Here is a 72,089-nt window from a genome sequence, read left to right on the forward strand (position 1 = left end):
TTCTAAACCCAGGGCTTTGAGGATATTCATAGGTTGAGGAAGATGCAGAAAGATGTATACATTGGAATTCAGGATGCTGGCAGTCATGTGATTGTTATGGTTTTTGATATTCAGGAGTGCAGCCACTACCATAATTGTGGGTCAAAATATGCCAAAGTGCTGCAGGAAAGCAGACAAGTTGGATACTGCAAACAGTCCGTTCTTAATATGACAGAGTGTTGTTGGTGCCTTTAGGGCCTTTACACTGGACTGCTGCCAGTTCATTTAGTGTGGTTCTTATTAAACTAAGCGGTGTTAGCCACTAAGCAGTAAATATGCTCAACAGCTGTCAGTAACATTAGCGCTTCTAAATATGTCAGACTGTTTTCGGCACCGTATGTGTGGCTCTAATTATAGTGGAGTGCTGTCAGTACTATTAGAATGGCTCCCATTCTGTTATGTAATGTTGCTCTGGTTCCCAATACATCAGAGGGCTGGCAGTTTCATTAGGGTGCATTTTCTATGTCAGAGTGCTATCACTATCATGAGATCCTTCACCATATGCCCAGAAGACCCCAGTAACATAAGACTGATTACCACAAAGCCACCACTATCAGGTTGACTGCGGCGTGCCGAAGTGCTAGAGGTACCATAATGTGATTGTCATCACTGTAGAGGGAGCTGGGAAAGGTGACGAGTTTGAGGAGACTCGTGAGGTTGGTTCTCAATATTTTCTGGCATACGACAGTTCTGCCAACACCACTAAGGTGCTCTAAGGTACTGGCAGTGCCATAGGATGGTTATGAGCAGGTTAGAGAGCTGTGATCACCAGCAGGGTTTGTTTCAAATGCCAGAGTTCCACCAATACCATTAGGGTGTTTCTCCAGAATACTGCTAGTGCAATTAATTTGTTTTCAGAGTGTTAAAGTTCCCAGTACTACAAAGGAGGTTCCCAAAACGCTCGAGGATTACCAGTATAACAATGCAATGGTTCGCAATAGGCCCGAGTGATTTCAGTGCAACATTGGTCGTAATCAATATTCAAAAGGGTGCCTAGTGCCATAAGGGTAAGTCTCAACATGCGAGTAGTACATAGAATGGGATTTGAGAGAAGTGATTCGAAAAATGACCTACCGACCTATACATACGTTCGTCTTTGTTAGAGTACAGAAGCTGTGTTAAACGTTAAGGACTGTGCAGGATTCTTCAATCGGCACGTATGAGGTCACTTTCAGACTCTGGGTCGTTCAGGGGAGAGTTCAATCATCGGGAGTGCTAGCTCCATCAGCAGCGCCTTCTTAGTGCAGAAAAATGACTACAAATCTTTGTGGTCTATCGTGTGAGGCCAAAGCGTACATGATTTGTGTAATCTTAATGATATGTCTTTTCCCTGAACCTGCAATGTATTTGTGCCCTGAGCGGTAGCTCTAGTGTCAGAACTGCATGACACAAAACTACATGGTCCACAATCCAAAGCAGGAAAAGAAACAGAAAAGGGGCTATTTAGGACTCAAATTGCACATCTAGGTTGCTGGTCTGACGATGTGTGTGCCCTAGTCTGTGGTTTTGAATATCAAGTCTCGCTTACTATTCAAGGCATTGGTTGGAAAGGTTTTGTGCCCTGTTTAGGGGGATGTTGGTATCCCCTTGGGTGATTTCTTCTACGCAAGTCAGTGAAAACTATACATTTTACTGTAGTAGAAAGAACCCGAGCAGTTGTTCATGGCTAAAATAATATCCTCTGGGCAAAGATCTTGTCTGGATATCAAATTTCAACGTTTCAGTCTTCTCATGTACATCTCTTTCTTATAATCTAAGATATAATATTATCTATTTGATATGCTTCTACTCCTTAAAGTGCTCAGGTACGCTATGCCTTGATGTTGAGTCAACCATATAAAATAAATAAATAAATACTGTGCAGTTGCCTTTATGCTGTGTAATGTAGCAGAGAGGATTTCTGCTGGTATGGTAAAGGCTTTGAAGCTGGACTTCCACTCCTTGCTTGGTATGATACAAGATAAGATGTTTTGTCACGTAAAGGAACAATAGATTATTTTTTGGAACTATAGTGCTTTTGATTCTATCCATCCTGTGGCTTTCCTGGGAGTTCAACAGTGGCAGAAGATTTGGTTCAGGGAATGGCAAACTGATGTTAACCAGAAAGTTGCTTCTTCTTATGCCTTTCCAGAGCCAGAAATAGTTTTGATGGAGCAGGAGGTTCTGGTTTGTAAGATCCTTGGGAACCACAAATTTATTTTTCCTTTCTGGATCAAAGATTGACTCCTTTAATTTTCAGGAGTAGTTTGTTTGCTCCGAGGGTTCAGTTTCCAAGTATTAACTCAATTTCCAGAGATTGTCTGGCGTGAATGGGGACAAGTCACAGTTTCAGAATCTCACTAAGAAGAAGAAACTGGTGTACTGACTACCTATAAACTCTGCTTCTGAATCTTCCAGATAGGGGTTGACTTTCCTGTCCATTTTTGTTGTGACCCCTTGGTTTACTCTATTGTGTTCAACAACTATCATAGAATGCTGTACATCACACCAATGGTCTCTACAACTGTGTTCAGGGATCAAAGCATCAGGTTCTGGAAGCAGAGGTTCTGAGCTTGTTGGAAAAGAAGGCTAAGGTTCCAGTTCCTTCGGGCTTCTTCGGGCTTCTACTTGACAATCTTTGTGGTGCCCAAGGTAATTGGAGGGTTGTCCTGCGTCTCAAGATCCCCACTATCTGGTTTGCCAATCTTTATTGCAGGATAGCAACCTTTGTACAAGGTCTTCCTGGTGGTCCATTCCTCAGGAATTCCTGCCCTGAGCATATCTCTAGGGTGGGGTATCATCATGTGCCCATCTGGAGGACTCACCAGAAGTACCAATTTGCAGTGTGTGTCAAGCACTTCCTGTTTGATGCTTTGCCCTTCAGCGTCGACTGCCCAAAGGGATTTTGCCAAGGTCTTGGCTCATTGATCAGAGGACATTCTGATCAATTCTTATTTGTATGACTGGCAGTTGCAAGCTCCATTGCTCCAGCTCACTTAGCTTCATGCTGGAAGGGTGTTTGGAAGGTTACTGCAGCATGGCTTTCTGATGAATCTGCCAAAGTCCCATCCGTCCCCTTCATAGCATAATAGTTTCATTACTTAGGATAAACTTTTTCATGCCTGTCTGTTCCTCGTTTCTTTTTTTCCTCAACTGCCTTCATAACCAGGGCAGTTGTGACATGTCCTCTTTGTAATGTTACAGGAACTGTCCTTCCTTTCCCCACATGTTATGGGAAAAGGCACACTTAGAGCCATACATGGTGCAGAGCTTAAACTTCTGAAAAACACATATGTGGATAAAGACCAGTACTTCAAAGCTCTGTCTGTGAGGCGGGATGCTTCACCTTTAATGAAGGGAACAGTTATAGCCATGCCAAGAGGATGCTGAGAACTTACTGTAGGCTGTATATGTTCAGGAAGGAAAGGAACACCCCACATGCTGCTGAGTAGCATACTCCAGGACGCTACACCTAGAGCATGGATACGTGTCTGCGCTTGGTAGGTCTCTCTGGTGTTGCTGCCCTCACCCAGAGGGTTCTTCCACAAGCTGCCTGGAGAACCAGGCATGAAAAGCGGTGATAGGACTCTGGAATTTAGCGCAGAATGAGAGATGTCAAACCTGGGCTTTATCTTCATCTTCCAAATGAACAGCATGGTTTCTGGAAGGGGATGTGGTCAAGCCTTACAATCAGCCCTTCTCAAGATGGTGGTCAGTTAATAGAATGTTATTTGAGTTTCCCAATACAAGAGGAACTAAAGAGTTTTTCCTGTGATGTCAGTTGCTGGTTAAATCAAACGTAAGGAGGGCGTGCACAAGAGGGAGATGTATCACACATGCATCCATTTCCTTACTTTTTGCCATCTTCTTTGCTCTCTTGGTTTTTATTGTGTCCCCCATTTTGCTTCTAGGAATTATATCATCTTTTGGATTTGGAGTGAAACTATGTAAATCTAACTTGGCTCTTTTTTCCTTTCTGAAGTCGGAGGGAGTTTGGAGTCCTGCTGATTACTACAGTATTAACCTTTTTTTCAGTCAACAGCTAAAAGACTGCCAATGAGGTTTTTCCCTGTTATGGTTTTTTTAGGCTCCCAAGGACGTTCTAAAGTAGTCACTTGACATATTTCACATGTACTATTCTGTGCAGTGTGGAACCATGGATACTGTACGGAGTTGCCCTTTCTTTGGCCAATAAAGACGGGGACTCAACATGCCCAGCATTATATCCTAGGCATGAACGAGGAAGAGAAGGCTAGGCATAATGAGAATTACTCTAAGCAATCTACACATCAGGGCACATTGATGAATGCCAGAGAGATTTATTGTAGTGCACACTGCAATGTGTTCAGGTACTGCAGACACAGTTCTGCAAATGTATTCAGGATTTTAAATCGAAGGAGTGTAACAGATCAGGTGAAGCAAGGCTACTGGGCTACTCTGTTAAGGGAAGAAAAGACTAACAATTTCTGCATCCAACATTTCATTACTAGTGTTCAAGGCATTTCCGTAGCTCCTCTACAATAATATAGCCTTAGAACCCGCCGTAGCGGGCTCTACCGGCTGTTAAAGGCCCACTCCCGCGTTAAATGCCCGAGCCGAAGGCGAGAGCATTTAACAAGGGAAAGGGCCTTTAATAGCCGGTAGAGCCCGCTACGACGGGTTCTAAGGCTATTAGAACATTCTGCCACTCAGGGCAGAATGTTCTATTAAAAAAAAACAAATTGCTCACGGAGCCCGAGGGGATTAAAATCCCCTCGGGCTTCGTGAGGCTTTGTTCACAGCTGTTGCTGTGAACAAAGCGAACATTGGAATGTTGGCGCTGCAGGCTTTTACCGGCCAGTAAAAGCCTGCAGCACTCCATTGTTTTCAATGGAGCTGCCAATGTTCGAATGTTCTAATTGTCTTTGGTGCCATGGGAGCCAGTGTTTTTATTGATAGAATGCAAAAATATTTCATAACTCGTGTAGAAACAGTGGGCGTTTGTTAAGTACAGAAATCATAAGGTAGATGGGAATATGCTGGACAGCTGTCAGTAAAATTAGCACTTCTAAATATGTCAGACTGTTTTCAGTACCATATGTGTTGCTCTAATTATAGTGAAGTACTGTTAGTACTATTAGGATGGCTCCTGTTATGCTATTCTTCCAGAAGGAAGCACATGTAGGAAGAGGACAAAACAACCCCCCTGGGGAGAGGTAGCATTTTGATGCATTCCCAGGTCTACCATTTTGAAATAAGGTGCAGATTATGATCCATATTAAATATAGAGGCCTGGAAAAGTCCAAACTCTGTGGACTTCTAACTTTGTGATTTTTTAGTTCTCACCTACAGATAACTACAACTGTCTGTCAGATTTGTCAAGTTACCATTACAGTTCAGCATACATGTACAAAATTGGGCTTATAGTCAGCTCTCTTCAGTCGTTGGCTGTAGGCATTTTTTACTGAGTTGCTATTGGCTGGTTGATCTGCCATTAAAGGCATGGCATTTCTTTGAATTTACATGGAGCTTTACCTAGTCCCCTGTGAAGCCTCTCCAGAGTTGTGCCCCTTCACCTATCACCTCCGTGAGTGACTCTATGAACCTCAGTTCTTTTATTCACCAGCAGTGAAGGATACAACCCCTGCTGGCACCTTCTACTGTGTACAGACATTGCTTTTACTTTGGCTTTACCAGTGTTTGTTAAATTTCATTATTTTCAGTGACAAAATCAAACCACTCCAAACTGGTTGATGTGCATACACATACATGCATGACGGCTATCTTGCAATGGAATTTTGTACATTTATTTGAACGTTTGATTAAAGACTGCTAGCATGAATGGGCTCACATGCATAGTGGCCATCTTGTAATGGTGTTTCAAATAACCATTAATAACATTACAAGATGGCCACTTTATATGTGCAAGCATGCACGGTGGTTATTTTGCAATGGTGTTTCAAATTATCATATGAAACTCCATTGCAAGATGGACGCTGTGCATAAGTACAAAAGTATGGCAGCCATTTTAGAATGGTTGTGCATCATGCACTGACAAAGCAAAAAACACTAAGGGCATTATGGAAAAAAAACATCACATTGGCAAACCCCAGTACCAAAGGTTAGCTCAAATGACTTTGAAAGTGCTTGTTAAAATTTAGCGTGATTCGAGGGATGCAGTCTACCGACAATGTTCTCCATGGAGACATGTATAGCACACACAATTAGAAAGCATCCCTCGTCATTCCAAGCTGTGTGCAAACATCAAGGATGGGGATTAAAGACCACTGCATAATTAAATACCATATATTAAACAGAAGCAGGCCCCTGGTGAGTTTGAAGTCGAATTATTTTTAAGTACTTCAACAACCATTTTCAATTTGCATCAAGATGGCCCAGATATACAATGGTAGGTAATGATGTGCAGGTGGCTTCGAATTAAGTGTTGGTGTGCTGACTGCTACACGTGATTATTTACAAAGCGAGGAAACAGCAGAATAAAAAAGAGATGTATAGCAGTCCTGTAGTCCCTCACGAGGGTGGGTTGAGTGTCTGACTGCATCCACCTTCCTTGGCTCTTTTAGGGCCCCTTCAATGGCCAGAGTGCACCTGCACAGACATTAACAGCATTTTTGCCTGCTATTGTGTCAGTGGTTCTGAAGGTGAACCACTGATCTGCCTTTGAATGGCCTGGATTCTACCAGTGATGGTGCTTTCTGTAACTGATGCCTTCATTGGCATCCCTTGACTGTTGCCTTTATACTCGGTGGCCCCTCAATTGGTGCTTTTAGAAGCATGCTAACTGTGCCAAATCTTGGTTGGAGCAAAGTAAAATCTTCCCTTAGTCCCTTTTTTTGCTCATGCACCTGCAAATGTAGTATGGCGCAAAGTCAGTAGGCATGTGGCCACATCTCCGTTCAAATTAGGAATGACCCACTTAACACTAGGTGGGTGATAACGTTACAGCTATGCACTTGGTATTACACAAAGTACCGCTTAATATTTGGAGCTCTTTATGTAATACTAAATTGCCTTAGGAGCACAAAAACTGTCTCAAGGTATATAATGCACTCATGAATCAATATCTGTAGACCAGCATCTGGTGTTCTTTTTCTCAACACGGCCAGACATACATAGGATAATAATTATTTATATCTAACAAAATGTAAGTACAGGGGCCCAATGTGCATTTTCTATACAACATACCTTTTTTCTAACTCCTCCACCATATTTTTATTCGATGGAAGATAAACGAGTTCCGATGGCTGAAAAGAAAAATAAATAAAACGTTCAAATATTCGTAATTTAACGAATTAATTAGTTTCGGTAAACAGTTGTTAAATAAATATTTAAATTTGTGAAAATAAAACAAGGGGTTTAAATTCAAATAAACCTAGGGGCATATTTAGAAGCCCCGTGGAGCGGGGCAGAGCAGCATGTGATCTTGCTGTATTTCCCTGCGCCACATGGAAAGGGCAGAAATGCACTGTATCTACAAGATACGGTGCACCTCCCTCCTTTCCTCCTGTACTGGCACACAAATTGCTGTCTCATTCCAACGCAGGCACCCTTGCACCATGGTGAAAGTGTGTCTGCATTGACAGCAGGATTGTTTTGGTTTACGAAGGGGCATCTTCCTACATAAAAACAAGCCTGAAAGACATTTTCCTCTGGAGAAATAGATATTTCTCCTTGTTGGCCTCCCCTGGGGAGGTGTACAGTTTTGACTCATTCCTAGTAAATATGAGACTGCGTCAAAACCCATGGATGCTGCGTGGAAACACACATCGCAACCCCCATGGTACCCCTCCCTGACGCAGTATAACGTAATGCAGTGACTTACACTGCAGTGTCTTACACCACATCTACAAGGCAATGAAAAGCCGTCTAAAGTGACTTAGCGAGGTCTTGAAGATATCGGCCTGCACCATGCAACGTCAGCGTTTCACAAAAAGTGACGCAACAGCAGCACACGGGGTTTATAAATATGTTCCATAGTTCATAGTTTAATCTCAGAAAATAAAAGCGCGTTCATTCTTACTCACCAATGTGTAATCATGGTAATTCCAAATAATCAGTAAATGTAAGTAAGAGGTAGCTGAAATAAAGCTGTAAAAGACTGGAAAAAGTGTACTGAAAAGTATAGGCGAACGCATCAGTGAAGAGGAACAAACGACTGCGAGAACATTCAATCAAGCTGGCTGTCAAGATGAAAAATGCACAGAGATGAGTGGTAGAATTCAGATTCAATGGTTTTATCTTCACACTTGGAATCTTTTTAAGAGATCAACATCCTTCAGTAGGGCAACGCTGGAAGTGTCAGGTTCAACTGACCTTGTGTACAGGATCTAATAGAAGCAATGCTATTTTACATCTCTCAACGCCCCCACTGGTAACCGAAAATACGGAAGTATGAGAGTCAGTGGTAAAAGCGGGGAAAGGAGAAAGGGTAAGTAAACAAAGGCACACTTCTGCTTTGTCACTTTGGTTTTTCATTGGGGTTTGAGAAATGTGCTGACTCCCTAAAAGACTAAAAGATATCTTAACTGACTTTGACATTGAGAAAACTCAGGGGGTCATTACAACATTGGCGGTAAAAGCCGCTTACCGCCGTGCAGAAGACCGCCAACACACCGCTGCGGCTGCGGAATTCCGCCACAGCTATTATGACCCTCATGTCGAAATCCGACAAAATCCAGACACCCACACAAGACCGCCACACCAAAGGTCAGTGATAAACTGGCAAAATCAAAACCTCCACCTTCACGCCAACAGAAATACGCCCACACTATCACGACCCACGAATCCACGAGGCGGTCTTTCAACCGCGGTATTCCATTGGCGGTACACACCGCCGCGCTCAAAATACACACACTCTTACAAAACACAGCCACATTGGACAATTCGAAATACACACACCTGATACACATACACACACCACTCCCAAACACCCATTACAATATAAAACACACACCCACATCACCCACAAACCCCTACGACCACCATTACAGAGAGAAGGCCAGAGAGAGACACCACCATCCGCAAACTAGCAGCCACAGGCACTCAACACCATCACCCACACTACTTCCACGCACAAAACACCACACACCACTACACATCAACACACTTATCACCACATACACCACCCCACACATCACCTACACCACCCCAGAGCACGGCAAAGACACCCCAGGTTCTCTGAGGAGGAGCTCAGGGTCATGGTGGAGGAAATCGTCCGGGTAGAGCCACAGCTATTTGGAGCACAGGTGCAGCACACCTCAATTGCAAGGAAGATGGAGCTATGGAGAAGAATAGTCGACAGGGTCAACGCAGTGGGACAGCACCCAAGAAATCGGGACGACATCAGGAAGAGGTGGAACGACCTACGGGGGAAGGTGCGTTCCGTGGTCTCAAGACACCACATCGCGGTACAGCGGACTGGCGGCGGAACCCCACCTCCTCCCCCACAACTAACAACATGGTAGGAGCAGGTCTTGGAGATTCTGCATCCTGAGGGCCTCGCAGGAGTCGGTGGAGGAATGGACTCTGGTAAGTCAAATCTTAACTTTCATATCCCCCACCCTACCGGCATGCTATCACAGACCCCCACCCTCGCCCCCTCCCCTATCACTCCAACTCCTCACAAATGTCCCAACATCACAAACCACACATCCCAACACCAAGCCCTGCATGCAGCAACAAAGCATGGACACCCATCACTAAAGCATGCCCACTGCACATACCCATAACACCCCCCTCAACCATCATCACACAAGCCCCCACACAGGAATGCTAGCACTGGGGTAAACGGTCACCCACCCATTGCACACCATGACACACACAGATGCAATAATCATGCTTTTACACCCCTGCAGGACCACTACCCAACGTCACCAGATAGGAGGGTCCAGACATCTCCACCCCACCCACTGAAGAGGCCCACAGTGATGACAGCAGCTCTGTCCAACTGGATCCAGATGACCAGCCCGGACCATCGTGGGCCTCGGGACAGTCGGTTCCCCACACCCAGTCACAGGCCACCACAGAGCTCCCACCCTCTGGTAACACCAGCACAGCACCCACCCAGCGGGCCCATACCTCCGTCCCCAGGACACGTCAATCAGCTGTGTGTCCACCACTACAGGGAACCCAGGCTAACCCACCACCCCAACAACAACAGGGACCTGGGGGCAGTGGTAGTGGGCACACGGTCCAGGGGACGGAGGCCCAGGAACACAGGGGAACTGGGAGGGCTGCTTGCGACAGGGGGCGGACAGGCCTAGGGAACCCACTCTCCACGAGGCCCTCTCCTCCATCATGGGAGCATACCACCACTCCCAGGAGACGATGGCAACGGTACTGGCCAAGTTTCAGGAGACCCAGCACCTGCAGGAGGAACAGTATTTGGGGTTCAGGGAGGAACTCAGAACCATCAGCTCCGCCCTGGGCACCATCGTAGGAGTGCTGAAGGAAATACTTAACACCAGGAGGGACACTGTGGCGCACTACAAGGGGCCACTGACACTAGCATGGACGATGAACTGCCCACCACGTCCGCTGGCGCAAGTGGACAGGAGGCACCGCCACAGGACCACCACACCAGCACCCCACCCCCTGCAGATGGAGAACCACCCCGCAAACGGTCCCTGAGATCGAGGAACAGGACAGAGCACAATGCCAAGACCCCCGCCAAGAAATGAGACCACCCTGATTGTCATCCTACTGTCCCACTTTGTCACCCTGTCCATATTTAAACTGCCCCAGCTCCACTTCCTATGCACATATGGGCAATGCACCTGTGAGACTAATAGACTGGACTCTGCCATGGACATTCATCCACCATCACCCCTCACCATTTAACTTCCTGCTCCAATATTTTGTATTTAAATAAACATCCTTGAATCACAAAACAATCTGGAGTCAGTCTGTGATTTCGAAAATGTGTATTAGCAATTACAGTGTCAAAATGCTCTTTCAAATGTAATGTCAACATACCTATGTCACACATCTCAAGTCCTTGAGGAATGTAAGCAGATGACACACGTTGGAAACCACACCTGTGGAACCGTAAGGGAAATGTACAACTCAGTTACCATATACTGGAAGAAATCGACAGACAGGATAGAGGTAGAAGTGTGAAAGTACTTGTAGTAGGCAGGAATGTGTTCTCACCTGTGTGTCACTGGAAATATTGCTGGATAACTGAGTCCCTGTTGTCAATGTCTTCTTCCTCTGCTTCCTCCTCATCACTGTCCACAGGCTCCACAGCTGCCACAACACCGTCATCTGGACCATCCTCCTGCAGAAAAGGCACCTGTCGTCGCAACGCCAAGTTGTGAAGCATACAGCAGGCCACGATGATCTGGCACACCTTCTTTGGTGAGTAGAATAGGGAACCACCTGTCATATGGAGGCACCTGAACCTGGCTTTCAGGAGGCCGAAGGCCCGTTCGATCACCCTCCTAGTCCGCCCATGTGCCTCATTTTAGCGTTCCTCTGCCCTTGTCCTGGGATTCCTCACTGGGGTCAGTAGCCATGACAGGTTGGGGTAACCAGAGTCCCCTAATAGCCACACCCAGTGCCTCTGGAGTTGACCCATCACATAAGGGATGCTGCTATTCCGCAGGATGTAGGCGTCATGCACTGAACCAGGGAACATAGCATTTACCTGGGAGATGTACTGGTCTGCCAAACATACCATCTGTACATTCATCGAATGATAACTCTTCCGGTTCCTGTACACCTGTTCACTCCTGTGGGGGGGGGACCAGAGCTACATGGGTCCCATCAATGGCACCGATGATGTTGGGGATATGTCCAAGGGCATAGAAGTCACCTTTAACTGTAGGCAAATCCTCCACCTGAGGGAAAACGATGTTGCTCCGCATGTGTTTCAGAAGGGCAGACAACACTCTGGACAACACGTTGGAAAACATAGGCTGGGACATCCCTGATGCCATGGCCACTGTTGTTTGAAATGACCCACTTGCAAGGAAATGGAGCACTGATAGCACCTGCACTTGAGGGGGGATCCCTGTGAGATGGCGGATTGCTGACATCAGGTCAGGCTCCAACTGGGTACACAGTTCCTGGATTGTGGCACGGTCAAACCTGTAGGTAATGATCAAATGTCTTTCCTCCATTGTCGACAGGTCCACCAGCGGTCGGTACACCAGAGGATTCCGCCATCTCCTCACATGTCCCAGCAGACGGTGCCTAGGAATGTCAACAGCGACCACAGAGTCAAACAACTCAGAGGTATGTACCCACAGTCTACACAGAACACCATTCATACACAAAATGTGGCCTGTATTTGTGTTGCACGACAAGGCCTAGGTCAGTGTGACGCAGTTGGTAATTAGGGCATGTGGGCCCCTGAAATGGCGGCTGCCTGACCTCTGAAGTGGGACAATGGGATGTGAGGTAACTGCGCTGGCGTTGTACACCGTCGCGGTAGGCGGTCGAAGACCGTGGCGCAATGCTGCATTGGTTAACATTGGACCCTATGGGTCCCAGGAGCCAATGACGAAGTACGCCGGCGGTGATGTTACGCACCGCCGCGGACGTGACCGCCGCGGACGTGACCACCATTTTCTATCTGTTCAATCGCTCGATACCTGATCTTCGACAGGAGAGGACCTACACTGCAAGTGCCGCTGTGACCTCGGTCTGGAAGAGACAATGGCTTGTGCGTCTGGGGAAAGGGCCCCTGCCTTCACTGCAGAGGAGTTGGAGAAGCTCGTGGACGGGGTCCTCCCCCAGTACACGCTACTCTACGGTCCTCCAGACCAACAGGTAAGTACACAGGGAGCGTGTTGTATGGGCTATGCCTGTGTGGAGAGGGCTGGTTGTAACAATGAAGGGGGCACAGTCCTGCATGCATGATGGAATGTGAATGCATGTGCCACATGGCAAGGGTAGGGATGGGGGCCACTCACTTAGACGGTGCAGTTGTTAATGACTTCTCTTCTTCCCCTGTACATGTCATGTAGGTCAGCGCCCACCAGAAGAAGGATATTTGGCGTGCCATCGCCAAGGACGTCCGGACCCTGGGGGTCCACCACAGACGGAACACCCACTGCCGGAAGAGATGGGAGGACATTCGCTGCTGGAGCAAGAAGACGGCGGAGGCTCAGCTGGGGATGGCCTCCCAACGTGGGAGGGGTGCCCGTCGAACCATGACCCCCCTGATAGTCCGGATCCTGGCGGTGGCCTACCCTGAGTTGGATGGGTGCTTGAGGGCATCACAGCAGATACAAGGGGGTGAGTACAACATCATTCAGTGGACTTTGCGCGCAGTGAAGGTGTCTGGGTGGGGGAGGAGGGCTGTGGGTTTCCCTAGGCCAGGGCGAGTTCCGTAGGCTAGGCCCCTCTGTAATGCAGGCCATGTGGCACCCCACCCCACCTCTGTAGAGTGCCAAGTACAGGTATTCATGCCCCTGTGTCATCTATATGTGCAGATGTCATCCATAGCCTTGTAGGCCATATCCCAGGAATTGCATCTGTAGAGCCCAACAGCGCGACATAGTGCAGGGGGCTGCTGTGTTTGTATTGTCTGCCAACGGTAGCGGTAAGCCATGCACTCAACCTGTCTTTCTTCTGTCGTCCCCCCCCTTTTTGTGGTCTCCCTGTTCTTGTGTGCATCAGCATCATCAGGCGGAGGTACAGTGGCACCGGAGCACGAGGGAGCTGCATCCCACATGTCCATGGAGGGCCACACCACAGACTCAGAATACACCAGTGGGACGGAGGGCGAGGGGAGCACCACGGCGGTCACAGGATATGCAACCAGCGACACAAACTCGTCCTCCGATGGGAGCTCCCTTGTGGTGGCGGCAACATCTGTGTCCCCCCACTTCTACAGGTACAGCCGCCACCCCCCTACCAGCATCGCCCTCCCAGCAGCCCCTCAGCGAGTGCCCCGTGCCCGCTCACCCAGGATGGTGGGCATCACCTTCGCCCCAGGCACCTCAGCCCCTGCCCCTGTCACCTCTGCTGCCCTCAGTGAGGAGGCCATTGACCTCCTCAGGTCCCTCACTGTTGGGCAGTCTACCATTTTAAATGCCATCCAGGGTGTAGAAAGGGAATTGCAACACACTAATACATTCCTGGAGGGCATTCATTCTGGTCAGGCTGCCCTTCATCGAACCCTGCAAACTCTGGCCTCAGCACTGATGGCAGCCATTGTCCCTGTGCCTAGCCTCCCCCCTCCAACTTCCTCCACCCAGACCCAATCCCCTGTACCTCTGCCTATCCCAAGCACATCATCAGACCAGCCTGCACACACATCACCACACAAGGGAAGCTCAGGCAAACATAAGCACCACACATCCCACAGGCACTCACGCAAGCATCACACACATACAGACACACCAACATCCACTGCCTCCACTGTGTCCCCCTCCTCGTCGTCTCCCTCCTCCCTCCCAGTCTCGTCTACACTCACACTTGCATGCACTACCACTACAGCCACTACATCCCGCACCAGAACACCCACCACCACACCCCGCTCAAGTGCACTCACCACCCCCACTACCATTCACACGTCCCCTGTGTCCTCTCCCAGTGTGTCTGTGACGCCCCCTCTGAAGATACACAAACGCAGGCACACACCCACCCAACAGCCATCCACCTCGCGACAGCCTCCAGCCCATGCACCTGCACCCAAATCAACAAAACTTACACCTCCTACAACCACCACCTCTTCCTCCGCTCCCAAACCCCCTCCATCTACCCGTCCCAGTGTCTCCCAAAAACTTTTCCTGGCCCCCCTTAACCTATTTCCCACCATCACCACGCCCTCAACTCATAGGTCCCGTACTAGCACCTCAGCCAAGAAATCTCCGGGACCAGTGGTGCCTGTTGTTACAGGTATGTGGAGTGCACCGGCCACCAGGCCAGCCAGTGTGGCACGGAGCCAGAGCACAGCCAGCCCCCCCCTGTGAAGCACCAGAAGTTGGACAGTGCCCGGCAGGAGAGGGGGAAGACTCCAGCCAGCAAAGCCGCTCACAAGGGTCCGGGGGGAGTGTGGACTCAGCTGTGACTCCTCCCAAGGTGGGGAAGGGGCAGAAGAAATCTCCAAAGTCTGGGAGGAGCAGCACGGCGGAGAGGACCGCCATCATCCCCGATGCCCAGGAGGCCACCGCCAGCCCCATCGTCACTGGCCAGGAGGCCACCGCCAGAGTCACTGCCCAGGAGGCCAGCCCCATCGTCACTGGCCAGGAGGCCACCGCCAGAGTCACTGCCCAGGAGGCCACCGCAAGCCCCATCGTCACTGGCCAGGAGGCCAACGCCAGCCACAGCCCAGCTGGCCAGGAGGGCCCAGCCAGCCACAGCCCAGCTGACCCATGAAGGACCGCCAGCCACAGCCCTGCTGGGCAATGAAGGACGGCCTTGGCAAGCACCGCTGGACAGGCCAGGGACCGCTGAACAGAGCAAAGACCGCCATGGAATGCACTGCTGAACAGGTCTGACACTGGCAACGCAAGCACCGCTGAACAGGCCAGGGACCGCTGAACAGGGCAAAGACCGCCATGGAATGCACCGCTAGCCCAATTGCGGCAGGGGCAGTGACGCAATTGGGACCGTCACAGGGTGTGTGCTGCACTCTGGACACCAGTCCCCCTCCAGCACCAGTGGAGACTGTTATCCATTTGAGAGACTGTGGCTTTGCACTACCCAGGATGGAACAGTGGGCAACCCACCCACTGTATAGACTTGAGACACTGTGGCTTCGCACTCCCCAGAATTGAACAGTGGGCAAGCCACCCACTGTAGAGACTTGAGAGACTGTGGCTTTGCACTCCCCAGGATTGAACAGTGGGCAAACTACCCACTGTAGAGACTTGAGAGATTGTGGCTTTGCACTCCCCCGGATACATCAATGGGCATGGAGCCCCCTCGTGGATCTGGCGTGGTGCACTCATCTGGCTGAGGTGCCCCCCCTTCCCTTCCCCATGAGGTGCCTGTTGTATTTCTATCTGATACCCCAGCAGTGTTCTCTCCGTTTTGATCAGGTATATTGTGTGGCCTCGCCCATGCATTTTGGGCCCAGTGGTCCACAGACAATGAATGGTGCACTACCTGCACTACTAATCGTGGTGTATTATTTTATTAATGTGTATATATATCTGTATATATTTGCTTACTGTATTTTGATATATTACAATGGTTCCACTAATTTCCTTTTGTCTTTGCATTCTTCTGGGGGGGTTAGGGGGGTGTTACTGTAATGTATAGATAAGCATTGGTGTGTGTGTTGTAGTGGGTGAGGGTCGGGGTGGGGGTTGGGATGTTGGTTGTGTGTGTCCCTGTGTTTTTGCCTCCCCCCTCCCCTATGTCGTAGGTGCAGTACTCACTGTGCTCTTCGCTGCCGGCGTTGATGATCCTTGTATAGGAGCAGGAAGACTATCGCTGGCAGAATATGGAGTTCCGGCTCCATGGTGTCCTGATTCCTCATGGGATGTGTAGAGGTGAGCGTTTTCCCTTTGAAATGGTTGTTTCCGCCGTGTTTTTACCCGCGGTGAATCCGCCCCGGAAAAGGTGGCGGATTGGTAGGTTGTGATACTGTGGGCGGTACATTGTCTTCTGCCTGTCTGTTGGCGGTGACCGCCGCGCTGTTTGTCTGTACCGCCGTGGCGGTCGGAGTGTTAAAGTGGCTGTCTTTGTTGGCGGTTGCCGCCACGGTCATAATTGCTATTTTTTTACCGCCGGCCTGTTGGCGGTCTTACCGCCGCTTTAACACCGTCCGCCAGGGTTGTAATGACCACCTAAGTGTAACTGCAATTGTGAATGGATATACCTGGGCACTATCTCTGTATATATCGTTCTTTGTCAATATCTCAAATATAAATGTGCACTGAATAACAATCTCAAGCTTCGTCACTACATACTCTCTAGTCAAAGATGGCTTATGATTTTCTGTTCGACCTTCGTAGAGCTGCAAAATAACCAATACTGTTAATATCATGTTGTTCCCTAATCTTGGCTATTGTATATGCTTACTAGAACTCTGATACCCTCTACAGGACATTCACAACTACATATCGAATAATATACTCAGAGTCCTGCCTGTTTCTTCACATGGTAACCTTAGTAGAAATAAACCCCAGTCTTACCAGTTCAGAAAAATGTTTCAGAGAATAGTTAAAATGTTGTTTTCATCATCAACGTGATTATAGAATACTTCTCTGTAATACAGTTGTCCACTTAAAATAATACTTTAGCAACCAATGGAGTAACATGTAGTACAATTGTCATCAAAGGATAACATTAACCATGAGGAGAGTTATACCTGATAATCCAGGATGGTCACCATCTCTCTGGGATTTAGAAGAGTTTGTGACATTGTGGTTCAATGCTAGCACTGGCCAGAAACTGGTGCAGTGCAGTGCTGTGCCAAAATTAGCAGAGCCATGCCGCACCAGAGTTGAAACGCAGATATGCACCATATTTACAAGAATATGGTGCGTCCCTGCTTTTCCCCCTGTGCCAGCGCTAAATTGAGCAGGCTGCACCAACACAGGAATCCTTGCACCATAGGGCAAGGGTGTCTGTGTTGAGGGGTGTGATTGTTTATGTGCAGGAAGGTGTACGTAAACAATCATTCATTCTTTTACTTTTTCTATGTGAGCTGCAGAATGTAGCACACATAGAAAAAGCAAAAAATGAGGAGGAATAAAAGTATTCCTCCTCGTTGATGTCAGATTATGCCTCAGATTTACATTTTCTTGTAAATCTGGGGCAGCGTTAAAAAAAGCAATCGGTCATGTAGTGGAACATCCACTGCAACACCCATTGCATGCCCATCTAGCACAGAAAACAGCATTGGAGTGGCCCATATTTACAAGGAGGCATAAAGCCACAAAAAGTGATGTTATCCTTCCTTGTAAATATGGAGAAGTGGTTAGCGCCACTGGTGCGCCCCAAAAAGAGATACGCTAGGGCCTTGTAAATCTGGCCCAAAGTATCATCCGCACACATGCAGCTTCAATTCATAAGCGTCAACTCTCTGTTATGATTGCCAACTTTTCTTCACTGAAAGGAACCTAAGGAAGTGAATTTGGAGTATCTCCTCCACACACATGAGACACTGTAAGTGGTAAACATCATATTTAGACCTGCTTCCTGACAGGAAGATGCAACAAAACAGGGCTCCAGACTGTCAGATACCTTCTTCTTTTAGCTCTGACATCGCCGCGAACTTCATGCACAAAAGCTCAGGAAGGGACAAAATTAAATTCGTATGCTCACATTTCCCTAAAATGTCAGTGACTGCTTTTTAAGAACCTGTCCATGGGTCAGAGCAACAGCCAAAATTCCTGTTTCAAATGGTCTTGCTGTTTTTCTTTGTTTTGTTTTCAGGACAACACGACAGACTCTCTTTCTTGGATTCTGTCCTCTTCCAAGCCATAGAAAAATGTATCCCATAGCAGTGGGCTCTCATGATTGAGTCCTGGATCCCCTGTCTCCTTCTGAGGTTAGCAAGAGATCAGCTTCTCTTCTCCTGAGAGCTGCCTTTTTGATTAGGGGATCAATGAAAAGCAGGAATAAGCCTTACTCCTTTCCCAGGTAGACAGGAATTTCCCAAAAGCAGTCTTTTTCTTCTAGTCTTCTCAAATTCCAGCAACAATTTATGAGGGATGGAAGGAGTGTTTATATGTTAAGCCACTAGTGATTTGCTAAATTTCCTGAGCAAATCATGGTGTAATTTCTGCACAAACTCCGTCAGCTTTCCCAAACACCAGTGGTTCCGTTTCTTGAGAGCTATTGCAGAATTTTTCCCAGGAGTTTCTATTTTAGTTTCAGAAAGGGCATAAGGGACTCCCCTCTACGTTTATTTTTACATGTCTCCTATTTTCGCCCAAAGCCCATGGCTCCAGCCTTTTCAAGAACAAAGTGAAAGTCTTTTCTTGCAGTCACTCCTGTATTATTCCATCAATGGAATTGAATAATTTACCGGCAAATTGTCTGAATGAATAAATGAATAGGTGTTTATTGAGCGCAAACCTATGCCCAAAGATTTTATAGCAGTAGACCTGAAACAGTCTCTCGAGGCAGCTCATTAGAAAAGATGAGACTTCAAAGCTTTCCAGAATGCAACATCATACTCAATTTGATGCAGGCAGAGTGGGAGGGCATTCATCAAGAGGAAGTGAGCACAGAGAAGGTCTAACCTCCTCAACAAGATTTTTAAAAATGTGATACAGTCAAAAGGGATAGCGATGGTCAGCATACTGGGTGGTTAAAATAGCATCTCTTCAAGAGATTCTGAATGGAGGATGGACCTGTCTTCTAAATGGCTTTGTGTGCCAAACAGAGGAATTACATTGCATTCAGGTGGAAATTGCCAGCCAGTGTAGGCCCATGCCTGAGACACCTTGTTGAATTTCCTTAAGTTGAACATCAGACAGACTGCCATATTAAGGACACTTTGCAGTCGCCGAATAAAGCAGAGAGTCCCAAAGAACAAACATTAACATAATCAAGCCTGAAAATTATGTATTCGCTAAACAGGCTTTAGTGTGGGTGCTCTTGAAAGAGAGGATCTTTTTCAAGATCTTATCTAGTGACAGCAAAATGATACTACAGAAGTAATCCACAGAATTAAGTAGACTTCCTTTTCTATCCAAAAACCCAAGCTCTTTACTTTCTGGGATAGTGATGGAGCATCCACCATACAGAAGGGGTCACGGAGATTCCTGTCCAAGAATTCTGTAGTGAAGGACTCCGATACGTCACTTCGTCTTATCTCTGTATTTATTGTAATAAAGATAAGATGCAATGTATTACAGAGATACACGAAGTACAACCAGCACCGTTAACCCCCTTCTCTCGAATCACATCCCACATCCCAATCCACACGTAAGACTCTGTGTAGCAGGATTCCACTCCACCTGCTCCCATGAACATTCTACTACCCATCATTACAATTTATCACTTACTTTTTTGAACCATTAAGCTTGAGGATGTTAAAATGTATCCAATGATTCATGACAGATTCACATCATAAAATTATCTCAAATTTCCTATGCAGATTTGTGATTTCTCACAATAACTTGGATGTCATCAGAATAAAAAACTACTTTAAATACAAATGCATTGATGACTCTGGCAAGGGATACAACTGAGGAACCGAGTGAGTCTTGATGAAATCCACACTCAACAAGAATGTACTTTCAGCAATACTGAAAGAACTTTAGAGAGTCGCTACTGTGAGACACAGAGACAAGCCACTGTCAGACAGTCATGCGTAGGTCAACCTCTTCAATTCAGTGTGTCAAGATGAGGGGTCAACCACATCAAACACAGTTGACAGATCAGTAGAATGAGACAGGTGGAGTTCATTAAGGTCCCAATCTGAGCTCATTGAAAGTGTCATCTGGTGCCAATGCTGTCTATAGGCCAGGCCTACGCCCCACTTGGATACTATCTAGCAAGTGATAATCTTTAAAAAAATCCAGTAATTCAGCAGTCAACACATTTCTCGGCAAAGTTGACAATGTCTAGGAGGAGGGAAATTGGTTCAAAGCTGGTTTCTACCAAAGAATCGAGGTTAGGCTTTTTCAATAAAGATTTGATCAAAGTCTCCTTTAATTTTATGGACACTCACCCTCATGTAAAGGAAGCGTTTGGAATAGACATGGAAGTGGATTTAACTTCTTGGTAAATCCAATTGTTGCATGAGGATTTTTGAGCAGTATTTCCACATGCAAAAACCAGTTCCATGCAGAAAAACTTGTATTCGGATGAAGCAAAATTAACACATACAACCATGAGGTAATTTTGCTGTAACTCACTCATATTCCAGCCCAAGCCTTCTACATTGTTAATGAAACTCGTACAACAGATTTACATAAGGCTGTATGTAACAACTTGCGAGAAGATATACACCATGAACTCTGTGACTAGTCGGATGTGTGCAGAGCATCTCCTTTGAGTTGTAAAGGGTTCAGAAAGCAATCTGTGAAGGAAATACCAACGCCATAGTTGAAGTTGTGTTCCTTTATTTTCATTCACTGTATACAGCACAACCACCAATGGCCAGCTTCTCTACTGTTGCCACCTCTCTCCACTCTCCCAGCTTATCTCTCTCCCTCTTGCTAGGTCCACCCCATTTTCTATGATGTACACAGGAATCTATTAATTACATCATAGTTAAAGGGGCATACAAGGCTTGTCTACCACAACACAATCCCACTACAGGGGAGGCCTACCAGAGAACACATGAGTTAAGAGGAAAAAATACTGCCTCATTAGGTTTGTAATTCATGTGTCTAGTGATTTTGGTTTCATTTATTTATCACTTTATGAATAATACTAATCACACCTACATTTATGAAAACCTGTTTAAATACCATACTTCTAAATTAGAATAAGGTGAACAACTCTTCATGCATGAGAATAACACCTATTACTAGGTACCCATGAGTAGCATGCTACTTGCTGTAAAAGTGCTATAGCACACCGTCAGGGGTAGTAAGAGCTATATAAACACGATACAGTACAAAAAGGGACCCTACATTAGACTCAGGTTGTGTAAACCACATAAAAGCGGTTCAGTTGTGTAGGCAAAGTTTTGTGTAACTGAGACAGCAAATACTTAATAGAAACAACATAAATGTAGAGTTATATTAAATATTTACATATTGGATACAAAGCTAGTTTAGTAATTTTACTTTACTAAATGAATGAGGTGGTGCTCAAGGGTAGTTGAGTCCACTGAGTGAGGAGCAGTAGCTAATGTCAGGAGACAGGGACTTTCAATGGAGGGGATTGAGGAGGCCAAGAGTTTCGATCTGAGAAAATATACAGGGAGGTTTAGGCTATCCAGAAGACTCAGGTTGACAGATTTTTGGCTGGGTTGGAGCAGGGTAGTCTTTGAAATTTACATGAACTGCTTTGAATAGGAGTGCAAGAAATTTGTGGAGTACAAAGGTTTTGGCTGAAGGCTTTCCTACTTCAAGTGGCAAAGTTCATAATGTGTCCAAATGTAAAAGAAGTGTTGAGGGAGCTCAACAAATAGGCTGTTGCAGTAATCTAATTTACTTAGCAAATGCAAATTGATTAATGTTTTGGCAGTGTGGTTTAGGTTTAGGATAGATGTGAGTATTTTCTAAATGCTGAGAACTTGATAGCAGCAGACATACTAACAGTGATAAATGAACCTATGTCCATTGAGGGGCTAAAAGAACTCTGAGATTAGCAGAGGATTAGAAAGTCAAACAGTCAGTCAGTGATCAAGTAAATGGGATTCGGTGGAGAGATTGGTGCTGGTGCAGCAGAGAATTATAGAAATTTAATTTTTGATGAGTTAAACATAAGATAGTATAGGACCATTGACTACCGAATGGTGGAAAGACAATCACATAAGTAGGATTGGAGGAAGGAAGAGAAAGTTGGAGAAGAGAAGATGAACAAGTTACTTACCTTCGGTAACGCATTATCTGGTAGAGACTCTATCTAGCTGCAGATTTCTCCCCAGGCACCAGGCTAGATATGGAATCTTTTGCTAAGCAATAACTCTTGCACGCACCATCGGGTGGTTCCATGCAGCTCCTTGTGGCGTTGTTGGCTCTGGAACTGACATCGTAGCCACCACAGGGTCAATTTCTTTAAGCACAACTTTTCACGCCAGCGGCGCAGAGTCATGATAAGAACTGGCGCATATGTGTGTTTAAATTAGGGCCCTAAAAAAGGGATCACCCTAACCCTAGTAAACAGTTCCGCAGAGCAGGAAGGCATGGATGGGTGTAAGGAATCTGCAGCGAGATAGACCCTCTACTAGATAATGTGTTACCAAAGGTAAGTAACTTGTTCATCTGAATAAGACTTCTAGCTGCAGAATCCTTACCTTGATTTTATACCCAAGATATATCCTCATCCACGTTGCTGTCTAGCAGATATTCAGACTGGGACTCCATGTGTTAACGCCATGGTTGCAACTTTACTCTGGTGGAATGGGCCCACAAGCTCTTGAGAGCTGCTTCTTAGCCAGGGCATAGCAGACCTTAATACAGAGAATGACTCAGCACGAAATGGTCCGCTTATGTACTGCCTGACCCTTCTTTGCTCCCACATACCCCACAAAGAGTTGGTCGTCCACCCGGAACTCTTTTGTGCTGTCAAGGTAGAACAACAATGCTCTTTTTGGGTCCAGCCGGTGGAGTCACTCCTCTTCCTTAAAGGGATCTGGGGGAACAAGAAAGGTGGGCAAGGTGATAGTTTGACCCAGATGGAATGGGGTCACCCATTTAGGAAGTAAAGAGGCACGGTGCTTGTCTTGAACTATCGCGAGGTATGGTGGCCTAGATGATAAAGCCTATATCTCACTCATCCTCCGGGCAGATGTTATTGCCACTAAGAAGGCTGTCTTGATGGTAAGCAGCTGGAGTGGACAATTGTGCCGTGGCTCAAGGGAGCACACATGAGGAAAGTGAGAATCCGATCCCACTGAGGTAAGATAAAGGGTGTAGGGGAAGCATATGTACAAACCCTTTAAGAAACCTATTTACAGTAGGGGACTTGAACAGAGAGGCTTGATCAGGCAACCACAGAAAGGCCGACAGAGCAGAAAGATAGCCCTTCAGAATGCCCAAAGTGGAACCCTGTTAGCAAGAGAAAGGATGAAAAGAAGAATATCTGATAGAGAAGCAGAGAGAGGATATATAGACTTCTCTGTACAATATCTTATAAATCTTTGCCAATGGCAGACGTATACCAATTTTTGTGGAGGAATGCCTGACTGCCAAAATAACAGTACAGACTTTTGGGAGGAAGGTCGAAAGCTGTCATCTGGCGCTGCTCAATCTCCACACATGAAGTCGCAGAGTTGAGTTGACAGGTTAGGGTGGAGAACCCTCCCCTAGTGCTGCAAAAGCAGATCCTGATCAGAGGATCGATGCTCATTTTCAGAAGCTCGGGATACCAGACTCTCTGTGCCCAGTCCAAAACCACAAGGATTACTTGGGCCCAGCCATTCTTGATCTTCCTGAGAACTCTGGGCAGGAGTGGTATAGTCGGAAAAACGTACAGGAGACCTGAGCTCCACTTGCGAGGAAAAGCATCACCGAGCTATTGCTGCATTGGAAACTCCAACGTGGAATACTGCTGACATTGCACATTCTCTTTGAAGGTGAATAGATCTAGCCAAGGTTCTCCCCACTGCTAAAAGAGATCTTGCACCACCTCCAAATGGACACGCCACTCATGATTCACTAGGCATCGACGGCTGAGTTCATCTAACCTGTCGTTCAGAGAACCTGCCAGGTGTTGAACCACCAGGGTTATGCTCTGCTGTACCAGCCATGTATGTACCAGCCATGTCCAGAGACACAGGGCCTCTTAACAAAAGGTCCACAACTCCCACTGAGGTATGATAAAGGGTGTAGGGGAAGCATATGTACAAACCCTTTAAGAAACCTATTTACAGTAGGGGACTTGAACAGAGAGGCTTGATCAGGCAACCACAGAAAGGCCGACAGAGCAGAAAGATAGCCCTTCAGAATGCCCAAAGTGGAACCCTGTTAGCAAGAGAAAGGATGAAAAGAAGAATATCTGATAGAGAAGCAGAGAGAGGATATATAGACTTCTCTGTACAATATCTTATAAATCTTTGCCAATGGCAGACGTATACCAATTTTTGTGGAGGAATGCCTGACTGCCAAAATAACAGTACAGACTTTTGTGAGGAAGGTCGAAAGCTGTCATCTGGCGCTGCTCAATCTCCACACATGAAGTCGCAGAGTTGAGTTGACAGGTTAGGGTGGAGAACCCTCCCCTAGTGCTGCAAAAGCAGATCCTGATCAGAGGATCGATGCTCATTTTCAGAAGCTTGGGATACCAGACTCTCTGTGCCCAGTCCAAAACCACAAGGATTACTTGGGCCCAGCCATTCTTGATCTTCCTGAGAACTCTGGGCAGGAGTGGTATAGTCGGAAAAACGTACAGGAGACCTGAGCTCCACTTGCGAGGAAAAGCATCACCGAGCTATTGCTGCATTGGAAACTCCAACGTGGAATACTGCTGACATTGCACATTCTCTTTGAAGGTGAATAGATCTAGCCAAGGTTCTCCCCACTGCTAAAAGAGATCTTGCACCACCTCCAAATGGACACGCCACTCATGATTCACTAGGCATCGACGGCTGAGTTCATCTAACCTGTCGTTCAGAGAACCTGCCAGGTGTTGAACCACCAGGGTTATGCTCTGCTGTACCAGCCATGTATGTACCAGCCATGTCCAGAGACACAGGGCCTCTTAACAAAAGGTCCACAACTCCCACTGAGGTATGATAAAGGGTGTAGGGGAAGCATATGTACAAACCCTTTAAGAAACCTATTTACAGTAGGGGACTTGAACAGAGAGGCTTGATCAGGCAACCACAGAAAGGCCGACAGAGCAGAAAGATAGCCCTTCAGAATGCCCAAAGTGGAACCCTGTTAGCAAGAGAAAGGATGAAAAGAAGAATATCTGATAGAGAAGCAGAGAGAGGATATATAGACTTCTCTGTACAATATCTTATAAATCTTTGCCAATGGCAGACGTATACCAATTTTTGTGGAGGAATGCCTGACTGCCAAAATAACAGTACAGACTTTTGGGAGGAAGGTCGAAAGCTGTCATCTGGCGCTGCTCAATCTCCACACATGAAGTCGCAGAGTTGAGTTGACAGGTTAGGGTGGAGAACCCTACCTTAGTGCTGCAAAAGCAGATCCTGATCAGAGGATCGATGCTCATTTTCAGAAGCTTGGGATACCAGACTCTCTGTGCCCAGTCCAAAACCACAAGGATTACTTGGGCCCAGCCATTCTTGATCTTCCTGAGAACTCTGGGCAGGAGTGGTATAGTCGGAAAAACGTACAGGAGACCTGAGCTCCACTTGCGAGGAAAAGCATCACCGAGCTATTGCTGCATTGGAAACTCCAACGTGGAATAGTGCTGACATTGCACATTCTCTTTGAAGGTGAATAGATCTAGCCAAGGTTCTCCCCACTGCTAAAAGAGATCTTGCACCACCTCCAAATGGACACGCCACTCATGATTCACTAGGCATCGACGGCTGAGTTCATCTAACCTGTCGTTCAGAGAACCTGCCAGGTGTTGAACCACCAGGGTTATGCTCTGCTGTACCAGCCATGTATGTACCAGCCATGTCCAGAGACACAGGGCCTCTTAACAAAAGGTCCACAACTCCACTCCACCCTGCTTGTTGCAGTACCACATAGCAGTAGTGTTGCCCGTGAACACCTGCACTAGCCTTCCCTTGACAGAGGGGAGAAATGCTTTCAATGCTAGTCGGATCACCCTGAGCTCCAACATATTTATGTGCAGTCTGGATTCCTCTGGGGACCAGAGACTTCTGATCTCCATTTCTTTCAGATGGCTGCCCCATCCCAGGAGTGACGCATCTGTCACTACTGTAAGGTCTGGTTGGGGAAGGGAAAGGGAAAGGAGTCTGCCTATGAAGCAATTGCGGTTCAAAATCCACTACTGCAGGTCTTTTGCAGTTCCCTCTGAGATCCAGACCATTTCCTGAGGCTGCGCCCACTGGAACTTCAGGTCCCACTGCAGAGCTTGCATATGCCACCTGGTATATTTTACCAGCAGAATGCAGGAGGCCATGAGGCCCAGAAGCCTCAGAGTCAGTCACACCGAACCCAGGATAGCGGTTGAAACTTCAGTATCATAGGCTGAATGTCATGGGCTTGTTACTCAGGATGGAAAAGCCTGATACTGCACTGCACTGCACTGTGTCCCGAACAGCTCTGATGAAAGTGAGCTTCTGAGAGGCTGTCAGGTGTGACTTTGGCACATTTATAGTGAACCCCAGTGAGTGCAATAGGTTCGCCATCATCTGGAGGTGGGTGACGAGAGCCTGGGGCGTCGGATCCTTCAGCAGCCAGTCGTCCAGTTAGGGGAAGACTGAAATCCCTAACCTGCGCAGATGGGCTGCCACCACCGCCATCAGTTTCGTGAACACCTGAGGGGCACTGGTGACACTGAAAGGGAGGACGGTAAACTGAAAGTGCTCGTGGCCCACATTGAACCGGAAGTAAAGCCTTTGGGCGGGCAGGATGGGGATGTGAACGCTACCATCCAGTCTCCTTGGTCTAGGGCAGACAAGACCTGAGCAAGAGTGAGCATCTTGAATTTCTCCTTTTTGAGGAAGAGACTGATGTCCCTTAAATCCAGGATAGGGCGAAAGCCCTTGTTCTTTTTGGGAATCAGAAAGTAGCGGGAATACCAATCACTGCCTACTTCTGACATTGGGACCCTTTCTATGGCTCCCTTGGCCAGAGAGCCGTAACTTCCTCGCGGAGCAAGACCAAATGATACCCCCTTCAGCCGTTCTTTTACTGGAGGGATAGAGGGAGTGAAAGACTGGTAGGGGAGGGAATAGCCCTTATGTATGATCTGCAAGACCCATTTGTCCATGTGATGGACTGCTGGTGAGTGAGATGAAATTGAATCCTCTCTCCAACTGGATGGACAAGGTCTTGCAGAACCCTAGGAGGGCTTGGGTGCTGCGAAAGAGGGGGGCTGTGTGGTGGCCAACCTCTGGCTAGACCCTCTGGGTCTGATGGTACCATTACCTTGTCCTCGCATGGGATGCTGTGAAGCCGGAGGACAGTGGATAGTGGCTAACTTGTGGCTGGTGTGGTACTGCTCCCCTTCAGAAGCCTTGAAAGGGACGAAAGACAGACTGCTGATGAGCCGGCGCTGAAAGGCCCAAGGATCTGGCCGTAGCTCGAGAATCCTTGAACCTCGCAAGCACAGAGTCTGCCTTCTCACCAAAAAGGCGAGAGCCATCAAAGGGTATTTCCATCAAACTCGACTGCACATCCCCTGAAAAGCCAGTAGAACGTAGCCAGGTGTGGCGACGGAGGGTCACCGTCGAAGAAATTGTCCTGCCCAACAAGTCGTTTGTGTCCAAGCCACACCTCAGAGTAAACTTGGCTGCATCTCTCCCATCCTTGACAGCCTGGGTGAGAGTGTCCCGTACGCCCTCCGGGACCTGGGGCAGCACCTGTGCCACCGTATCCCATAAAGTATGGGAAAAACGCCCCAATAGGCAAGAGGTGTTTACTGACCTCAATGCCAGGCTGGAGGAAGAAAACAACTTCTTTCGAAGTTGGTCCAGCCTCTTGGATTCCCTATCCAGAGGGAGAGGGGTGGGGGGGGAAGGAAGGCACCACAGGAAGTGGAGGCTTGGACCTCCATGCTCTCTGGGGTGGGGTGTTGGGTGAGGAAACTAGGGTCATTTGGAGCAGGTCTATGGCAGCGGCCGATTGTCCTATTCACTGGAGCCCCTGTGCTGGGTTTGGACCATGTTCCTAGAAGGACATCCGTGAGGGCCTCATTGAAGGGGAACATCGGCTCTGATGTATCAACGTCCGGCTGAAGCACCTCCATCAGCAGATTAGCCCTTACTGGCACTGTAGGCAAATCTAGGCCCAAGACCTTAGCAGCCCTACGCACCAGCATGGCATAAGATGCATCCTCTTCCGTAGTCACAGCGGGAGGAGAGAGCATGCCAGCATCTGGAGAAGTATCCAGTCCACTGGCTTCCTCAGATCCTCATACCAGTCCTGTTCATGCTCCAATCCATATTCTAAAGGGTCCTCAGACACCTCCCACTCCTCTCCTGTGCCTGGCTGTTCCGAATAAGCCTCAGGCACTGATCTGGGCCTAGTCGGTGTATGAGTGTCTTAGTGACTTCTGATTGTGTGTGAGTGGGTGTCTGATTGTCTGTGGGTGTCTGAGTACCTATGTGAGTCATGTGGCCAGAAAGGAGTCATGTGCTCTTTTATCAACAAACATCCACAGTTTTTCAGAAAATATCCACCTAAATAGAAGTCTTTGACTCTCCTTGGGTAAATGTTCAGTGTGTATTCTACAATGCAGCTGTGTAGCAGACTATGAGGAAATATCTCCACCAACCTTGTGTGTTTGGGAATCTGATTGCAACCTGTGTGTCTTTTTCGAAAATTCTGTGATAACATGAATTCTGTGTGCATATTTAGGTGAATGTAAGGTAACAGAAGGGGCAGTGTCTTGGGACCCATGGGCAGGGTAGGAGATGCTCAAAGCCCTATTCATCTAGGATGGTGGGATAGATGCAGAAAATGACACCCTCGTTATGATGGTTACTTTAAGTGAGCTGATACAATGAATGCAACCTCTTAGATAGGCTACCAGTGTTTCCCCTGGACAGGATAGGAGGATCACTAACGGCTTGGGTTTGTCTAGTGTTGAAATGGGCCTAGAGAGATCACAACAGTAATGTTTCCTATTTGTATGCATTATGTGAGTGTCTGAGTGGGTCTGTAAATGGGTATATGAGTGTCTATGTGGGTCGGTAAGTGGATGCGTGAGTGGCAGAGTGGGTCTGTGAGTGGGTGTGAGAGTGCCTGACAGGATCTGTGAGTAGGCGCATGAGTGTATGAGGGGGTCTAAGAGTGGGTGGTGTGTGGCTGAGTGGGTCTGGGAGTGGGTGTGTGAGAGTCCTGGTGAGTATGTGAGTGGGTGCATGAGTGGCTGAGTGGGTCTGTGAGTGGGTGTTAGAGTGCCTGAGTGGGTCTTTGACTGTTTGCATGAATGTCTGAGTTGGTCTGTGAATGGGTGTGTGAGTGTCTGAGTGGGTCTGTGAGTGGATGCATGAGTGTCTGAGCTGGTCTGAGAGTGGGTGCATGTATGTATAAGTGGGTCTGTGAGTGGGTGTGTGAGAGTCTGAGTGGGCCTATGAGTGGGTGCATGACTGTTTGAGTGGGTGAGTGAGTGTGCCAGTGTGTTTTTTTTATGTTTTTCAGATATTCCCAAATTTGCTGCAACCCTACGCAGGGGCCCAGGCTGAACGTTGCAGCAGATTTGCAAATATCCATATTGTGAGAAAAAAAACACCTTCCTGTTTTTAAAACACATAACCTGTCACAATATCACTTTCCCATTTTATTTATGGCGTCAGAGTATCTCCACCGTGACTCCTAATCCCACCTTCCACATTTTTCCATCACTTTTCAGCCCCAGAGACCATTCCCCGTTTTAGAAAATGGCGACTACAACTTTCAGATCAGGTTGCGGTCACCCAGTGAGAGAATTCCTGTGGCTCGCAGGTTCACAAATACATCGCAAGTATATTTGTGAAGTATTCGTGCCTCCAGATATCTATATTTAGTTTTATTTTAATATCTCAAAAACTACTCAACTCTTTTACACCAAACAACAAAAAGGCTTCTTTCTGGACTAAAAGCTACCTTTCTGCCAAATTTGGTGTAATTCTGCCCAGCCGTTCGGGCTGTAGTCAGTTCAAAATCCCCATGGGAACTATAGATATAGATATATAGATATATATTTATATTCACTGAAAAAACAAAGGTTATAGGAACATTATAATGAGGAAATAGAATGGAAAAAAATAGAAAATCATTTAAAATACCAAAGGTTATAGGGACATTATAGTTAGACTCACATTTCAAATGTAAAAAACCATAGAGATTCATCTGTTACAGTTAAAGTTATTTCAAGTAACTATAACCCGTGCCCTAAGGTAACTATAACTGGCGCCACAGCCATGCACAGTCATCACATCAATAATTTTACTGCTAATGTTACACTGATATTATTAACGATGTTATGAAAGATTTCATGAATGATGTAATATCTGAGGTAATTAGCAGTGCATGGCAAGGGTGCGAGTAATAGTTATCTTTTATTTTTTCAGTCAATTTCAAAGGTTTTTTGAATGCTTATTCCTAACTATAGATTCCCTCTAACCTTTGTTTTTTCAGTAAATTTATATGTTTTTTCAATGTAATGGGATGTTGGCCAGGGCCTGCAGCCAACCCCCTGTAAGCATCTAACCCCGTGCCATGCACAGCTTTTGGCCATGCACAGCAGGGATTGGCCACAGGGCCTGGCCTACGGCCTTGCATGCAGCCAACCCCCTGTAGGCATCCAACCCAGTGCCACGCACAGCCTTTGGCCATGCACAGCAGGGGTGGGCCGAAGTGCCTGGCCTTCAGCCAGGCCCTGCAGTAAGCCCCCCGTAGGAATCCAACCCCGCAACACACACGACCTGTGGCCATGGACAGCGAGGGATGGCAAGAGCCATGCCCTGCAGCCAACCCTCCCCCCAGGCACCCAACCCCACTCCAAGCAGGGGCTTCAGCCAAATGAACATGGCTTCTAGATAATTTTACGCATTTGCATACTCGAAGTATTTAAAAGAGAGACCAAGGTGCTTTGTTCTCAACAGGACAAACAAAACCCTCTTGTCACTGTCACTACAAAAGATATTGCACTCCAAAAGAGCCACAATGTTTTCACCTCCATCAAAGATTTCAACTAATTTTTCAAGGTGGAACTGCAGAGAAAACACACTTGCTTTGCCTTGGGCAAGAGCAAGACTTTAAGATGATTTTTACTTCATGGAAGCAGAGCTTCAACTGAGGCACCTGTTTTGTTTATACTTGTAAGTGCTTCTCGATCAGGTTTAATTTCTGTGAAATAAGCATTGGTGCCAGAATGCCTCCTGACCTGCTTATTTATCAAAGAAGAGGCCACAGTTTTGCTCAAAATGTCTACCCAAATGGAGTATTTCTACTGGCTAATTAGTAAATGTTACCTCTTTGGGTAAATGTGTAGTGCATATTCCACAATACAGCTGTATAAAGGACACCAAGGTAAAGTCTTCAGTGACCTTGTCTGTCTTTAATTTTGACAATGTGATTGTTCCTTGACCGTCTTCATACAGAAATCTGCAATACCATGAATCCACATGTAGAGAAGACATCAGGACTACAAATAGTTGAATCTCCACCAAACAAGGGTACTTCCTCTTAATTATGTATAGTAAGTGCTTCTTGGTTTGGTGGATAAATGCTCATATTCCTCTGCATCAAGAACACATCACCAAAATTGGTGGAAAATGCGCAGAGGGGGCCTATTGGTAAGCTGTCCATCATCCTGAAAAAAATGGGGAAAATTGCATACCACTAACGTATATGTGTCAGGGCTAAACAGTTGGGGCTTCTCGGTCAATTGGCATATTCATGGTGGTTAAAAGGGAGAACAATGAGCTCTGTCTTAAACAGGATATGACAAGAAAGAACCTACTTATCAAGCCTCAATGCCCATGCGGTCCCTGCTGGCTTCCCACCTTCAGTGGGAACCAGCATTGCTCCTGCGCGCAGTGAGCAGCTAAAAATGGTGGTCCCTGCATGTGGGAGCAATTCGTCCATCTGTTTTCCTGCCTGAAAACAGTTGAAAAGTTTGTTCCCAGCGAGGTGAAGCACTTTTCCTGCTCCCACCTCCTGGGAGCCGACTAAAAGTTTACTCTTGCTTGGCAAGAGCAGTCAAAGCTACCACCAAGAGAAAGTAAACTGCTATCTCCTGAGGGTGGGCACTTCGAGAGATAGGGAGCTGGTCCTGGTGGTGGTGGTCCCCAGGGCCCTTAATGGCTCCAGGAGTGGGGGGGGGAACACATGGCCCATTCCTTTAGTTTGCATAGGGACTGCCCCGGGAGGTGGTGGTTCCCAGGGTCAAAAATGACCCAGGTGGTCAGTGAAACCCATACTTTTCCTTAGGCCATGCCTGGGGAGGTGGTGGTCCCAGGGGCTAAATATGGCATGGGAGGAGGGCTGCATAGCCTCTCCCCAATTTCAGGAGTTTTGTACCCTGGGGAGGTGGCAGTCCCTGGGGCAATTTTAGGCATCTGCATGGCCCCTTCCTTTTTGGGTGACAAGCTCTGGGGAGGTGGTGTACCCCAGAACCCCTAAAGGCCTAACGAGGGGGGCTGCGTGGTACCCCTTGTATTACATTTATAAATAAACCCAGGGGAGGTGGTTCTCCCTTGGGCTCAAACTGCATGCGGCCCCCCTCTTCTTTTCTTAAATTTATGTATGCCCATACCTAGGCCCTCATTCCAACCCTGGCGGTCTCTGACCGCCAGGGCGGAGGGCAGCGGAAGCACCGCCAACAGGCTGGCGGTGCTTCCTTGGCTACTCTGACCGCGGCGGTAAAGCCGCGGTCAGAAAAGGGGAACCAGCGGTTTCCCGCCGGTTTTCCCCTGGCCCAGGGAATCCTCCATGGCGGCGCTGCTTGCAGCGCCGCCATGAGGATTCCAACCCCCTTCCCGCCAGCCTGTTTCTGGCGGTTTTCACCGCCAGAACCAGGATGGCGGGAACGGGTGTCGTGGGGCCCCTGGGGGGCCCTGCACTGCCCATGCCACTGGCATGGGCAGTGCAGGGGCCCCCTAACAGGGCCCCATACAGATTTTCACTGTCTGCTTTGCAGACAGTGAAAATCGTGACGGGTGCCACTGCACCCGTCGCACCCCTGCAACTCCGCCGGCTCCATTCGGAGCCGGCTTCCTCGTTGCAGGGGCTTTCCCGCTGGGCTGGCGGGCGGCCTTTTGGCGGTCGCCCGCCGGCCCAGCGGGAAAGTTGGAATGGCCGCCGCGGTCTTTTGACCGCGGGCGGTCATTCGGTGGTAACCGCATGGCGGGAGGCGACCGCCGCCCGCCGTGGTCAGAATGACCGCCCTAGTCTACTCGAGGGCTGAAAGAAACCAAGCGCGGGAACTCAAAAAAATATTGTCCAAAAAGCCCCCTCAAAAATGCATTAATAAAACAAATCCAATAGAAATCCCTTGGAGCAATCCAACCATAAAAACCTGAAAAGGTTTTACAAAAATTAAACACATTTGAAAACTTGAAAAAAATTAAATCAAGGTAACAAATATTGGTTTATTATAAACCAAAACTGATTTCCTTTGGAAAAAATGGTAACTGCTAATGCCCACAGGACACGTTTGTAGCAAAAAACCTGTAAAGTAAACAAGAAAACCAACCTGCAATACACATTGCTTCCTCCAAAATACATATATATCTCACTTAAGGCCTCATTACGAGTTTGGCGGGCTGAATGTTAGCCCGCCAGACCGATGGGGAGGAGACCGCTGAGAAGCTGGAGGTGTCTTCCCCTCGGGCCTATTGCAATGTTTCCACCGGGCTGACCAGTGGAAACCTCTGTATTAGGCGGTCTCCACCGGTCAGCCTGATGGAAGCAGTGCGGCCGCATTGGCCTCGGCTCCTCAGGGAGGAGCATACAGTGTGCATTCCGAGGGTGCTGGGCAGGGGGGCTTCCCTGCACTGCCCACAAAATGGTCGTAGGCAAAGCAGGGGACCCCCTGTGGCCCCCAGCACTGCCTTTCCACCACCCTTTTCACCTCAGGGACCCCAGAATGAAAAGTCTGGTGGAAAGGGAATTGTAATCAGCACGGCAGTGCTGAACTCAGCACCGCCATGGCTGACCACCACTTTGACCGCCACCAACCTGGTGGGATCCGTGATCCTGGCAGTGGCAGCAGTCCAGCCATAAGAGTTGCAATCTAGCAGGCGGACTGCCAGGAGTGTACTGCCACTGCGAGTTTAGCAGTCGCAAGACAATGCTGATTATGACCGTGGTCTCTGCCAGACTTTTCATGGCAGCTTTACAGCCATGAAAAGGCTGGTGGAGAACAGGCGCAGGAGGCCACAGGGGGGGCCCAGCACTGCTCATGCACGAGCCGGTGACAATGCTACTACCAGTTTCCCTCTGGCCTGGTGGGCAGAAACCTCAGTTTCTGCCCGCCAGCCCAGCGAGAAACTCATAATGGGTCAGGCGGGGAGGTAGCCAGTTTGGCGGTAACCTCTCTGGCAGAAGTTCAGCGAGTCGTTCAAACCATTCTCTGAACTCCTAATAAGGCTCTAAGTGACATTTACTATTTCCACTCCAATCTAACTCAACTGGCGTAAGGTGCTGAACACTAAAGGGGTGGCATTTACTATCCCCACTCCAATCTAAACCAATTTAGGAAAGGAGTTTGACATTAATAGGGTAAAATTTACAGTCCCCACACCAATCTATACCAATCTGAGGAAGTTGTTGGACACTAAAGGGGTGACATTTACTAGTCCTACTCCAATGTAACCCAATTGGGGGAAGGTGGTGGACACTAAGGTGCTGACATTTACTATTCCCACTCCAATCTAAACCAGTTTGGGGAAGGTCTTGGAAACTAAAAGGGAGACATTTACTTTTCCCGCTCCAATGTAAACCAATTTGGAAAAGGTTTTGGACACTAAAGGGGTGACATATATGTAGGAAGTTGGCTCTGTATATCTCAAAGTGAGAGATAGTGTGCACAGAGTCCAAGGGTTCCCCTTAGAGATTGATGGTGGCAAAATTAGATAATTCTAATGCTCTATTTTGTGGTAGTGTGCTCGAGCAGTTGGCTTATCAGAGGGTAGTGTTAAGCATTTGTTGTACACACACAGGCAATAAATGAGAACACACACACTCAAAGACTTAACGCCAGGCCAATAGTTTTTTATATAGAAAAATATTATTTTCTTAATTTATTTTAGAACCACAATATTCAGATTTTAGGTAAGTACATAAATTGTAAGGCACTTCACACAGTTAAGTATGGAACTTTGAATTAAAACAGTAGTATACACAGTTTTGGCAAAAATGGCAATAAGCTATTTTCAAAGTGGACACTTCAAAAATCAACAGTTCCTGGGGGAGGTAAGTATTGGTTAATTTCTTAGGTAAGTAAAGCACTTACAAGTTCAGTCTCCTGGGCATTTTCAGCCCACCATTTAGGGATCAAGGCAACCCCAAAGCCACCGTACAAGCAACACAGGGCCGGTCAGGTGCAGAGGTCAAAGGAGGGCCCAAACAACATAGGCCCTTTAGAGAACAGGGGTGCTCCGGTTCCAGTCTGGTAGCAGTTAAGTACATGCATCCTCGGGGAGCAGACCAGGGGTGTTTTGTAGAGCACTGGGGGGGGGACATGCACAGGCACACAAAACACACCCTCAGTGGCACAGGGACGGCAGAGTGCAAAGTAGGTGTCAGGTTTGTTGTTGAAAACAATAGAGGGACCCGGGGGTCACTCTGGCGGTGCTGGCAGGGCATGGGGGGGCTTCTTGGGCCAGCCACCGACTGGACCAGGATGAGGGCCGCCTGCTGGTCACTCCTGCACTGGAAGGTGGTTCCTCTCAGTCCTGCGGGCTGCGGGTGCAGTGCTTGGTCCAGGCGTAGGGTTCCTTTGTTACCAGGCAGTTGCGGTCAGGGGGAGCCTCTGGATCCTCTCTGCAGGCATCGCTGTGGGGGTGCAGGGAGGTCGACTCAGTGTGTCCACATTGTTGGAGTCGCCTGGGAGTCCTCTCTGCAGTGTTGGTTGTCCTGATATCAAGCCAGGAGCTTCAGGTGCAGATTGGGAAGACTCACGCTTCTGGCGGGAAGTCTCTTTAACGTTGCTTTCTTTGCTGTTGTTTCTGGACAGAGCTGCTGTCCTCTGTAGGTTCTTGGTCTTTTAGGTGCAGGTCAGTCCTCATGGTCCTCAGAGGTCGCTGGTTCAGTTTGATGCATCTTTGTGCAGGTTCTTTGAGTCTGGAGACAGGCCGGTAGGGCTGGGGCCAAGTCAGTTGTTGTCTCCGTCGTCTATGCAGGGCTTTCGGGTCAGCAGTCCTTCTTCTTTCTTCAGGTTGCAGGAATCTGATTTCCTGGGTCCAGTGTCGCCCCTAAATATTCAATTTAGGGGTGTGTTTAGGTCTGGGTGACAGTAGCCTGTGGCTACTCTCCTGGAGGGTGGCTACACCCTCTTTGTGCCTCCTCCCTTAGGGGAGGGGGGCACATCCCTATTCCTATTGGGGAATCCTCCAAAACCAAGATAGAGGATTTCTTAAGGCAGGGGTCACCTCAGCTCAGGACACCTTAGGGGCTGTCCTGACTGGTGGGTGACTCCTCCTTGTTTTTCTCATTATCTCCTCCGGACTTGCTGCTAAAAGTGAGGGCTGTGTCCAGAGGGGCGGGCATCTCCACTAGCTGGGATGCCTTGGGGCGCTGTAACAACAGGCATGATCCTTTGAGGCTCACCGCCAGGTGTTACAGTTCCTGCAGGGGGAGGTGAGAAGCACCTTCACCCAGTGTAGGCTTTGTTCCTGGCCACAGAGTGACAAAGGCTGCGGCAGGCTGGCAGGAACTCATCAGCCTAACACTGATGTGTGGACTGGTATACAGGGCGCATCTCTACGATGCCCTCTCTGTGTATTTTTCAATAAATCCCACACCGGCATCAGTGTGGAAATATTGTGCTGAGAAGTTTGATACCAAACTTCCCAGATTTCAGTGTAGCCATTATGGAACTGTGGAGTTCGTGTTTGACAAACTCCCAGACCATATACTCTTTATGGCTACCCTGCACTTACAATGTCTAAGATTTTGCTCATGCAACTATGCCCTCACCTGTGGTACAGTGCACCCTGCCTTAGGGCTGTAAGTCCTGCTAGAGGGGTGACTTACCTATGCCACAGGCAGTGGGTTGGGGGCATGGCACTCTGAGGGGAGTGCCATGTCGACTTAGTCATTTTCTCCCCACCAGCACACACAAGCTGTGAGGCAGTGTGCATGTGATGAATGAGGGGTCCCCAGGGTGGCATAATACATGCTGCAGCCCTTAGAGACCTTCCCTAGCCACAGGACCCTTGGTACCAGGTGTACTAGTTACAAGGGACTTATCTATGTGCCAGGGCTGTGCCAATTGTGGGAACAAAAGTACAGTTTAGGGAAAGAACACAGGTGCTGGGGCATGGTTAGCAGGATCCCAGAACACTTTCAATCATAACTAGCATCAACAAAAGGCAAAAAGTTAGGGGGTAACTGTGCCATGAGAGGCATTTTCCTACAATATACTATTCCTATCTATACCAATTAGGGAAAGGTGTTGGACACTAAAGGGGTGACATTTACTATTCCTACTTCATCCAAACCTAATTGGAGGATGGTGTTGGACACTACAGGGGTGACGTTTACTATTTCCACTGCAATCTAAAACATTGAATACAAGGTGCTACAAACTAAACATTTTATATACACAATCGATGCGCCATACTCACACACAATTTTGATCTATTAAATGAACTAAAACATAATTTTAAAGCACCCTACTCAAAACTACAAACAAAATATTTAAACATTAACATATAAAAGAATATTTTGATCAGTCTTAAAAATTATTACTTTTTTAAAAATATGTGCTACCATTCTTAAACTTTAAACCATAAAATTAAAAATAACATAATCCAAAATTAACAATAAAATAAAAAAGTATATAAAAACAATTTTTTTACAAACATTACAATTTTAGTACAATATTTATTTTACTATGCTAATCTTTTTCACACAAATTATAAAGTATAAAACTTTAATTTACAATACTTTCCATTTTTTTAATTTATCAAGTTAAATTTTTATATGTTTTTATATGTAAAACATTTTCCTAATTTAAATATTTATTCTAATAGTTGAAAAATAATTCGTTTTTACATTTATTATTACTAATATATATTTTATTGATTCTTTTTTTTTTCTTTAAAAGTAGGATACATTTATTTTAAGCAACACACAGTATTGAAGAATCTAACATGCCTACAACAAGCCCTATTGAATCAGTAAAAACGACGTAATGATTCAACAACCCAATTCCTAACTTTATATGGATATCTATGAACCGAAGACCCATGCCTATGACTTTTTATTTTTTTTATTTTTTTTATTAGTACCCAAAGCAACCATAAACAAACATATATATGATTACCAACAATCACAACAATAAATCAGCAGATCATTTAGCCAAATATAACATATCTAATAGTCATCACTTATTGGCAAGCCACTCACCCAAGGCCCCCCATATCTCTCACCCTTTCTGTCTCCCTCTTTTCCCTTTTCGCTCATACAGGGTCTTTTCCAGCTGGTATACTGCAAGGAGACGATCTAACCAATTCTGATATGTAGGAGGTGTTTGATCAAGCCATACTGAAGAAATACACAGTCGATATACTGACATAATCATAAAAATAAATTTTCTGACAGTAGGCTTCCTTTGCTCCGTGACTCCTAATATAACCACCCCGGGTGTTAACCCAATTTCTACTCCTACAACATCTTTAATAAACTTTTCCAGTTTCGCTTGAATATTCACTAATTTTTTACAGGTCACAAACATATGGATTATATCCACCCCATGTTGCTGACATCTTGGGCAGTGTACCCCTTGTTCCCGACCCCATTGTGCTAGTTTCTTGGGCATAATATACAGGTCAAATATTGTTTTATAATGTTGTGACTGGAGAGATGTTGACAACAAGGAGGTACACCCTAACTCTAGAGACTCATAGAAGGCTTCCTCTTCCACATTTAGCTTAATACTCAATTTTTGACTTTGCTTCACTAGATCATCAGGAAGATTATCTGTCAATTCCACATATAATAATCGTATCGTATTCTTATCGGGTGAATTCATCTTATCTAGTAAAGAGTTCTTAACAAATCGTACTGGTCCACCAGTCTTTCGTAAGATAAAGGGGGTCATTTTGACCCTGGCAGTACGGGACCGCCAGGGCTAAAACGACGGAAGCACCGCCAACAGGCTGGCGGTGCTTCCAGGTGTATTACGACCGCGGCACTGTCGCACCGCCGGGGCCGGCAGTAATCTGCCACTTTTGCCCCGGCGGTTATAATCCGCGTGGGCAGCGCTGCCCAGGGGATTACGAGTCCCCGACCGCCAGCCTTTTTCTAGCCGTTTGCACCGCCAGGAAAAGGCTGGCGGAACGGGGAGTCGTGGGGCCCCTGGGGGCCCCTGCACTGCCCATGCCAATGGCATGGGCAGTGCAGGGGCCCCCTGACAGGGCCCTATGCAGCTTTTCACTGTCTGCTATGCAGACAGTGAAAAGCGCGACGGGTGCAACTGCACCCGTCGCACGGCCGCAACACCGCCGGCTCCATTTGGAGCCGGCTCCTATGTTGCGGCCGTGATCCCCGCTGCCCGGCGGGGATCTCTAAATGGCCGCGGCGGGGGTGCGGCCGCATGGCGGTCAGATCTTGGCGGGCGGCTCATGCCGCCCGCCAAGGTCGTAATGACCCCCAAAGTCTCTTACTTGTAAGTACTTAAAAAAGCATGTTTGAGCTAATTCAAATTTCCCCCGTAGGCTTCCAAAAGTCATAATTGTAGAATCCTCAAAAAAATCCCAGAGCCTTTGTATGCCCTTTTGATTCCACTGCTCCATAATACTATCGTGAAAAATCCCAGGGAGAAACTTATTATCTTTGATCAGAGTATAATAATTATACCTTCCCAATCCCATTTTCTTTTGCAATAGACCCCAGATTTTAAAAGCTGCCTGAAGAACTTTAAACCGAGTTTTCTTAAAATAACTTGGTTCCAAAAGCTTAAACATCGCCCCTTTAGCATCCGGGCAAATTAACAGCTCATAAATACTAGGGTCATATTCTCTATCATTTGCCAGTGTTCCCCTTATAAACAAAGATTGCATATACTGAATTGCAGCTGCCATCTGGTACAATTTAAAGTTGGGGAGGGACCATCCACCCTTTCCCCTTGAAAGTGTCATATATTTGCTTGCCCTTCGTTTCTTACCGTATAACCAAACAAACCGCATAATTAGTTGATCTAATTTCCTAAACCAAGATTTCTCAATTTCCAATGGTATTGCACGAAATACATATAGTACTTTTGGTAGGAACGTCATCTTTATCAAATTACACCGCCCTATGATCGTCATGTGCAAGTTGTCCCATCTACTAAAATGATATCTGGCACTTTCTATAAAGGCAAAAGATTTTACAGGACAATCTCCTCTACCTGAGGTCGAATATCAATCCCTAGATATACTGCGTGTTCTACTTTCCGTGTATCTGACGACCTACAATACTCATTCATAACTATTTGAGTCTTATCTCTATTGAGGAGATAGCCTGAGATTGCCCCAAAATTTTCTGCTGCGTCCTCAATTTCTCTCAGGGCAAGATCACGGTTCGCAGTTATAACTGCCACGTCATCTGCATAAGCCTAAATTTTTGTTGACCACCCATAGTGAATAACTGGCTGAACATTCGTATTCTTTTCCAAAAATCGGAGGAAGGGATGTAAGTATAGTGCAAATAATAATGGTGAGCAAGGACATCCTTGCCGTGTACCCCGTCTAATCCTAAAGGGATGGGAGCATTCTCCCCCGATCCTTATACTAGCACTCGGTTCCTTATATAGCGCTTTGACAGCTATGGTGAATATTTCTCCTAAGCCATATACCCTTAATATATCCCAAAGATACTTCCAGTTAACTCTGTTGAATGCTTTCTCTGCATACAATAAAATCATGACCATAAGTTCTGCTGCCACATATGTAGCATCAAATAATGCTATAACCCTCCTTATGTGATCAGTTGTGTCCCTACCAGGAACAAAACCATGTTGGTTACAGCTAACCAGCTTACGGATGCATCCAGACAATCGAGTTGCTAATATTTTGGAATACATTTTGGCATCACTATTCATCAGGGTAATAGGGCGGTATGAGCTTAAACTATCCGGATTCCTCCCTTTCTTTAAAAATACCACAATATTAGCAGAGCCCCAGGATGGAGGAGGATTACCTCCCATTTGCACATGTATCATCAATTCCAACAAAGCTGATGAAAGCACCTTCTTAAAATGTTTGTATAACTCTAAAGGAATACCGTCTGGCCCCACAGCTTTCCCACTTGGGAGTGCCTCAAGTGCGTCTACCATTTCCTCCACTGTCACCTCCTGTTCCAATGCATTTTGATCGTCTACCGCAATCTTGCTAAATCTAGTCGGCATCAGCCAGTGACTATCAATATACTCCTGTCCCATACTAGCCGTGTCATATCATTCTGTATAGTATTCCCGGAAGGCTTCCCTAATAGAATCAGGTCTCGTTACTGTCAGGCCTGCCTTGTTTTGTACTTGCATGATTGTGCCTGAAGTTGCCCTCTGGCGAGTCCGCACGGCTAATATATGCCCTATTTTTTCACTACACTCATAACACTCACTTTGTTTTGTTGCTATTTTCCCTGCTAACCTCGGGGTTGAATAGTTCCTGAGGGCCATTTTAGCGATTGAAACCTGATGTATAGCATCCTCGACCCCAACATCATTCCTAATAGCCCGGATAAGCTGCTCTTCTGCTGTCTGTAAATTCCCCATATATTTTTTTCTTCCGGGGGGTATTTAACCCACATATATTAATGGTTGCTATCCTAATACTTGACATGTGTACAATCTTAATTGACAATTTCTGACTAACTTGGGTGGTTTAGCTTACACCTAGCAAGTAACCATCTTACATTGGTAGAATCATACATAACACTACACATCATTTTGGGTACAAATGTCCCCCTTCCCCCCCCATCCCCTACCCCAAACTGAGCTTGGCCCCACCCCCATCCCCCCATCCTCCCCAGATCCCCCTGACATCCCCCCTTACCCTTCCCCCCCCAAAGACCCCCCCACTCCCTTTCCCTCCCCCAACCCCCCTTGAGACAGTCAGACCACCGTTGGCTTGAATGTTGGTGTCGCCTAGGTGCCTCCTACCACCCATCACCCTCACCCCTTAAGTGACCGGCCTCTTATGCTCCCCTCGAAAACACTAACCACATAGGTTCTTCACATCATATTAGATTACAGCCCAAGCAAATACTCTTTAGCCTGGACTTCAGAATTAAATACTCTAGTTTTCCTATTGAACACAGTTTTAAGACGAGCGGGAGCCAGTAACTACGCCTCTCCCCCTTTGTCTTGAAAATTTTTAATCAGCTGCCGTAGTCTCCACCTTCGTTCCACTGTAGCATGACAGTAATCAGGTCGAGTGAAAAAAGTTGCTCCGCCTCCACTGCACATGGCATCAGGGCGGGTTTTTTCATATATAGACTGTCTCAAAAGATAGTTCCTGAAATAGATCAGAATAGCTCTAGGATGTTTAGATTCCTCTCTGCGGCCTTCCCGCCGTACTAGTGGGTACCTATGTACCCTCTGGACTTCAACTTCCCAGTCCCAGTTGGAAAGCTCTGGAAATGCTTCCTGCAATACTCCAATCATATAAGCCCTAATATTACTGCCTTCTGCTTCTTCTTCTTTGATGCCAAGAAAACGTAGATTATTTCTCCTTTGCCTGTTTTCCTGATCCTCTAGCTTCCACATGATGTCGGTTAATTGTCCTTCATGCGTTGTAGTTTGCGCTCTCAGAGCCTCGATCTCTCCTTCAACGACCGACGTCCTTTCTTCCATTGAGCTTAGTTTCCCCTCAATTTCTGTGCAGGATTTGACCACCTTACGCACTGTTCCTTGTAGCTGTTTTGTAGCCAACCGTGCCCTACGACTTTCTGCTCTTGTCTCAGTTTGTAGCTCCTTTACTGAATTATATATAGACTGTAGCATTTCAGAATCTGTGTGTCGATCATCTAATGTATGGGTTGGGCCACATACCGATTCATCAGCCATCTTAGTTGCATTCTGGGAAGAATGAGTCTATTTTATTGATTCTAAGTTATAATTTATAAAAATTAATACTGTATCAAATTAAATAGAGAAAAATAACATTAATTTGTATATTGTTAAAATAATTAACATTAAATGTATATTAACATATTGACTTTTTATAAATCTCCCAAACCTCATCCTCTAAAAACCCAATATCCCACTGCTTAACAAATTTAGAAACCCATTATTTTCATCCATTAATAAACTAAAAATACAGATTTCAACAATTTCATAATTAATAAATTATCTTACTAAAAAACACAAATAAAAAATTTATAAACACATAGGGCCTAATCACGAGTTTGGTGGTCTTGAGACCGTCAAACTCGCAGTGGTGGGCGGACCACCGCACTCCTGGTGGTCCGACCACCAGATTAAGATTCTGGCAGTCGGAGCACCAGGAGACCGCTGACTTGGCTGGGATCAGGGATCCTGAAGGGTTGGGGGTGGTTGAAGTGGTGGTCAGCCACGGCAGTGCCAAGTTCAGCACCGCCATGCTGATCAAGACTCCCCTTTCTACCAACATTTTCATGGCGGGGTCCCACCATGAAAAGGTTGGCAGAAAGGCAGTGCAGGGACCCCCCTGTCAGCACTCTGGGAACACACACTATCTGCTATGCAGACAGTGTGCATTCCGAGGGTGCTGTGTGTGACGGCACAATGCCGCTGGACTGGTTACACCGGGCTGACCAGTGGAAACGTCGTAATATGATGGTTTTCGCCAGTCAGCCCAGATGAAACATCGTAATATATCGATGGTGAGGCCCCCGGCGTGATGGCTGCCTCACCACCGCCATATTGGAATTGTGGCACTTCGACCGCCCAACTCGTAATAAGGCCCTTAGACTCTAACGCATTACAATAAATTACATACTAATAAACACTTAAAAACTAGATTACATACGTTATTTTCTACATTTTTATTTTTTACAACAATATTAAAAACATCACTTAGAACAATATTTTTATCTTCGCTATTGTTGACGACAATACTTTTTTACATTCTGATATTCTTGACACAATGGACCTGATTTAAGAGGCACTAGCACCACCTTAGCGCCATCATAGCGTCATTTTTGTGATGCTAAGGTGGCGCTAATGTGGCTTTTTACACGCACTATATTTACAAAGTGGCGCAATGCATTCATTGCGTCACTTTGTCAATCCTTGCGCCACATTATACCTGCGCCAGTCATAATGAATGCAAGGGGGGTGTTCTCCCCTTATGGGGGCTGAAAAAATGGCCCATTTTTTTTACACTTTTAATGCCTGCTCAGAGCAGGCATTAAAAGGGGGCATGCCATTGAATACAATGGGCCCCTATGTACTCTGCAGGAGTAGTGGCAAAATGTTGGTGCTACTCCTTCAGAGTACATCAATAGCGTCAGGAATTCTGACGCTATTGCCCCTACCCTGCACCATGGTGCACCATATTTTAAATACGGCGCACACATGGTGGTGGTAGGGGCCACTAAGGGACGCAAGGGAAGTGGAGCTGCACTGGGTGTAGCGCCGCTTTTCTTAAGTCAGCCCCAATATTTGTGTATCACGGAATTCTTATCCCTTATCTCTTCCTCCTTAAACCACTTTTTGTGTTTTTCTCTCTCCTGCTCTGGGTCAAAGACTTATGAGGAAAAATATGTGCTGGTCCTCAGGACCCACCTGCAACCACTGACTCAAATTAAGCACCGAGTAGATCTGAATGTACACAGTGCAGAAATGGAAGGGAAGATTGTAAGCACTGATGACTATTAGTACTAGCAGCATGTAGATGTGAATGTGGGACTTTATAGGATGCCACATGAGAGATTTACATGATCTAATACACATATGTCTGAAAAAGACATTAGTTGTTCCATGTTACTGAGTAATGATGTGCACTCCTTGTGTGGCCTGAGGAACCTATGTTTTCTTATATGTAGACAATAGTGGTGGTCGGTGATGCTGCCAATGAACCTGGCATGTGCAACATTCTCAGAGGGATCTCAACTGTGTCTAGACTAGGTTGCATGTAAGAATACTGATACCAAAACTGTTGTAGGTCATGAATTTTGTGCCCTAAGGTTTACAAAAGCATGGCTTTATTGGGTGCAGATTTGGCTATATTGGGTGCAGATTTTTTGTAATTGGTATTCAGGCCAAAATATTTATGTTGGATGATATTTTTGCCATCAATAGTATGATATTAGATAGACTAGTGGAGTTTTGTTTTTAACCATAACCAAATCAGTGTCTGTAGAGTGGTTGAGTTTGTGTGTGACTGACTCAACTCGTTCCCAAAGCTTTTAACATTTGAAGAGTATGGGTGCAGCCCAATAGCTTGCAGGTTTGGCAATGTGTAGGATGAGGAGTAATGACGTTGGGCAGTATGGCTTAGATGGCATCACTGGAAGAGCTGATTTGTCAACTGATGGTGGAGAATGCAATGTGGCAGACATTGGTGGGGTGAGTTTGGGAGGGGAAGACTATGATACTTGATGATGAATTATAAGACTGTTTTCAAATACTTACAATTTTCTTAGGCATGGACTTAGCTGCGACATGTACATATTGAAAAACAAGAGACCTTTGCAACAAAAGATAGGATTGCTTGTGTGTTGAGCACTTTTGGGGCAAATCCAATTATAGAGAAAAAGGGATTTTTTGCTGTATAAGTATTCAGCATAGGTCTCACTCAAAGTTTAATTTCTGTTTTATACAACACAGTCTCTCACTTAGATCATATTTTTAGAGTGATAGCTGTAAGACTCAACCAGCTCCCACTTTTCACCCTCATCACACTAAGGCCTGATTTGTCTACAAGTCAGCCAGTGCCTGCACCCCACCGTACTGGATCAAGATGAAGACCTCTGGAAGCTGCAGGACTGCAAACACCACACTGGAAATAAGAAAATGGAAGACGGTAAAAAATAGACACCAAGCTCTCACCCACTATTCACACGAGTTATGGAACCCCATCCTAGTGCAATTCAGGCAGGGCTCAAACATTCCTATATAAACCCTTCATGTTGCTGAGCTCTCCAAGGATTACCTGAATTCCCCTTAATTCGATTGTCACTTCTGCTCCCCATGCTGCTCCTCCCCTCCCCTCTTCTGTCATTCCTCAGCCCCCCTGCTTCCTCCTGACCACTATTGCACTTCTATTGCTGTTTTCCCTACCCCTATTCTCAGCTCAACCCGAAATCCACTCCCTACCTGTAGTAACCTTTAGCAAAGGTTACATTGCTCTTGGATGACTCAGATGAAAAATGCCATTTAATGCCTTCAGGCAAAGTTGCTGCACTGGAGATTACCCAGAGGCGTGTTGCAGTAATTTGGTGATGTGTTACAAATTAAGTAAATATAAATGTCAATATTTGTATTACCTAGAAGATTTGAATATTGTGAAGAATTCTCCTCACCTCTGATTTTACAACCATCATCATTTGTTTTAGCTGAAATCTAGTGAACTACAAATAGTATTTAGCCAGGAGAGGTGATAAAGAATAGATCCTGGACAGAGTTTGGCTCCTTGTTAGATTTAGCACACAATCTGATGTGACGTTATCATACTGCATAAGCTTAACTTCCAAGGTCCAAGTCATACTCATGGAGGCTACTATGGGCCCCAAGGAAATGTATGATCTTGGCTATGGAGATATTGACCAGCAGAAGACTTCTTAAGGCATGCTGTAAACATGCATCTTCTTAATCCACAGCTGTCCCAACCAATGCTTCTGGGGCTTTCATACTTTTTCCAAAATGGATCTTGGTTGGGAAATGCACATCTTTAAGGTAGGAAGCCATTGTTCTACAAATTTCATGTGCCACAGGAAGAGATGTAAGCTCAGTGCTTCAAACTTTCAGTCACGGTCAGGTTGTCAGCATTGTTGGTTTCACATGTCTGGTGAGAAGGCGGAAGGTATGGTTTCTTACCTGTAACTCCAGTTCTCTCGTAGGGGTATTTCCATGATAGTCATAAGCACTGAATAGTTCCGCGCGCTTGCGGGGACCCCGGAGCACTGGTGGGAAGTATATTCTTAAGTGCAAATACCAACCCTTTGAAAAAAGGTTTGTCAAAAAACACTGTGCAGCCTATGTGAACAGCTACACAGGCCAAATTGTTGAAAAGAAAAAATCAATATTAGTGTAAATTCAAGTTCAAACACCTATTTATTCTAGAAATGTAATAACAAGTACATTCTCATACTTTATTTACACCTCTGATGAGAATAAAACAATGCAGGGCAGTGTAGCCCATAGGCTGCCATTATACAGAATGTAAATAGAGCTGTGCCTTTAAGAAAGTAAAGTCTTCCTGTATCCCATCATGCACAGCAAAAGGCAGTTGCCTCAGTTCTTTTTGAAGGCTTTTAACCTGGAACAACCTTTGTTGGAGTACCAACATCAACAATATTTATGGCAACCTTTTCTATGTGAACTCCACCGGGGAGGAGGGAGGGTTGCTTATGACTATCATGGAAATACCCCTACGAGAGAACTGGAGTTACAGGTAAGAAACCATTCCTTCTCTCGTAGGGGATTTCCATGTATAGTCATAAGCACTGAATAGACTAGCAAGCCCATCCCCATAACCGCGGTGGAGTAGACAGAAAAAATACTGCCAAAACACAAAAGTTATGCAAATAAGTTCTTAAGCAAGGCCTGTCCAACCTGCGCATCTGCCCTAGCGTCTGTATCAAGGCAGTAATGCTGAGTAAAGGTATGGACCGACTTCCAAGTGGCAGTCTTGCATATTTCTGCCAAAGGGATATTTCTCATCAAGGCTGTAGTAGCTGCCTTCCCTCTAGTAGAGTGGGCTTTTGGCCTACCACCGAGGGACTTGTTCGCTAACTGATAACATAACATTATACATGAAACAATCCACCTGGATAATGATTGCTTAGACGTGCCCAACCCTGTTCAAACTGGGCCATAGTTAACAAAAAGCTGTTGTGATTTACGTAAGCATTTTGTCCTGTCCAAGTAAAATTTCAAAACCCTCTTTACATCCAGAGAGTGCAGAGTTCTCTCAGCAGGAGTAGCTGGATTTTGAAAAAAAGTTGGTAATGAAATGGTTTGGTTCACATGAAAATCGGAGACGACTTTCGGTAAAAATTTTGGATGAGTCCTCATTACCACTTTCGCAGAATGAAAAACCGTGTAGGGTTCTTGAGCGCAAAGGGCCTGGATTTCGCTGACCCTACGCGCTGAAGTGATTGCCACCAGAAAAGCAGTTTTCCATGTGAGATGCTGAAGTGATGCCTTATGTATTGGCTCGAATGGAGGTAGCATCAGATGCGATAGGACAACATTCAGTTCCCATGGAGGAGATGGTCTTCTAATGGGAGGAAAAACCTTTTTTAAACCCTCCAAGAAGTCCTTAATAACTGGGATTCGAAAAAAGGAAGTTTGTGAGGGGCTCTTTCTGTATGCTGTTAAAGCCGCCAAATGTACCTTTATTGATGACAATTGTAAGCCCGATTTTGCCAAACTTAGCAAGTATGGCAGAATAGACTCCTCTCCGGAGGATATCGGGTAAATGTTGTTGTCTAAACACCACACGCAGAATCTCTTCCACTTTCTTGCATAAGTGGATCGTGTGGAAGGGCGCTTTGCTTCTTTCAGGATTTCCATACAATCCTGAGGTAAGTTCAAGTGTCCATATTGCAGTAGCTCAGGAGCCATGCTGCCAAACTCAACGATGAGAGGTTGGGATGGGATATCTGCCCTCTGAACTTCGTGAGCAGGTCCGGACGATAAGGGAGCCTGATGTGTGGTTTGAGTGACCGGTGAAGAAGGTCTGGGAAGCACCATTGGCGTGGCCATTCCGGAGCAATCAGGATAATTTTGGACTGAGCATTGGATAACTTCTGGAGGACCGCCGGAATCAGGGAAAGCGGTGGAAAGGCGTAAAGAAATGCTCCTGACCAGCTTATCCACAGGGCATTCCCCAGTGTCCCTGGATGGTAATATCTGGAGGCGAAGTTTTGGCATTTTTTGTTTTCTGGGGTTGCGAATAGGTCTATAGAGGGGGTACCCCATAGTGGGAAAATGGAATGAACGACGTCGTCGTGTAGAACCCACTCGTGGTTCTCGTCCATTACGCGGCTGAGAGCATCCGCTTGAACATTCTGGATGCCAGGCAGGTGAGTTGCTACTAGCGACATGTTCCTGGCTAGAAGCCAATGCCAGATTGTCTGAGCCTCTCTGGATAAAATCCTGGACCTGGTGCCTCCTTGCTTGTTTACGTAGTACATAGTGGCCACGTTGTCCGTCTGGAGTAAGAGACTTTCCGCTCTCAGAGAGGGAAGGAAAGCTTTGAGCGCAAGGTGGACTGTGCGAAGCTCCAGCAGGTTGATATGATAGAGACTCTCTTTCTGTGACCACTTGCCTTGGACTCGAAGATGTTCCATGTGCGCTTCCCATCCGAACAGTGACGCATCTGTTACGATGGTTTGAGCTGGAGGCTGATGTTGGAACGGAATCCCCACCAAGAGATTGTCGGGTAGACACCACCACTTGAGGGACTGTAGGGCGTGGGGAGAAAGGAGGACTTTGCTCTCCCATTCGTTCATTAGTTGACTCCATTGATCCTCCAGGTTTTCCTGTAATGGTCTCATATGGAGGCGAGCATTGGGAACGAGATGGATACAAGACGCCATCGAGCCCAGTAGAGAAGCTATTACTCTTGCAGTGGTCTGTGGAGTCTCTTGCAGTTGTTTGCACTTTTGGAGAATCGATAATCGTCGTTCCTCCGAAGGAAACACCTTTCCTAGATTGGTATCTATAATGGCCCCTAAGTAATGCAACCTCTGAACAGGTGTTGCTGTGGATTTCAGGAGATTTACTTGAAGACCGAGCTTCTGCAACAGCTGTAGAGTCCATTTGAAATGTTGTTGTGCCTCTAGATAACTGGAGGCCTTTATGAGCCAATCGTCTAGATAGGGGTAGACAAATATTCAATGTTTCCTCAAGTGGGCGGCTACCACCGCCATGCATTTGAAAAAAGTCCTCGGCGCTGATTTGAGGCCGAAGGGCAGAGCCGCAAATTGGTAATGACGTTTTCCGACGGTGAACCTTAGGAATTTTCGATGTTTCTTGGTCACCGGAATATGAAAGTAAGCGTCGCAAAGGTCTATTGCACAGAGCCAGTCGCCCTGACGAAGATGTGGGTAAATTTGGTGCAAGGATAGCATCCTGAATTTCTCTTTGCAAATCCACTTGTTTGCTGTCCTTAGATCTAAAATGGGACGAAACTCTTGCTTGTCTTTTTTGGGCACAAGGAAATACCTCGAATAAATCCCCTTCCCTTGCTGGCTGATCGGGACGGGTTCTATGGCTCTTTTTTGTAATAGAATGGTGACTTCTAACTGAAGAGCTTCGAGGTGTCGGCTGGTTGTTTTGGGTGAAACAGATGGTGGAGGACTGGTGAATCTGAGAACGTAACAATGTCTCACAATATTCAATACCCAGGCGTCTGTTGTGATGCGTAGCCACTCGTCCAGATGATTTGAGATACTTCCCCCTACCGGAGTGGATAACGGAGGAGGGGGAAGCGAAGATTCAGGGCTTAGACGCGGGAGCCTGTTGAGTTGTCTGAGTTTGAGGTGTTGAACGACCCCTTGTCGACCTTCGTTGTGTGGAGAAACCCCTATGATGCTGCTGTTGTTGCTGGGGGCGTGAAGACATCCAATGTGGAGTCTGATACCTGTGGGTGAACAGTCTTCGTTGATATGGGCGGAATACCTTTCGCTGTTCTTTCGGTCGTTCCATGCCTACTGCTTTCAGGGTATCCAGCTCAGACTTCATTCTGGCCATCTCGTCATAGGCATGAGAGCCGAACAAAGTGGAGCCTGAGAAAGGTAAATTTTGTATTCTCTGCTGTGCTTCAGGTTTAAGCGATGTAAGTCGCAGCCATGCATGTCTCCTGAGCGCTATTCCGTGAGCATAGTTATGTGCGGATAGTATAGAAGAATCCGCCGCAGTACTTATAACTTGGTTAGAAACCATAGCTGCCTCGCCCACGACCTCCAGGAAATCTTCCCTTTTGTCCTTAGGAAGATGCTCCGCAAACTGCAGTACAGAGTCCCAGAGGGCTCGATCATATCTCCCTAATAAAGCAGTGGCACTGGCTGCTTTCATGGTGATGGATGCAGTAGAGCATACTTTTCTTCCTGCAGCATCGATCTTTCTGCTCTCTTTATCTGGAGGTGAAGAGGAAGACGGTGACGTAGAATGCAATTTCTTTGCTGCCACTACAGTATAACCACCGAGTCCGGTACTGGGTCCGACCTCAAGAATAGAGGATCTTGTTCTGGTGGACGGTATTTTTTAATAAGTCTGGAAGGAGCAGACTTTGTTGCAGCCGGTGTAAGAAAAATGTCCATTGCCGGCTCAATAAGACCCGGAACCAGTGGAAGCAAAGGTCTTGAAGATGTCCTGTGATGCAAGGTCTCGAAGATTACTGACGTCGATGGAGCCGGCACCGCCAGTGGGATATTCAGTTTGTTGCCCCTCGCACTAAGACCTCCTGGAATGTATTCACATCATCTATGGGGGACACTCTCGGGGACGGTGAGTCCGATAGGGTTGGAGAGTAGTCCCGTGTAGACGAAGAAGAATGTCTATGATGTGAATGCTGAGATCTCTGTCGTGATTCATGACGATGGTGCCGAGAGGAAGATGAACGTCTAGAAGAATGTCCAGAACGCCTTACAGATCGCGTTGGAGTCCTCGGAACAGACTCTGAAGGAGGAGCCGGAAGAGGAGCCGTAGGTGTTACCGGTGTCTGCGGCAACGGCGACTGCCGAGGCGAGAGTTGTGGAGACGCTGGAAGCAGGATAAGTGAGGCCGAGGATTCCAACGTTGTATAAACCCTTCTAGGCCTCTTTGATTGTCGTCTCGACGTCGACACACTCCTCGACGTCGAAGCGCGGTGACGCCGAGTGCCTCTGGACGTCGATTCCTCTCGCCGTGGAGAACCTCTCGACGACGACCCTCGACGTCGTTGTGGTGGCGGCGAACGTCTCCGACGGCGAGTATTCTCTCTCGACGTCGATCGCCCTCGCCGTGTCGACGGCGAGCCTGACTCGGATCTCCTCAACGTGGAACGTCCTCGCCGTGTCGACGGCGATCCAGATCCTTTCGACGTCGGGTGTCCACGTCGTCTCGACGGCTAAATGGTTGTCGACAGCGAACGATGTCTTTTTCTCGCCGGCGAACGACTCCTCGACGGCGAACATGTTGGCGCTGTTCCCTGTCTCGACGTCGATGCCCTCGACGTCGTCGGAGATCTGTGCCGTTTTTCAGCAGGTCTGGTAGGAGTTATAGAGGAAACAGGTTGAGCCCTGGTAGAAGCCTGACCTTCTCCTCGCTCTGTGGTGGAATGGCCACTTTTTCTCCTGTCCTCTCTCGCCTGAAGTCGGATTTTCTCCCTATCACGAAGAGTTCTTCTGAAGAAGGTTTTACAGATGTCACACGACTCCGGTTTGTGGCTGGATGGAAGACAAATTATGCAGACCCTATGTGGATCTGTTTTAGCCTTTTTTCTGCCACAAGAAGGACATTTGTCAAAAAGTGAAGGCATTTCTAAACTAGAAAAACCTCAAAATTCTGTCAGAATTTAACAGAAAATAGTAGGAAATGATCACTCAATGTTAAAAACGTCGAGTGAAATTGAAATTCAAAAGATTTTAAATGAATTTCTGCCACAAAAAACTTTGTGAGGTAGAGCTCAATGCTTCAGGGTCCTGTCAGAAGAAGCCGGAAAAAAGAACTGAGGCAACTGCCTTTTGCTGTGCATGATGGGATACAGGAAGACTTTACTTTCTTAAAGGCACAGCTCAATTTACATTCTGTATAATGGCAGCCTATGGGCTACACTGCCCTGCATTGTTTTATTCTCATCAGAGGTGTAAATAAAGTATGAGAATGTACTTGTTATTACATTTCTAGAATAAATAGGTGTTTGAACTTGAATTTACACTAATATTGATTTTTTCTTTTCAACAATTTGGCCGTTCACATAGGCTGCACAGTGTTATTCTTAAGTGTTTTTTGACAAACCTTTTTTCAAAGGGTTGGTATTTGCACTTAAGAATATACTTCACACCAGTGCTCCGGGGTCCCCGCAAGCGCGTGTAACTATTCAGTGCTTATGACTATACATGGAAATCCCCTACGAGAGAACATTGATTACTTCATAACAAGCATTCAATGTTTTGAGTAGGGCGCTACGGGTAATTCTTAGGCTGAAGGAATTCATTTTGGCAAATTGCATGTCCACCTCCCATTATCCACTTCAACGACTTGACAGCACAATGTGGGTTTCATACGTCTCTACGAAAATCCGTTTAACACCCCCACCATGATTTAACAGCGATTTTTAAGTTTACACGCAAACCATTTGTAGTCTACTCCTGTGAGGCAGGACAGTATGGGACCTAAAATCAACTCACCAATAAAAGTTTACAGAACATTGACTTTGCAAAGGGATCATCTGGGGTACAAACCTGTAAACTGGACGCCTTCGAATGCTGGACATTCTTAGTAAATAATGGTTTCCACAGTGCTTCCCTCGAGAGGTCAAACGTCACTGACATTGGTGAGCTGTTCTGTTGCACATTGAACCAGACCTGCAGAGAGTAAAACACAGTCAAACACTTTTTCTTATGACCGAACCTCATGAATTCACCTGGTCCCATATTTATACCTGTGATTAGTTTTGGGAACACAATCAAAAGATCATTATCAAGCTATGAATTCCGTGAGTCATTATATAGCACTAATATACATTCCTATTTAATAAACAAGCCTACATAAACTGAAAAACAAAGTTAAAATAGTCGACGTGAGCAAAATAATGGGCAACTACAGAGGCGGTAAGGATGCTCAGCATTGTTCATGTAAGAACAAGCTTGGCGCTTCATTTCCTTACAAACTAGAATGGTGCCTAAGTGTCTTCTACATATGACTGTGTCTTGCTACAGAAATCCACGTCACTCCAGGATGTGTCCCCAATTAAATTCATGTCACATTTTGGAAAGGTGAGGGGTACAAAAGATTTTGCATTCTCAGAGCGAATCCAGTTGACTTCACGGATACAAAGCCTGAATTCGCAATGCACAACAAAGCTTTGTTATACGTAATTTCGGTCCTGATTTTCAAACCACACATTCTAGTGCCAACTGCAAGGCATACGAGGAGGCAAAGCAGTGTCACTCCGACCTTGTAATTTACAAATGTAGGCGCAGGTGCTCTGTAGCGATTTTTGTGTTTGCAAAGCAAAAAGTGCTTAGCCACTGCCAAGGGCAAGTATAAACAAAATGTGAGCTGTTAAGGTTTGACAATATACTGTCTGCTTGAACAGGCTACACACCACTGGAGTAATGGGCCCCCCTGCAAACTACCTTGAGGGGACCCCCTCCTCCCTTGACCCAGTTTGCCGCCAGTGCACAGTGTACTGTGCTGAGAGGGCCTGGGGCTTCCTGGAGCTTGCCCCCCACACCGCGGGGGCTCTGGGAGCCTTTGCTACACCAGTGCTACATGAATCAGGAGGTGCAGAAAGTGGTCCCACAATCTATTGCATGCACTTCCTGGTGTGATTATTAGTGTGTGCCACTTTCTGTGGCATTGTGGCTCCTGTCTCTTAAGGGCCAGGGATCAGTAGGCTGGCACACTGTGGTTCGAAAGCTGGAATTGCGATCTGGTGCCCCATGCAGGTTCCCATCCCAGCACTGACAACTTTCACTGGGGGTTGCAATCCAATTCCTGCCTCATTAGTATGCATGAGTCAGGAACTCTGTGACTTTTTTTCACAAAAATTTCCTTTTTACGGGGAGCGCAAATTACGTGTTGTAATCTCTCTTTGGGCTTTAAACCAAGCCCATATCACGTCAGCTTCTTTCATTGGTTCGTGAGCTTGCCTTTCAAAATCTGTTTGCTTTCATTAATGAAAGGCATGCATAAGTCATGCCTTTTCCGGTGTTTAGCCTTCCTCGAGAGCAGCGACCAAGTACTGAAAACATACGAGGCTCCCCGTTTTCCGTCCAGTTTCTGGACTATTTTTTCTCTTTTTTCGCAGCGCGATCTCACTGGGCAGAAGTTGAGCACTTTGCATGACATCGACCCTTTTGCATAGTCAATTGCACTTTTTCTGGTTACATAGATAGTTGCACTTTTGCTGGTTACATGGATAATTGCACTTTTGCGGATAGGTTTCACTACGAGTGAACTTTTATTTCCCTTTGTATGTCTGCTTTGCACTGATGGCGGCTCTCAGCTCGCTTATGTGAAACTTTCACTTTTCAATTTATATGGCAAGAAAAGTCCAGTTAGTTATGTGAAACTGTTTTATTTTCATTTTCAATTCATTAGGCACCAAAAGTCTGGTTAGGAGTTTATAATGAGAATTGCTCTAGCTCCAGCAAACGCGAGACCGGTTGCATTGCAAATGCTCGTTGCTGTGAGAGGTTTGATCATCCCTCAACCAACAAAGGGAGAGGCTGGTAACAGCACAATGTAGAAAATGTGCTGCACCCAGCCTCTTTTGCGGATTATTAATCTCTTTTTCTGTGAAAGAATGGCCTGTTCTGCTTTTCTTTACATAGTTTTTAAATAACGTTTTGCATACATTAAACAGCTAAGATTTAATGCACCCAAAGTAGATTTATGACATTAACCTAAAAATGTCCGTTTAAGTAATTATAAGGGACGCAGGATTATGTACATCATTCATTTAAACAACATCGAAGCTGCAATGACATCATTTATATAGCTATTCGTTGATATTCCTAGTTCTCAGAATCGGTAGACAAGCCTTAAAAAATGCCAAAAAGCAAATGCCTTCCACTTCCAAACCCTAACCACTACCAGATGAAAGCTGAATTCTGCACTAAAATAGGCCATGTTTTGGAGCAGAAAACGCCGTACACAAATAAAGCCTAACCTAAACTAACTAAAACTAACTTCATGTAACCTAATCTCACTTAATTTAATGTAGCATGAAATAAAATAACCTCACAGAATCACATGCACCATCCATTTATCAATCAGGAAAGATGTAGTGTATCCGAAACGTCAAATGGTATTGATGATCCAAAGAGCCCCTGCCCATTTTCTCTATCGAATAGTCACAATAGTGACTCAATCTCAAAGACCGTAGCTACTCATCTTCCCCAGCGTGGCTGTAAAATCATTAGGCCTTAACATTGACAGTATGCGCACATTTGACGTCCTGTCAGCAGGCTAATCCACTCTGCCAACTTCCATCTATGCCATCTAAAACAGACTGAAGCTCCTGCTGTCCAATGATCTTTTTAAGACAGCAGCATTTGTACTCTTCATATTTAGGAATGATACAGTGAGCGCCATCCTCATGGCCTGCCAAAGAATGCCTTAATACACCTAAAAGCAGTTCTCTGTTCTACAGCTCAGCTCATCGCAGAACAAAATGTATCACATCTCCCCTTTCCTGAGGGATATTCATTGGTTAGTACCAGATGCGCGAATAATGACTATAGTGTTTTTTTTCCCTACCTAACAGCTACACAAGGGAACACTCTGCCATTTACTTGGCTTAGTGGCCATAACCACCTTACTTCCAGGAGAAAGCTCTAAACCTGCATTTTGCGTAAATCCTCTTGCCTATTCTCGCCTCCTTCCTTTTATTGGCTGTTCTTCAGCACTAGGATATCTTAACAGGGAACCGGCCTGTGCTTTATTATTCATTTAATGATATGTTAGCTCCTTGCAGCCTCTTAGTTTGCCATTGACATCCAGATTTGCATATTTCCATTCTCTTAGTTGGCTTGTAGTTTTGCGGCTGATTTTCACTTTGATTTATCTAACTCCATGCATACCACCTTTGGCATCTTCTGTGTTTTTGTGACAATACCATGTAATAGTGGCTCATATTTTCTCTCACCTACTCCTACCTGCATATACTTTGACAATAGGCTGAACTGCCTGATATCCGGCCATTCGCTGGCACACTAGTGGCCTGCTCATCTCTTACTTGAGGGTTGAATCCTTTTTTCACATCTATTATTGCGAGACACACCCAGAAGTGGGAGGTCTCTCAGCCACAAGAAGCATTTATACAGCAGAGATATATTGCAGACTGCATGATACTGATATTGTGTGAAAGATTGATTAGCACAATACAACTTCTAGATTTTTCATTCGACTCTCAGTAGTGACTCCATTTCTTTCCTGGCTTCTATAGTACCACTGGCTTTGATGAATCTGCCATCTCCAAACTTGCCACCTGCAGCTGTGGCACACATTTCCCCTCACTGGTCCTTCTTTTCACAGTTGTGCTGCACTTTTCTGGTCTGGGCCTTCTCTGATTGGAGTGACAGCACTCACACCAGACCCAGTCTCTTACTATTTGAGGTCTTACATACTTATACTCTTTGCATAGGAACCAACCTCCAAGAAGTGTCCCTCTCGTACCTCAAAATGGAGCTGCTCTGTGCCTCTTGTTAGGTGCAAAGGAACTACATTCAAAGGTGTTAGCACAAAAACTATGCATGACCCTATCCATTTCTGATGATAATCATCATTACCTTATTTTCCAGCTGTAGGAGTCAGCAAACCCTAGCATACATTTTCTTCACCACATACATCTATTGCGTTTTTACAAACCATTCTGAAGATGTCATGGACTACTTATTCATAATCTCATCACCAACCTGTGCGTGCGCTGCCTTCTCCTGAAGAAATGCATCTCACTTAGGCCTTTTACTCCACATGGTCACTTCATACAGCAGCTCCCCAAACACTGTCTCCTGGCAAACATACCTCATGGAGAGCAGCTCTCAATTACAACAACTCTCTCTCCTGTTCCTCTTACATAAATGACTGCATCTACCCCCAGATATTTTAGTGATACACTGACTAGTATGTTAGGTCAGTAAGTTCCATTCTCAGTGATACGTCCTGACTTGATTTGCAGGTGCAGATCCTTCCAGGATCCTTGAGTATTTCAATATTTTGGCACCAAACTCCACCTCTCCATGATCTGTCCAATTTCTGAGACTGCGAGAACAAGAAACTAGATATTGTTTATTATACATCCCACTTATGTCACAAAGCACAATTGGCTGATGTGCCAGAAAGATGACCCTTCTCTCAGTGTAATATTTAGTCTGACCACCATAACCACTGATTGCTTTCAAACTTGTGATTAAATCACATATACCTTGCCCTCTGTTTCAGCACTTTAATCCTGGACTCTGAACAGTTTTTGAACTTTGACTTGCAGGTTCAATTAGTGTACCTACAACTCACAAGTGCTACACTTTTCATCACCGTCAATGAGGATTAATATTGAGTAGACACAATATCCCTGGTTTAACCACATGATTGAGTGTTTAAATATTTGAATCACAACAGATATACACTAAACAGTCTACAGCCAGTAAGACAAAGATCAATGCAAAATATATATCTTACTCATAATGAAATTAATTTAGTCAAACAACACTTGCAAACAATCCACATTATAAAGAGCAGAGTTAAAAACAAGGAACATTAGGTAGTAGTCATTCGGTTGATGAAACCCAATGTGACCAGCGTCTCTTTTGCAAATCTATGTGAGGTGCAGAAGCCATGTGTGACCACATAGAATATTGATAATGGATGATTTGTCACCACAGATCATATGCCTAGCAGTGAAGCAACTCCCTTTTCACTGTTGTTCATCTCACTCAGGAAAGTGCCTTTTAAGCTTGTGCCCATGATCTAACCAATCCTGGTAAAAAAAGGCCAGCCATTTATGCGTCTCTCTCTCTCAAATTGGTGCAATTCATAAAATCATGGTCCCAACCAAATCACATGATAAGTCACTCTCCCATTATAAATCTTTTTGTCCTAGCTACAACTCCAAACACCTCGGCTGCAGCCCCTCCTTTCCGTTCTATGGGAACCCATGATATTAGATCTCTATCTTACTCTATTCAGATTCAAAACCATGATTTAATACAAGTGTTGGCTTTCAGGTCAACAATTGGAGAGCTACAGGCAAGGGACAGGTTAGCCTTCTTAGCACTGACTCAGCTTTTAAAACCAAGGAACATCAAATCTTCATAGAATGTCTAATTGCCATGGCCTAAATATCCTTTAGCAACTTCGGAAATTACTCATTCTTGTCACCATGCTCTGACAACATACATTTGATACTCTTCTCTGCACCTCTATTTCATCCCTTGCAGACTTTCAGAACGCTCTTCCCTTTCACTTTTTTCTCTAACATGAGTACCTTCGACCTCCTCTCCATACATTTGCAGTCAAAGTGGCTGATGCACAATCATACATTCACCTCAGTGAGTTCCTATTACAGGACAATGACCTTTTGTCCATGCTGGAGTTGTTAGATGGTGTATAAGCAAAGGATTTCTTGGCTAAACCTTGTTTTAGGTACTCCCTCCCACAGAGCTTTCTTACATTTTTAAACAACCCTATCTTACCTTACACTTTCTTTTATTCCTATACTCTTAGTTAAAGACCATTCTGAAACTGTTGGTATTAGCTTCAATAGAGAACTAAATTAATTTGCATCTTAACATGGCAATATGATTCCCTTTTAAATTGGCCCTGCATGTAGGATGGGAGCTGTGCTTTAGCCCTCCAAACAGATGTGTGAGAGGAGTTGTGTATGCATACTCTTCCCGATCCCTCATGCAACTGTTGGCAGTTACTAGCAAGGACAAGTAGAAGGTGTCAGTTGTGATAACGTCTGTGCATCCCTACTTTAATGCTAGGTCTGCTGCCTTATGAAGAACTAAGGACTGCCTGCAAGTAAGGAGGTGTGAAGAAGAGCCTTTATGTGTAAGCATGTGTGTCTGCACGCTTGTACATCTGTGTGTGTGTGTTTGTGTGTGTGTTTCTGAGCACCTAGATGGTTGTAAGTGCATCAATGTATGTGTTTATGGAGAGTGGGGTTGGCTGTGGTCGTCCTGTACTTGTAACTTTAGCTTGGTACATTGCAACCAGATATCCACAGTTGGCACTTTGTTCTTTTTGGTGCTATTTTTACTAAAATCTTAAAATCTACATATCTCCAGTTCTACTGATTGGATTTTTGTTGTTCTGTTCTTGTTTTATTTATTCAAGAATAATATATATTTCAAAATCTGGTCTGGAATCCATTTGTGATGTGTTTTCACTGCGTTACTGTTCAGTTGTTGCACAAATACTTTACACATTGCCTCTGAGTTAAGCCTTACTGCTGTGTGCAAAGCTGCCAGGGGGCTGGGCACATGTTAAATTGGGGTTTGCTTGTGACTTCATCCAGACAAGGATTGTGGTTTCTGCTTGAGTAGGTTTGTACCCCTCTTAACCAGCAACCCAGTTTCTTACACAGAAGTATTGAAAATTGAAAACAAAATCCCCAAACACATGAGCCCTTGCTAAATGGAAGGGTGTGCCATTTGTGTACTAAAGGCCCTAATATGAGAAAAGAACATGGCTCCACTGCTATCAAGTTGGGTAGTAAAGGATAATCATAATTGGGATCCATTAAGATCTCCCCTAGACTTCGAAGGAGAGCATCTGGAAAGGCTTAATTGTGAGGTGGTGGTCAGTAGATAAGCAGAAGGGAGGTGGATAAAGTTAGATCTGGTCAGCAATTGACTAGTAAGGATTTACATTCTAATGCTATGTGGTTTGTGATTATGGTGAATGGTAAAGTGTTTTGTTGAAGTTTATTCTTCCACAAGTATTCTTCATTTGATGATTTTTGAATAGGGTTATTTAGTCATTTAAAATTACCTTTATGCATAATCTTGGAGACACCTTCCTGCCAGATTATCATGTTGAAGAGGAGGTTCAGTCTGAAGTCCTGTAGCAGGTCATACATGCAGACTGTGGGCCGTATTATGAGGCTAACGATCCTTGGACCACCAGACTCATGGTGACGGTCGGACCGTCACAACGCATTCCGAAGGTGGTGGGGGTGTCCCTGTGCGACAGCATTGGCCTCGGCTCCATGTAGACTTGAGACCAATGCCAGCGCACAGTTTCCACTGGGCTGACCAGTGGAAACCTCAGTAGCAACCTTGTAATGGGGTTGGTAGGGAGACTTCCAGACTTGCAATGCGGCCCTGTGCTCTTGCTTATGTATTTTGCAATGTTCACAGTGCAAGAAATTTGGCTCTGGGTGTGATATGAGGCTCACAACATTCTTTGTTTCAGTAATTCCTCATCAGTAAGACTGCAGAATCTCAGGCCCACCATGTGTTGTTCCCCAGACTTGCTGCCTCACATTTCTGGACGACAGTGAGCTTTGCTGATATTTGCTTTGTTGGGTGCTCTATTTGAAGGATTGATGATGGAGATGGCCAAAAGACATAATAGTTGTCCGAATGCAATAGCATACTCTGGATCCAGCTGGAGCAATGCACTTTTCCGTCTCTATACAGAGAAAAGGATGGGAAAAGAGAAAACAGACACTAGTGCTCTGAATCACTTCTGCGGGGCACTTACATTTGCAGGTAAATCTAAATGCAATAGGTGATATCTTAGTAACCTGACATGACGTCTTGCTTTTATTGATGACAGTAAACAAATATAATTTAGCTGTATTTCTGCGCAACTCCCCTCTGTATTCTCAAATGAAGCTTGGTATTCCTGAAACTATAGCATAACAAAAGATGAGTGTCTTTTCATATGTTTATTAATACTTAGGGCCTAATGATAAGTTTGGCAGTCTTTTGGCAATACTTCCAAAAGACCACCATTTTGGTGGTAATCGTACTGCCGTATTATGACTCACCCAGCGAAGTCTGCCATAATCCAGCCAAAATTCCGAAACTGGCAGTACACTGAAGGGCGGGAAAGAGGCAGTCCCCCACCAGCACCACAAGTCTGCCAAAAAACCTCAGATTCTAATATGACCTTCAGATCACTATAGCGGTTCTTTCCATGGCGGAAGACCAATAGCGGCGGTCACATCAGTAATACACCTTGGATAGTTTGAAAAGCCCACACCTGACACACATCCACACACCTGACATACCTATAAACTGCACTATATAACACACCCCTTCACACCCCATAATCCTTTGCAACCAGACACTGCTAGATAGAGGCCACACAAAAAATTACTAACCATAGAATAGACATCCCTACACACTTCACATAGCACCCATCTCACAACTGCACAACACACCCAACACATACTTTAGTATCCCACACATTCAACGCCACTGGTCAACAACTCACATCACAGCACCCATACCCCATCACCAACTGATTTTTCTTTTTTATTGCTTTCTTCCTCACTGTGTCCCCACAAAAACATCCCCGTTTCACAGATGATGAATTGAGGGTCATGGTGGATGAAATTATCACAGAACAGCGACACCTATTTGGAGCCCAAGTCAGGAAAACAACTATCGCCAGCAAAATGGAGATGTGGCAAAGAATAGTCGAAAGGGTAGACACCTATCCAGGCACAAGTGAGTACATTAGGAAAGGTGGAACGACCTCAGGGGGAAAGTATGTTCCATGGCCGCCAGGCACCAGCTGGGGGTCCTCAAGACTGGCGGTGGGCCCCCAACTTTCACATCATGGGAGGAGAAGGTCTTGGACATCCTGTATCCTGAGGGCTTGACAGAAATACCTGGGGGGATGGAGTCTGGTAAGTCACTAAACTCACTGACCACCTTTTGCCACCTTAACAGCCAACCCACTCACCACCCCTGTGTCCAAGTGGCATTCCCACCATCCACTGTTCCACCTATAAGAAAACCAGAACAGTGCAGTACAAGTTAAATAGCCTTGCATGTTAAACTAACAATCAATTCAAAATACCTGACTTCTCAACTATTGTATAGTCTACGGCAATGACATTAATGCTATGGCCATCTGCCAGTACTATCACGAGCAACACACAGCTACAGCTGTGTTTCGTACTAAACTGGCCTTTAAATCACCATCCAAAAAATGTCATGTACTTACCTGGTGAGACACCAATATAGGAAGCTGGATGTACTTAGAGTACTTAGAGTACTTAGAGTACACCCATACAGAGGCCCAAGTGTAATGGTTACACCCATACTGTTGACCAGCTCTGTTACCATAGTTAATTATGCAGTTGTTAGTTGACTCAGTGATGCTATACACCTAACTTGGAGTTCACTTTAAAATGTCAAGTCATTAATCAGACAAGATATGAGTAAATGAACGATCATCTAACCACCAAGATACTCCAACATCTAATAGCAAGGTGTATGCAATTGGAAATCTCTGTGTCCCATATAGCTCTAACCCAGATTTAGAAGCAGGTGTCATTGTCATATCAGGGGTCAAGTAAAGGCTTTGTGTGAATGTCACATACCATGTCTAGCGGTCAAGTGTTGATGTTACTTGTTGCATTACTTTCAGTAACTGTGTGTTACTCTTCTCCTACAGCTAACCTAGCCATTGTCTCCATGGAAAGGACACCTGAGACTGCACTACCCCTCTATATGAAGCCCTCAGTGAGGAATACACCCCTGGATGTGTGGACATTGAGGACGAAGCTGGCCCATCTGGGACACCTGCTCAGTCAACAACTGTGAGTCTTACCCTGCCCACATCGACTCCTCCTAGCCTTGTTGCTTCAACATCACATGCCCATTTGCCTCCAAACCTGTGTTCCAAGGTCAGTGTCTACCATCTTGTGCCCCTCAGTACAGGTACCTGAGTCTCCTGTCTTAAACCCAGACAATGATGGACCTGGAACCAGTGGGAGTGGGCAAACTGTGCCAAGGGCACAGGCTTGTGGGGGTAGGGTGCAGGGGAGGGATGGCGTGGGCCAGAGAATGGAGGCTCCTAGGGATACAACTGGCCAGGCATCATCTCCCAAGTCTTGGGAGCTTACCAACAATCCCAAGGCGTGATGGGCTAGTTATTTACCATGATGGGGGAGATAAAGCAGCTGCGGAGGGACAACCAATAGGAAGTCATGCAGCAGTGGCAGGCCCAAAATGCCCACTTAGCTTCTATTGAAGGGGTGCTGAGAGACATAAATAGCACCCTGAGTAGATTTTGTACACACCAGCTGGCCCCTTCCACTAGCAATGAGACATCATCTCCTTCTACATCTGTGGCTGCTAGTGGAGTGTAGGCCTTACCAGGGGAAGAACAGGCCTCAGACAACCCTGCCTCTGCAGTTGAATAACCCCCCTGCAAACGTGGACGTCCCCCCAAACATCCAAGAAGAGCAGATGCCAAGACCAAAACCACTGCCAGGATGTGAACCTCTACTGATTGGTTCCCCTTGTGTGCCACAGATACACCCTCATGACTTTTCTGAAACCTAGCTTCATTTTCCTATGGTACAAGGACACTGTCTCCAAATGTTGTAGCAGCTACCCTGACGATTTCATCCACAATGACTGAATCCTTCACTGTTTCCTTTGTGTTATATTTGATCCAATTTCTAATTTTCCTTTGCACTCCTCAATAAATACTACTTAACCATAGATCATGTGTTAGAGTCATACATTTCAACCATATTTAACTGTCATCTATAATACATCTTGCACAAAAAAAGTTTCTGTCAAATGTAAGACATTTGTAATGTTCCATCTCACGTGCACTGTTTAATCAGGGTACATTTTGCATTGAATAATAATGAAAGACATAACTCAAATCACTTTCATTGAACTTTCCCACAGATAGCTTGGAAGATTGCCAATGATCACACAGTGCAGTACTGCTGTTCACTTCAGTGTTTCAGCATATGTGTCAATCACTACCACCCCACAGACTACTGAAATTAGGTACACGTCATTCTTTCACTATCTGAATAGGCAAACATATTGGTATAATGGATCATCAGCTAAAGCATTATCACATACCTATACCATAGCTCCTAAATGACTACAGACCGTGATACAGACAGAGGTCAGTACAAATGCCCCCAGTCATGGAACCTTCTACTTACCAAGGTCAGGTATCAGTAGGCATACCAATAACCTATGTCCGTCTTGATACACATGCACAGAAGCCTACACTGAGGAAGCACAGTGACAGCTACATACAAGTTAGTTATTATCACTAAAAACAAATCTGATGGTTGAGGGTATGGATAGCACAGGATGATGTATGAGAGGATAATTAACACACACATGGCACCATCGAACCAACCTCCAGTGCCAAACAGGTCTATTGAGTGGAATAGAACACTACCATCCTACTATCCTGACAGTCTGGGCATAGAACTCACATACCACAAATTTCATGCCTGGTTCAATCCATGTTTACCTCACTTGTCAGTCTGCAAATTCCACCTGTCTCTGACACTGACACTGTCTGATATTGCCAAATGAGGATGACCTTGTGAAGTAATCTGCAAAATATCAATGTCAAACATAAGGTATAGGCTGCATTGAATCAAAAACATTATACAGACAATTCCTATAGACAATGATAACTCAGACTGAGCATTGTGATAAACATAGACTATGGAGATCAAAAAGCTGTGTGTACTATTCTGCATGCACAACTGACTTATGGGCTTTGAAGCTACTTATGACCTCTCTGATGGTCATACTAAGACCCTTATCAAGCATTCTTAACCTTACCAATACCCAAATGAGTTACTTAAATTACAAAACATCACATACCTAAAGACAGGTGAAGTACTGATTGATGAGATCTGCTCTGATGTCTCCAGCTTCATCCTCACCATATTCATCCTCACTTGGAAAATCTGCAGTCTCACCTGCTGGAACTTCTGGCTCCCCCTCATCTGGTATAAATGGGATTTGACGTCTCAGGGGGAGGTTTTGGATCATGCAGCAGCAACAATAATTTGACACACTTTGGTGAATAGAGGAGGGCTCCACCAGACTTATAGATGGTATGGAATCTTGCCTTCAGGAGCCCAAAAGTCTGCACCACGACACCTCTTGTTCTTCTGTGGGCCTCATTGAAGCAGACTTTCCCTGGTGTGGTTAGGTACCTCAGTAGTGTCAACAACCAGGGATGGTTTGGGTAACCTGACTCCCTTGTAAAGAAGAGTTTAGAAAGGCAAATATAAATAATAGACATCCACACATTTGTTAGTAGATAAAAGTTGCAGACACACTTGACATAGTGACTTACCACCCAACCAGGCCCCCTCTGTGTATTGCTGTGTCATCAGCAGTGGGATATTGCTGTTCTTCATGATGAAGGAATCATGGATAGACCCCGGGTACCTTGCACAAACTTGTGAAATGTAGAGGTCAGCCAAAGAGACCACTTGGACATTAATGGAATGGAAGTTTTTCCTGATCCTATTCACCTGTTCATTGGCATTTGGGGAAACCAAGGCTACATGGGTGTCATCTATGGCTCCAACCACATGTGGAATGTGTCCCAAGGCATAAATATTAGCCTTCACATGGGCCAAATCTTCGCATTGCAGAAATCTGATGTAGCTGTCCAGGTGTTTCAACAATGAAGACAGTACAGCTTTCATGACCAGACTGAACATAGGCTACGGCATCCCTGCAGTTAGGGCTACTGTATTTTGAAGGGAGCCTCTGGCCAGGAAGGGCAGCACTGACATAACTTATGCAATGGGTGGTATGCATTAGGGATTACGAATGGCAGGCATCCGATCTGGCTCCAACTGACAACAGAGATCCATGATTGTATGCATATCCAGGTGGTAGATCTGAATCACATGTTGCTCCTCCATGGTTTGCATGTCTGCTAGTGGACAGTACACTAGAGGTTCTGTAAATCTCATGCCAGGGTACTGTGGGGAAAAAACAGAATGTATGTGTATAACTTATTCTGTACATCATAAGTATGATCATACCTTTGTCACATATGCTCTAAAATGCCACATTGAACTGTTGAAACTTTGTACACAAAACATACCTAGGCAAATAATGACTTATTGCTGCATTCACATCCCCTTTCTACTGTCAATTTCTAGAAATGGAAAAGTATGTCACTAAGAGTCAATGTGACAATAACATTCTTAACATGTTGCCAATCTATGGGACACATATGCAATATGTCAGATTGGTTCTGGCTGCAGAACATTGTAGCACAATTCCCTACCAAGGACGCTGTTAATCACAAGGCAAGTCATACCTGATACTCCAAGATTGCCGCAGCCATTTCCAAACATCCTTAGAGTTCATGAACTGCTAGGAATGTAGTTTGTCATTGGGGTGTCATAACAGTGGGTGCCCTTCACACATGCAAAGCCTCACTCCAGAGAGCGCTGACACTCTGCACATTGCTACCCTTTCTTTCTCTGAAATACATTTGGAGCAAACTGGTTTGGAGTGTTGCACCTCCACGCCCACTGAGTCTTAAGCAGTAAGCAATGCATCCAGACATATTTTATGACAAATGATTGTTCTCAGGGTTCTTTGGCTTCTTAGGCCAGTGATGGTGCAAGTGATGTGGGAAGGTTTTTCGCTGAGGTAGTTGTCCTGAACATACCTCTGTCTTGTTTGGCTGAAGAGGGTGTACAATTGAAGATGTGTAATGCCTAGGAGGTCATGGAGGTAACAAAGGAAGGCTCAGTGTTGGATGATGGTGCAGGTGTTGTATGGTTATCCGTTCATTGGTTGGATGGTTCCAGTTGAAACAATAGACTCACTATTGTGGTAGCAGGTTTCAGGTTGAGGTCAGTCCAAGGATTTCTGAATCTGGATCAAGTGCTGGGGGTAGGGATTTGAAGAGGTTATGTCATGATACAAAAGCTAGAGAATATTATGGTGTATTTTGTAGATGTCTGTCATTACATGGGTAACAATATAGTTTCAGAGATTTTGAAGAGGTTTACAATATTGGTAAATGCAGTGTAATGCTCAGCAACAAGGCTGACGCATATTTGATTAGGGTTCAATCAGAGGTGGAAAGATTTTTTAGAGGAGTAAGAAAATAGGAGGAAAAATGGATGGCTAAGAACAATAAATGCAATAGATCTGGCACATAGGAAGTTAGACTACTAGGACTACTAGGATAGGAGAGGTTTAGTAGAGGTATATGATATCAAGCTGGGTATGGTAAAAGTGAAGTGAGTAGAGGAGTTGGAGAACAAAGAATAAGAGGGAGAGAGCCTAAACACACGTGTAGGGTCTGGAGTGGCTTGGCTATGATGACCACTTGGGTATTTCTCAGCAGGAAGTTCAAAGGAGGTATGAGGTTTTGAGCTTTTGAGCTTAAACACAAGTGGGTAGAACTGTTGCAGCTTAGTTATCATGGCACTTGTAAATGTCTTGGCAGGCAGTCCAAAATAGGTTTAAGGCCTTTGAACCTAAACGTAAGTGGGGAGTGGAGGATCAACAGCAGAAACTAGTTAGCTAGAGGATTTGAAATACTTTTTGAGTTAAGTAGATTTAGTAAGATCTGGAGCTGCTCATGTAGACTACCATGGATATATCTTGGTTGGCTGTACAAAGGAGGCTGACAGGTTTAGAGATGAAGTGGTGGTGTAGGTGGAGGACCTCTTGGTTTAAGCAATGGTGCAAGATCTGGTGCAGCAGAACCTAGGATACCTATGGCACTTGGATACTTCTGAATTAGCCAGTGGTGCCTACTAGGAACAGTAGAGGTAGTTCTGGGGCAGTGCTAGATAAACTACAAAGGCCTCTTGGAAGCCAAATGAAACCACAAAACACATCCATATTAGGTCTATGAAAGCCACATATAGAATCGATAGAGTGCAATGCAAGAGCTACCCTGATGCATAGATGGATCAACCCAGAGCTCACCATAAACACAGCAGCAGTAGATCCTTGGAGTCCATCCAGCAGGGGAATTGGGCAACCCAGGATAATCCACAAATTCCACTGTAGTGGGTGTAAGAAATTACAGAAACCACAATCCTTGTCAAGGTGAGGTCAGAAGCATTAACATGTGCTCAAACTTCTGGTAGCTTGGCACAGAGTAGTCAGGCCTAACTTAGAGACAATGTGTAACGTATTTATATAGTACCTCAAACAGTAATAAAGTGAAAGCACAGCGCAAAGAAAGTCTAACACCACATTAGAAACATGGCATAGGGTTTAATACATAAAACAAAACCAAAATGACGACATCCCATTCAGTATAAACAGAGATATGCAATTTTAAGGGTTTAATTGAAATAGTGCCAAACAGCAAAAGGTGGTTATCTAGTCGCAATGGACTGGGGTAAAGTCACAAGTTTAAGGGACCACAGTGGAGTGCAGGTCAGCTATAGGGACCCAGTTAGGCCCGCAGAACAAGAGTATCTTAAATTAGTGGTAAACAACCTGTGGACCAGGGACCCCTGGGGGTCCACGAAGCCTCCTCATGGGGGTCGTTACTGCTTAGAAAATTAAATAATATTAACAGAATATGTCCCCAGCTTTCAGTAATGACTCAGTGGGAGGTCCCTGGATTCCAGTAATGATTCAGTGAGAGTCCCCGGGTTCCAGTAAATGATGATGCATTGCACAGCCGAGGCAATGTGAGGTGCAGGTCATAGATGCATCCCACAGTATCGGTCCTGAGGAGCTGTGAGGATGCGATATGAGGCGATGCCTTGTCATCAAGGAGACCTTCAACGGGGATGGCTTCTCATGCAAAGTACTGCGTTGAGATGCACTACGAACCGATTGGTTCTGAAGAAGATGTGGGGCTTCTGATGCGGAGTCCTGCGTCATCATCGAGGCTATTGTCAATGAGGGACTTGCAATGAGATGGCCTGCCTCGAGGATGCATCACGCAGCGCGGTTCCAATGAGTGTGCGGGCTGCAAGGGTGATGCAACATTCTAGCACTGGGAAAGTCCCTACAGTAGAAGGGATAAGTCAGTTCTGCTTGGGTTGTGTCATGCAGCAAAGGAGATGCATCAGTTCTGCTAGGTCAACAGATGTGTTGGATGAGCACCTTCAGGCCCACTAAATTGGGTCCAGGCTGGGTGGTTACAAGAGACTGGCCCTTGGAGTATTCTGGTGGTCCTAGGTACAGGTTGCAGGTCCAGTCCCTCTCACCAGGCAAGGGGTCATCAAAGCAGCAGGTCAGCAGGCAAGCAGAGTGGCAGTCCTTACAGTAGCACAGCAGTCCTTCTTCCTGACAGAGTCTTCTCCAGGTGCAGAAGTGTAATGAAGAGTTAGAGTCTGAGTTCCAATATTTATTCCTGGAGCCCACTTTGAAGTAGAAGATGCTTCTGGAGGTTTCTACACCCCCCAGAGGTGCTTGGAATATCCTGCCACCTTGCCATGACCACAGACTTCCTGGCATCACGATAGACTAATGTTGAACCACTTTGAGAGAGTGCTCAAACAGGGCCTTTGTGATGTGCAAGTGTGGTAGGTGACAGCCCCTCCCCCTCATTTACTAAGAGTGCCACATCCTGCCAACACCTAGTTTTCATTTGTCTCACTGTCTGGAAGCAATACACAAAGACCAACTGCCAACTCTACCTAGTAATGTGAGGTAGGATACAGACAGCAAACACCATGGTTGAGACAGGAAAATACCAACTTTTTCAAAGAAGGATTGCTGATTCAAATCTGACTTTATCATTAAACAGTGCTTTTATTTACAATTGTATAGACACCAAACGCAACCTGTATCTGTTCCCAATTGAAAGTTATCACTTAATAAATGTAATAAGGTAACCCAATGTTATCCTATGAGAGAGGTAGGCCTTGCAGTAGTGAGATATATGTTTAAGAGTTTTTCAATACTAGGACATGTAAAACTCAAAAGTACATGTCCATCTTTTTACATACACTGCACCCTGCCCTCTAGGCTCTTATATGAATCAAAAAGAACAGTTTTGGCCTAGCAAAGGGTTTATTATTTCAGGTCAAAATGGCAGTTTAAAACTGCACACACAGACTGCAATGGCAAGTCTGAGACATGTTTAAAGGGCTACTTAAGTGGCTGACACAATCAGTGCCTCAGGCCTGCTAGTAGAATTTAATTTACAGGCCCTGGGCAAATGCAGTGCCACTTTATATACGGGCTTACAAGTAAATTAAATGTGACAATTAGATACAGGCCAATTTTACCATGTTTGGAGAAGAAAGCAGAAGCACATTAGCACTATTTAGTAGTGGTAAAATGCACAGAGTCCTAAGGCCAATAAAAAGAAAATTAAGCAAAAATAGGAGGAAATCAAAAAGTCTGGGGATGACCCTGCAGAAACAGTCAAGTCAAAAAGTAGGTCTACAGGTTTCACCCAGAAACAGAGTTGGAACAACCCAGGTTAACCATATCATGCCACTGAGCAAGTCTATGTGACCTATCCAGCAGCAGAGTTGGTGCAATCCAGATGTGAAATAGGAACAACCCTGAAAATTCACGGACATCACAATAGTGGATTTATGGAGTCCACTCAGAAACAGAGTTGGATCAATCCAATGGAGAGTGTGCTACAGGGAACTGAAAAAGCTTGTAAAGTGAGTGCAGTACATTTTTGGAGAATGACAGGAAAGAGTCCTGCAGATGGAGGTGTGTGTAGTAGGTGTGTTGACGTAAGGCCCTTACCAGACACTATTAGGGATATAGGAGCTGGGTGTCCTCTGAGAAAGGGTTACATTATGGAGAAAACATGCTCCTGTCATCTACCAATCACCTCCACCTGATTCAGATTTGAGGCCTGCAGGGCAGAAGTAGGGCAAGGGGAAGGCAATACACTGCAAGGAAAAGAAAGGATAAAAAGGAGGCTGAAAAAAAGCAAATACTTTGAAATGCTCTATTAAGAGTTTTGAACCCACACTGGTA

Source organism: Pleurodeles waltl, chromosome 6 (genome assembly GCF_031143425.1).
Source record: "Pleurodeles waltl isolate 20211129_DDA chromosome 6, aPleWal1.hap1.20221129, whole genome shotgun sequence".
NCBI classification, from domain to species: domain Eukaryota; kingdom Metazoa; phylum Chordata; class Amphibia; order Caudata; family Salamandridae; genus Pleurodeles; species Pleurodeles waltl.